This window comes from Callospermophilus lateralis, chromosome 15 (assembly GCF_048772815.1).
Source record: "Callospermophilus lateralis isolate mCalLat2 chromosome 15, mCalLat2.hap1, whole genome shotgun sequence".
Taxonomy (NCBI): domain Eukaryota; kingdom Metazoa; phylum Chordata; class Mammalia; order Rodentia; family Sciuridae; genus Callospermophilus; species Callospermophilus lateralis.
In genome coordinates, this window is record NC_135319.1 from 54,373,270 (window position 1) to 54,434,217 (window position 60,948).

The window sequence follows — 60,948 nt, forward strand, 5'->3', positions numbered from 1 at the left end:
AAATAAATACTTGAAAATATCTCTTTCTTGTTTTGACCCTCAGCCACCTAAGAGAAGCATCTTGAGGCAAAATCCCCAGCTCTGAGTCCGGTCCATTTAAGCAGGAATGTGTCTGATCTGCCAGGAGACTGGCAGAGAACTGGCTGAACCAATGAGCTATCATTATTTCCAGATCCATTTGCATACGACACACAGACACACATGTGAATGTTGGAGGGCTAGATGGTCACATGACTAGTGAGGGATTCCCATGCCAAGCCTCCCCTTCTGCCCACAACAACTGCTTGCTGTGCAGAAGGAAGGAGAAGACTGGGTTTTGCTGTGAGTCAAACTGACCCGGGTTCCAGTCCTGTCTCTATCATTTCTATGTAATCTTAGAGCAGATACACACATGTTCATATATAAAGTCAGAGTTTCTAGTCTAAAAAATAAAAACAATGATACCCTCCAGGTGCTGTACAATAGAGAGACCCCATCCTTTGTCATCATCTCCCTATCAGAGAAGGGCAGAAACACACACACCTGAGGAATAATGGTTTTGTAATGTTGATTGTTATTTTCTGCAAAATGAAGAGACATGTGACAGAACCAGTATTTGTTTCTCCTTCCTGGTATAAGAATACTCATTTTCTAGTGGAGCACAAGGCTACCGGAAATAAAAACTATATTTTTCAACACCACCGCAACCAGGTAACTTAAGTTCTAGGCAATAAAATGAAAGAGCAAACATCATGTGCAAACTGTGAGAAGACATCTTAAAAGGGAGGCTATCTGTCCTCTAATTTTTTTTCCTAATTTCTACTTGCTGGAATGTGGGCATGAAGGCTGGAGCCTAGACAACCATCTCAGACCATGGGGCAGCAACCCCTGGGTAGAAGAACAATGAGGTTAAAGAAGTCTGACATTCACAGTGGGGCCAAACTTGCCAGGTTCCTCTAGTAAGAGAGAAATAAACATTCAATCTATTTTAGCCAAAATTATTTTACATTTTGCTGCTGCTCATAGCTGAACGTAATCCTTATTGCTATTAGAAATTAATATGCTTTGTGGTAAATTCTCAAAATAAGTTTGAGAGCATATTTTCCAATTTTTTTTTTATTCTTGATTCCTTAAAAAAAAAAAAAAAAAAAAAAACTAAATCTGTTGGACATGTTGGATGAAGTTCTCTTCATCTTCTTCAAGCAAGGACACGGTTGGACCCTAATCCAGTGTGCTTGCTGGAGTCTGTGGTACTCACTGCTCTTTAAATTTCCTGAGAATCCTAGTGACTTTTAAACTGAGAAGTTAAATTTAAATGGAAAGATACAGCTTTGAGGAACTTGCCACATCAAACCACATTACATTGATACATCAATAATGAAGATAATAAGCTATGATATATTTTAACCTTTGCTGTGTTCTAAGTGCTCTAAACTTGGCATGGAGTATCTCATTTAATCTTTCTAACAAACTTGTGATGCACTACTTTTACGATTGAGTGAGAAAACCCAAGATTTGAGCCACCATACCAGCTGCCTTCCAAAAACAGGATGCTGCTGGGATTGGCCACCCAACCAGGCCCTGAGAGCACCATGTCCTTATTCCCCTATACTCTCTGGTGTCTCAACATGGAGCAAGGGAAGAGAAGCCCTGTCTCTCTGGTGCCATGTGGAGAGGGACATGCATGCTCTTTTGCAGACTTGATTTCTGGGTCCTGCCCTGAACCTGACCCACCCTGTAGGCTCTCCCTGAAAGAAAGGTCATCTTTGCTGGTGGCCCTATACAGGCATCTACCTCTACTCACACATAACCTCTCAAACCAGAGGCAGAATTGTCATTAACATCTGCTCACACTTTATTTATGATACCTCATTTCAAACCCCATTGATCCCTACATCATTGATAAAGCTTTTGAACTTTGTGTTGAATCCCGAGATTAGTTTGAATCATGTATTCAGACCCTCCAGCACGTTAAAAGACCCAGCTGCGGGCTCAGGGATTAATTCCATGCTATTCTGTAATTTTATCACCAACTTAATTCAGAATCTGTACTTGTCTCCACTTGAGTTACCTGGACCTTTGGTTAGATGTCAGAATCAAAATCCTGACTCAGGTTCTGTTCCCTGGATTTCATTTTTATAAATTCTGGATACATAAAAATATCAGATAAGTATTTGGCCTTTTATGTTATAGTCTAAGATGATGTGGTGGTAGATAAAATGGATAACTATTCAGACTTTCATCCCAAAGTAAAATAAATTACCCTGAAATACAGACATGCTCTCAAAACAGTATTAGCAAATGAAACACCTGGAGTGAGAATGTTCCTCTCACACTAAAACCAGAATACAGATTGAATATGTTGATGGTGCCTTGAGTAGCTAATGAGTGAAGACTCCTGAACATTGCCAGCCAAGGTGAGAGAAGATGAGCTGAATTTCCCCGGGGGAGCCTCTGTGTTGGATTTGCCCTCTCTTGTCAGCAGCAGTCACAGGCATCTTCCTTTGCAATAAAATATGCCCAGAAAACTTGAGCTGGCGCAGCTGCTATGCTTTGCAATTACCCTTGAAAAATGAACCATCTTGAGCCTTGTGTTGATTGTCCAGAAGTATTAAAAACTGTTCTGTCTTGCAGTTTCAAAGCTAGCATGCACACAGTCATTTTGCAAGGGAATGTGTGAGACCTCACAGCCCATGAACTAATAATACTCCAGGCTCACCAAAGTCATTAATGCTCATATCCTTTCCTTGAGATCCATGAAAAATTCATTTCGGAAAAAATAAATGAAACAAGCCAATAACATGTGTGAGGCACTGTTGTGGCTATACCTATAAACCAGGTAAAACCTCTGTCTTTGTATGCCAACACTCTAGTGTGGGGACACACATTCTAAGGACAATAGATGAGTAAGTATATATTGTGTGTGATGTGTACTTGCTGCAGATACTGTGGGTGCTGTACTCATATCCCTAGGGAACCCACTGTACAGTATAAACTGAAGGCTGTTAATCACAGACCAATGAATTTTAAGGGTTTCCCATGGCCACAAAAGCATGATTGGCCTTTGCAAAGCAAGGCTAAAAGTGGATCAAAAAGATTTAGGGAAATAAACCATGTTTGTACTAAACATGTAAAGACTTTTTTTGTCGTTATTCCCTAAACAATACAGTATAACAACTATTGCATCACAATTACATTATGTTAAGCATTATAAGTAATCTAGAGATTAATTAAAATCTAGAAGAGTGTATGCATAGGTTATATAAAAATACGACTCCACTTTATTTAAGGGACCTGAACAGCAGCAGATTGTGGTATCCATTTGGGTCCTGCAACCAAACCCCTGTGAATACCCAGAAATGACTGCATTTTTCTCTTGGCTCCAAACATGTCCTTCATTGGCTTCCTGGGATAAACAGATACTTCCCCCCATCAACTGACACAATGTTAGACTTTGTCATTAAAGAGCACTGTGTATCAGGGGAGGCCGGAGGAGGAAGCAGATTCTCCTCCTAGTTTCAGTGCAAATTTCTTTGCTCTTTGGCAGTAGTTGGCAGTGCAAGGACCCCAGGGACACCCACATTTATCACATCCACCCCATGAATTCCAGTAGTACCAATCTCACAAGGAGTCCACCAGCAAGTTCTGCTATAAGACACATCCCTGGGAACAACCTCCCCAAACTCCCTAATGGATAGAATCCCAGGGAGTCCCCCAGGCATGTCACCTTAGCAAACTTCTCTACCACCCAGTGAGCCCATGCCCTCTCTAATGAGATCTGGGTTTCTGCCCTAATGGAGGATTGCTTCAAGATATATTCCTTCCTTGAGGTCTCATCAACATCCCTAGGGTTAACTAACCCCTTTTATCTGTTGTTTTTTATGTTCTTTAAGTTATCTGTTCTTTCTTAGGTAAGGCCCTGATGTGTTCACATGCACCCAAGTATGATAAGACAGGCAGACATAGAAATAATTGTCATGACGGGAAACGTTTCTACTCAACGTATCCATAGAGACAAGAGTCAGGGCACATTAGCTACAGGGAAGCATTAAGATTAACCAGGAGGCAGAAGGAAGAGAAAAGAACATTTATTGGAGATTTCATGATAAAGAATGGGGTAATACAGGGTAGGTATGTTAAATAATTTCACTGTGCTCTGGACAATAAGGATGGTTCCTCATTGTCCAATACCTGGCACTGGTATTTACAGAATGGATATGTGAAAGTTAGATAAAGAAGATGATGGTTAAAGGTTTGGACTCTGAATTCATTGGTTTGGATACCAAAGGCATGCTCACAGATAAATCATTTGCTCTCTCTAGGAATCAAGGGATATTCTTTATGCTTGGGAGGGATCAAGGCCCAAGTCAGAATCAAGGCCCAATCACCATAGGATCAGGACCAAGAAAATATGATTAATAAACCTTATATAGTCAATAATTATTCATATTAAATTAAATTTTCCCATTCATATTACTGTATAGTTTCTGACTCCTGATTGGACTCTGGTATAAAGTGTTATCTTTTAAAAAATATAACTATTTCCTTCTTTGATTCCCAGCTCAAAATATTAGGGACATACTCCCTCACACCTCAAATTTCTCTGGATTATATCTCCACTTTAAAAACCTGGAAATAGATATCTAGAAGCTGCCAAATGATCACAGCTTTTTCCTAACATTTCCACTTTCACAAATCTATAATAATCTGAAGAGTAAGCAGTAACTGGGGCAAGAGATGTTTATCACAGAAGGATTTATAACATCTCAGTCTCTTTACCTTCTTTCATAAAAACCTGCTATAATTAGTCTTATTTTTTATTACTTGTCTTTACTGCCCTATGTACTTTTAGCCCCAAGTGGAATATAAGCTCAACGCAGGCAAAGACCATTTCTGTTCTGTTCATCATTGATGCGATAGACTGGATGAGGTCACTCAGGGAGACAGAATAGAAGAGAAAAGAGCTGTTAGGCAGAGAGGAAAGAGGGTGAGGAGCATGAAAGTGAGCTTTGCCGCTTCTACCCCCCACCATTAGTGGGGACTGACATTGTGTGGCTGCAGGGAATGTTGCTGAGCATCAGACTCCAGAGGTGCATTGGAAACCCACAAGAATAAGGAAAGTAGAAAAGTATTTCAGGGCATAAGGGGCAAAGACAACTTCAGCCCCACCCAGGGCCCAGCAGATTTGAAGTAGCTTAGAAAATGTCCATATAGGTCCAAGCATCCTTTCAGAAAAGCAGAGAACCTAGATCAGAGATATAAAGGAAGTGTGCATATGTATGTGCATATATTTGTGAACAATAACTTGAGGCAAAGAGGTGATCCCAGCTACACCCCATGGAACCATACCCACTAGGAGGTGCAGCTGGGCATCTCAGACCACCTGCATCACAGGGCAGGCCAGAGTGATGCCTTCTTCAGCAGTCAGGCTGAATAAAGCAGAGTAGATCCCATCCACTCAGAGAAAATAGGAGGCAAGATGCACAGAAGGGGACTCCTCAGGGAGGTGTAGGCAGGATAAAGCCATGGATGGCACCACACAGAGACAGAAGAGTCTTGACTCCATCTACAGAAACTACCAGATCATGCTTACTATTTGTAAAGAGTCAAGATTGAATTCCCACCCCCATTCACAGGAATGAGAGTTGGGCATGAAAAAACTCACTTACAGTTGTAAACCAACTATGGGTTCCACAGTTGTGCTCGCAAGTTTTGTCAACTGTCAGCTTTGTGTTTCCCAGACTGCAGTTATGTGTGTAGTGTTACAGATTTTGACAAATATGGGTACCAGTTACACTATTATTTAATATTTTTTTATTTACATCAAATTGCATTTTTACTTAGCTCCATTTTAAGCCATAAAATGCCATGGGTTTGTTGTGCTAATTAGGTTTTTATCATATCATTTATTATATACATTAAAAAAATAACTGTTTATACCTAGTATTAAAACAAAAGATCTGACCTTTATGCCACTTAAAATCATCTCAGATACCACTGATGAGGGCAACCTACTTGGGGAAACATGGTTATTCAGAGTGTGTAAGGTCCTCCATTATATCTGAACCACTGTGAATGATTTGCAGATTCTCTAGAAAATGTCAGGAAGGCTAAGAAAGATCATGCGAGCTACTGGCATTTTCCTCATGGAAAGGAAGATCGTCTGCCCTAGTTTTATCCTGTCTCTTCAAACAAATGCTCATCATCACTGGAGACATTTGAAAATAACAATGCAAAAGGGAGCTTCTAGCTACTTCCATTTCTTTTCTGGTATAGTAACATCCCAAGTGATGTCAGCTGGTACAGAATGAAGCCCTTAAGTCTTGGTGCTATCCAAACAGATAAAGGGAAGCGATTCATTAAGGCAATTACAATATGTAAACAGCTAGAAAAATAGAAACACATGGCTGCATTAGCACAGTAGAAATGATAATAAAGTAGAAAACCCGGGGGACAGGATCCCTTTCTCACCTCTGCCCTTTACCATCTGCCTGGGGACCATCAGCTAAACTGTTTTCCTTCTCAAGAACTCAATATTTTCTTCCACGATGAAGGGGTTAGATGAGACCAACACTTCTTGAGCTGACATTATTGAATAGGTATCATTAGCTGCCCTAAGAAGAAATACAAAATATGCAATGGCACTCACCACTTTTTTCTAAATTCTGTTAATTTTCTGGGAAAAAAAAATAGCAGGTGCTGGATAAGGTGGTCTTTAAGGCATATTTAGAGAGCAACATTCCATTCACTGTTGGAAATGTTCCTTCAGTAAGAGCTTCCTGAGGGGAGATGGGGCAAGGAGCCACTGAAGTAAGCTCACCCAGAACAGAATTGATGGGGTTCTTGCTCCTGCCCCAGGGAGGGGAAATCCTCAAATGTATGAACACCAAAGACTTACCTCAAATGCATCCCCAGGTCTCCACTCTCTTCCTTATTCTCCAACCAAACCTCAATCAAGTTTCCTCAGGAGATACTCAGGACCAGCCCAGAGGCACTGCAGAGGTTAAACCAGCCTATTCCAGCCCTGTAAGAAATAGTACCATTGGAAGCCTGTCAGGTTCCAGGGCACTGGTTTTCTCAGAGGTAATCTTACTTTTACATTTTCTGCTCTGCAAAACTTGTTCAAAACCAACAACACAAGAGCTTGTATTGACAAAGGCAATGCCTTCAAGATGCACAGGATGTCTTAGAGATTTACTGTGGCCAGAATTCTCACTTCTCACTCTCTTGATCATGGCCTTGGGCTTTTAAACTTGACAAGCATATCTCCCTCTACACATGTTTGTGTACCATAATCCCTCCTTGCTCTTGTGTGACCTGCCTCAGAATGGAAGCTTTATGGTACAGGGATGAAGTCATAGGAACCACCTTTATATAGCCCCATTTGCCCTCTGATAGGACTGAGCACACCACTGATTCTATTACATCTCATTTAGTGTAATGATGGGCTAAATTCAGGCATAAGCACATGGAGTCCTCTCCAGTGCCCTCTTCCAGGCTTGCCTTAATAACCAGAGAGAGGACCCCGTACCCCTGAAGCACCTAGAAAAAGCTAACCTTCTTCTTTATCCCCTTGAAGTGATTTTTGAGTTCAGAAATGAAGATCTACATCCATGCTGTACCCAGTGCTCCAGGGAGCAGGAAGTGTAGCCTCAGACAAGATAAGCACAGAAGCTTATCAGGCCCCATAAGCTCCTACACATACCCTGCTGAAACACCAAGAGCTAGGAAGATGCAAAATGCTTTAGTCAGATTTTTTGCCACTCTGACCAAAAGACTTGACAAGAACAATTAGAGGAAGAAAATTTATTTGGGGGCTCATGGTTTCAGAGGGCTTAGTCCATAGATGGCTGACTTCATTCCTGGGGGTTCGAGATGAGACAGAATGTCATGGCAGAAGTGTGTGGCAAAGGAAAGCAGTTCAGGACTTGATCCTATGAAGCAGAGAGAGAGAGCTCCCCTCAACAAGAAAAAAATATATACCACGAAGCTGCACTCCAAAGACCCAACTCCTCCAGCCAAACACTCCCTGCCTATAGTTACCAACTAGTTAATCCCTATCAGGGGATCAGTGCACTGCTTAGGTTAATGTTCTCATAACCCAACCATTTCACCTCTAAACTTTCATGCATTGTCTCAAACATGAGCTTTTGGGGGAACACCTATATATACAATGCAGTACTATTCAGCTTTTGGAAAGGGAGAGATTCTATCATTTGCAGTTGGAAGTCATTATGTCAAACAAAATAAGCCAAACACAGAAAGACACATAACATATTATCTCATTATCTTACTTATATGTGGAATGTAAAACAATTGAACTCATAGAAACAGATTAGAATAATGGTACCAGAGGCTGGGATGGTAATAAACAACAGTATAAATCTCAGGAGAATTAAGTTTGGTTTTTATTTTCTTTATTTATTTACTTTTTTGTGAGATCCATTGCAGAGTCTGATTAATATAACAAATAGTTGAAGATTGTACATTTCAATGTCACTGGGAGGGGGATATTGAATGCTCTTTCTATGGAAGATGTTCAATGTTTGTGATGATGGATGGGTCGGTTGACTTGATTTGGTCTTTCCACATGTTCAAAATTATAATACAACCCTGTATCCTATAAATATGTGCAGCTATGTTTTTTTCAATATAATAAAAAATAAGTAAAGATAATCTTTGGTATTAAAAAATTCAGTGAATACTGTTTTAGGCATTTCACAACTTTTGACCAACCTAACACTCCCAAAGACCATGAAAGAAAACATTACATTGACCACCGTTTTACAGATGAAGAAACAATAAGACAGAATGAGTAATTTGCCCCAAATCACACAGATCCTAAGTGGTGGAGGTGATAATTCAAACTGGGCAGATTGCCTCCCACACCAGCCCATTCCCTCACACATCATGGAAGTTATCCACCTGCTTAGCTCTTGACCCACTGCAACTGATTAAAACACAAAATCACAAGTAAGATCCAACTGCAAATTGGATTCTCCTACCAGTGGAAGGCAGGCCAGAGAGTGACAACCAGGAAAGGAATGTATGCAAGAACAAAAATACTGTGAGCGAGGTCCGCTGGCATAATCTGTCGGTGCTGGTTCCACAGGGACTTCTCAGGCAGGCGGAGCACCTCCCACTTGGTGCACTGAGGGTGTCTGTCCTCAGTGGACCCAGGCTCAGCATGAGCTGTGCACCTCCTCCAGGGTGCTGCCAACTGAAAAGATCTTGACCATTTCTCTGTGTAGTCTATATTAGTAACTCTAAATCACTTTACTCTTCTAGGCTTTGCTGGTAAATTAAAATGTCTTGTTTTCTGTTGGAATCTCACTAAAAGATACTGTTTTCTCTCCTACTCTTCCCCCTCACACACATATCCTGTTACACTGTGCAATTCCCAGTGCCTGCTTGTGCTTTCCCATTGTGTTTCCTCCACATAGAAGGCACTTAAACTGCTCTAGCTCCATGTCAGAATCCTCTCTGATATTAAAAGTTCAGCTCAAATGCCACCTACCCTAGCAAACCTTCCTTTATCTCTCCAGGAAAGGCAGTTATTATACCATCTTCCCTCCTTGCCAAGGCTAAGAGGTTCCTACATCAACACCTTTCTGATTTCTTTATCTTGTCTCTGTTCCCCTTGCTTTGTCTCCCATCCCCATATGGATATTCCAATACCAGTTAGTACCTATCAATAAATATTGGATGAATTAATTCCTGTTGATAATATTCATCCACAATTATGGTTAATATTGGAAACTAGATTAGGGTTATTGCTCATGATATCTGGTGATGAGGAGGAAGATTAAAAACAATGCAAGACATTAGGAAATACTAATGATGGCAAATATTTTATGCAAAACAAGAAGATAAAGAAAAATCATGTGTCCCACTTCTCACACAAGGAAATGTTGTAAATTTGCATCATGTAGAGATCCCAGCAGATAGAACCACAAGTTTTAACTCCATCTGACTGTGTGAATTTGATAGCCCACAACTTTAATTCTTCTTCTGGTATAATATAAAGACATTGATTGATCAAATTTTTAAAATATCACAACAGAGCAAATCATTATTTTAATATTCTTTCCCCAACCCTGCCACCCTCAAGTGATATTGGTGGATGTCTTAAAATATGTAAATATATTCAATGCCTCATTTATCCTCTGGGAATTTTAACTGTTGTTTTCATGTACATTAATAATTTCTTGGTGTAATTTTTCCCAAGAGAATGTATCAAAAGAAAGTATGCATAGATTTACATATGTAATTGCTAATAAGCCTCCCAAGGAGAAACTAGCCTTCCATCCAGGTGGAAATGATATCACTTTAAATCAAAGCCTAATGACTATCAAAGTATTTTTGCAAAGTTATAGAAGAATGTGAAGCTATAAATCAAAACCAATTAGGAGGCATAAATGGCAATTTTGACAAGTGGCTACTCATTTGATGGTTGTGTGAACACATTGCAATTTCTGTTATGCCTTATCTACGATTTGTCTGTCAGAATGTGGGCACCCTTATTATTTGGAAGTAATTCCAAGAGAGCTGGGAGGCATAGTCCCGTCTCCTGTCATATATGACAATGAGACATTCTTCCCAGCTCCCTGACAGCATGGGAATAGGTATGCCATAATGGACTATGAGGAATCAATAAAAAGACATGGAGAAAGACAGAGATTACTAAAATCGTCTAATGATTAAAGACCAATAAAAATTTAGTTTATAGGAAAGGCAGCATCTCAAACTGAGGCAATAGTGTTTGGGGACTTAGAGGTAATTTTAAGTCCTTACCTGATAGCAAAAATATAAAATATGTAAAAATGGAAAATTCAAATGACTTAAGGTGATTCTAGGACTACAAAAAAAATATTCCAGAAAAAAAAACAATTTCAAAATATGCTTAAATGGGGGATAGTTTAAGTGAGATTAGTGGCATTGCAATAAATCAGAGAATCTGGGAATGAATGCATGGAACTTCATCATACACTGCTACTGGGTCTGTTTTGAAATTTTTCATAAAATGCTATAGCTTGGATTTGGAATGCCCCTCAAAGGTTCATGTGTTAAAGGCTTGGTTGCCATCTGTGTTGGCTTTGGGAGATGTTTGAGCCTTTCGGAAGAAAGCTCTAGTGGAATGAAGTTAGTTTATTGGGGGTGGGCCCTCAGGGGATTTTAGGATACCAACACCTCCCCTTCCTCCCTTGTTGTCTCCTAGCTTCCATGAGGTGAGCAGCTTCTTCTGCCATATGTTCTTACCACAATGTATACATACCCCAGGTCCAAAAACAATAGGCCCACCAACTTGGACTGACAACTCCATAATAAACCATGTGAGCTAAAGTAACATTTTCCTGCTTATAAATTGATCATGTTGGGTGTTTCATTACAGTGATAGAAAATTAACACAATGTTAAAGTTTTTTAAACTTCAAGAGTGCAGCAGGGAATGTCCCACAGCAATCATGAATGTGTCAGAAGCACGGGTGACTACAGGAGCACTGGGTAAGAAGCCACTTCTTCCTGAGTCTACCCTTAGCAATGCCCAGCTTCCCTTGATGGCACCCCATTTCTGAGGTGGGTTCTCCAGTCTCCCTGTATATTCCATGAAGTATCCAATATCCTTATATCTTTATTTTCTATTTAAGTTCCTGAAACTTGTAACCAAGAACCTGAATGGTAAAACCTAGCAAATTAAAAACCTTGGAAGACTGTTATGTTGTCTCATCCAGTAAGTGCAACTAGTTAATATGAAACTGGGCCAAGGATGAAAACTGTTTTAAAAATACAGCTCTCTCCTTTCCTAAATTGCTGCCTGACTTTGGCAATTAATCTCATACTAATTACCTTCTTGTTTTTCCTGCTTATGGCCTCAGAATCCTGCTCAACACAGCTTTCCAAGAAGCCACTGCCCAAAACTGGAGGGCAGGGAATTGAAAGTAATTTGCCATTCCTATCCTAGGCAAGGAAGAACAAATAGGAAAATCTACTATCACAAACTTCTTCAAAAGATACAGCACTTTTGGGGGCTGGGGTTGTGGCTCAGAAGCAGAGCACTCGCCTAGCATGCATGAGGCACTGAGATCAATCCTTAGAACACATAAAAATAAAATAAAGGTATTGTGTCCACCTATAACTAAAAACTGAATTTTTTTAAGATATGGTACTTTAAAGCTGATTATAAATTAATTTAACTATGGTTGACAACAATTAATTGAATATTTCAAGACACTAGTAGAGAGGATTTTGAATGTTCCCAACACAAAGAAGTGATAACGTTTTGTCAATTACCCATATTTGATCACTATATATTGTACATATGTACTGAAATGTTACTCTTTTCCCATAAAGATTACAATTACATGTCCATTAAAATAAGAAGCATATTTGAAAATAAATAAAAACTAAATGAGTTCAAGTTTATTGTGCCTGCCCTCGCCCTCACTCATCTTTCCTTTCCAAGTCAAGAGGTATAAATGACCTATACAAATATTTTATGATAAATCAATGATATCAGGAACCCCTTAAATGAAAACTTCACTGGACCTGAAGGTCTAAGAATCCTTTTTGTTCCATCTTATCTCTTCAACTAAGTTTCTTTGCCACAATCACAAACCACATGCACACACACACACACACACACACACACACACACAGAGAGAGAGGCTCACATGCCTCACACGCCTTACTGAAGAGGGTAAATAAGATCCAGGCTCACTTCCCCCAGATCACCCACACAGATGGTGAAAGTCACAGAAACTGCCACAAGCAGAAAATTCCTCATGATTTCTTTTACCAGTTGATCTAAACCTTACATCCTATTTCATAAAAAATTACATTTTAGACATAAAAACAATCATTTTTCTTCAAAATGTGATATTTCAAGAAGGAACACCAGCTTGTCCCCTAGACCCACTTAGCCCTGGGATCTGCACATCTATAGTGAGGATCAAAGGGAACAGAGAAGCTGGGCTCAGGTTTCAGGCCGACTCCTGGAGCTGTTGACTTTGATGGTAACCTCAGACCTATCCTTTCTCTCTGTCCCTGTCTTAGTCCATTTTCTATTGCTATCACAGAAAACCATAGCCTGGACTATTTATAAAGAATAGAAGTTCCCTTTGTTCATAGTTCTGGAGGCTGGGAAGCCCAAGAGCATGACACCAGCATCTGGTGAGCATCTTCTTGCTACATGATAACATGGCAGAGGGCATCAGATGGTGGGAGAGCGCAAATGCGACAGGGTCTGATTTTATAACAAAACTACTCTTTTAATGACCCATTAATCCACTGATCTATTAATCCATGAATAAATTAATCCAATCATGAGTGCAAAGTCCTCGTGACCCCATCACCTCTCAGAGATTACAACTCTCAACACTTCTGCACGGGAGACCAAGTTTCCAACACATAAGCTTTTAGGAAACACATGCACACCATAGCAGTGCCTTGCTACAGGATGCAATGAGGGAATTCGTGGGAGGTTCTTATTTTCCTGAAACTTGGTTTTAAGCTCAAGGCTGAGTTCAAAAGGGACCAAGTGCCCCGTGTAGTAAAGGTCAAAACTTACGAATTGAAACCAACTCAGGGTTTGCTGAGAGGGATCACTTTAGCTATAAATGCCCTTCCACAGTCACCAACACCGCCTGTCACACCCCAGGAGGGGAAAGGGGCAAAAGGATACTTGTGGAGAGAAACATCTCTTCCCTTAACCCATCGCTCCATTCCCTGGAGCCAAGGGAGGGTGGCCCCCATAAAGCATGCAGGGTGAAGGGGGACTCAAGGAGGAGAGATTTACATCATGCACCTTGGTGTCTGCCTGAGCACTGGGGCTGCTGGTAGGATAATCAAGCCGAGAAGGAGGCGGCTTGTGATGACCCTACAGTTTCTGAGAGTAGACTCACAAACACAAACCGCGTTCAAATCATAACAGAGTGCGAAGCAGCAGTGAAGCTTAGAATTCTCAGTCCAGGGCCAGAGGTTGGGGCATTTATCCACCAACTCCTGCCCTACCTGCCCTGGAGAAGTAGGAGCATCAGGACCCTCACACTTCCAAGCCTAAGCCCATGGATTGAGTAAGTTCCTTGCACTTGAAAGAAATAACTGAGGCAGAAGGAGACAAGACATGACTGCTTGAGGTGAGAGGTGGTCTGCAGGAGAACACTTTCCAGGCTGTGGCTGGAAGCAGAGGTGGGCTGAGGGCATGCAGAAAGGGACACCAACAGCGTCTGCTTCATACCTCTAAAATAATCAAGCAATAGCAGGTGTTAACTATTTATGAAGTTCTGTGCGTGCCTCAGGAGACAAGCATGATATCTAATCACAGAACAATTTTATAATTTAAAAGGGATTTGATTCTCTTCTCTGTCTAGACAGAAAATAAGCTGGGAGAATGACTCAGACCCTGTATATTTAAATAGAACATTTTGTGTGCACCTTAAGTGAAGATACGTTAGTCTCTAGCGTGGAAAGTTAGATTAATACACATTACTTTGCAGGGAAACTAATTAAATTTTTCTATCTTCCTTCTTGGCCTCTATCAATTAACTGTAATTTAAACTTTACCTGGGTCTTTCCATAGAGGAAATAAAGCACACAACCTAAGCCCTGAAAAGCAAATATGGTGTTCTTAGGGGGAAACTTGTAAAGAATGAGATAAAAAGCTGAGAAACTGGGTAGTTTGGAGTTCAACTGATTACAAACTCTACTATTCAAGGAGGAGAAAATTGGAAGGTACGAAGCCTTAACAAATATGTTGAACCCAATTATCCATTTCAAGGAGACACTAACAAAATTCATATTTCCCAAAATAAAGAAAATCAAGGAGAGAAACAGGGCCCCCAAAAACCCCTATACCATATGACATTGGTCCCTGGACCTTTTTTTTACATTTTATATGAGTTCTAGATGCTTGTGCACAGTAACCAAAGGACTAACTGAAGGAATAATCAGAATTGGAACAGAAAACTATTTTTTTTTATTTCAATTTTTTTTGTTTTAATTAGTTGTACATGACAGTAGAATGTATTCATACACTTTGATATATCGTACAATGATGGCATATAATATCTCATTTTTCTGAGTATACCTGTTGCAGAATCATATTGGGCATGTAATTACATATATAAAGTAATAATGGCTGTTTCATTCTACTGTCTTTCCTATCCCCACATCAGAAAACTATTCTTAAAAGGGAATAGGACTTTGTCCAGCCTTCCACAACCTGTTGGGACAAATGGGTGACATTAATGAAAATAACTCATTTCTCATTGAGTCATCCCACTCGAGGGCATTTAAGGAGTTTCCTGGAGTCAAGTTTCCCATGTCAAGAGTATGTATGAACACTTTGGTTCCATTCAAGTGTGACTATTATCCCTCTGATCAGGGATGTGGCCCTCTCCATTGCAGATGAAATCCTGGAATCCTCAAGGGACTGACATCCTATAGCAGTCGCTCTCCCTTTGTCCGATGGTCTGTTTCAATAATGCCAATGCTATATGACTCATACCCTAGGGCGCTAGAGAAACATCACTGTCAGATTTTATTTATGGACACCTGTTCTCCACGGGATGCTCACTTCTTCTATGAAATCCAAGGAGAAAAGACTTGGATACAAACTAGAGAAACAAACACATCTGAATCCTCCAAACCACATCTCCTCAGTTCTGGTTGTTTTATTTTTCCTTTAGAAGGAAACTTCCTCTGACTCTTTTCCAGGTATCCCCACGTGGTTCTGAATCCGAGTCTAAGACACTCTTGATAAAATTGAAAGTAATTTTTTTTAAACTCAGTTCTCAGGGATTGTTCTTTTTAATGAGCAATTTCATTACAACGTTGCTCAATTAGTTGACATAGTCAGGGGTTCATGTTAAAATGCAGAGTATCTGGGTTAGTGCCAAGTGACAACTGATGACATGTTCCAGGCAATAGTGATATTTTTGCCTTGGACCAACCCTTCAGAAGGTTTAAGAGATTTCCAGAAAATGAGACATGGACCTAGAACTCTAGGAGCTTATAGTTTGACTAGGAAAATAAATGCACATCTAGGGCTGGGTTTGTGGCTCAGTGGTAGAGTGCTTACCTAGCACATGTGAGACACTGAGTTCAATCCTCGCACCACATAAAATAAATAAATAAAATAAAAGTATTGTGTCCATCTACAACTAAAATACTTTAAAAATAAATAAATAAATAAATAAATAAATGCCTTTAAATAAATAAATGCATACCTATATAGTCAACAGTCTCAGGATGAATATGTCTAAAAATGAATACTTGTTCTTGGAAAAGGCCCAGAATGTGATCTATGGCCAAACTCACATTAGCATCCTCACAGCGGAGGTTCTTGAACCTGAATGTGCATCAGAATCACCTGGAAAGTAATAAACACAAAAGCATAGGATACCTCAAGATAAAGGGAAGGTCGGTAATATAGAAGGAGATCAAGAGGCAGAGTGAAGGGATAGGTAAGGGGAGGCAATGCAGAATGAAGTCTTTAAAAATCATGTTATTTGCATGTATAAATATGCCACAGGGAATCTCACCTTTATGTATAAGTAAAAAGAACCAATAAAATATAAATAAATAGACAAACAAAAGGAAATTTAGTAAAGGAAGGAGAACAGGGGAGGGAAAGAAGAAGAGCAGGGGAAAAAGGAGAGAGAAAAGGGAAGGAGCTTAACTGAAATCAAATTCCATGCATATATGAGTTTGTTGGGATGAACCCAACTACCATACATAACTATAAAGTTCTAATTTAAAAATAATTAAAAATAAAACAGGATAGGATGTAGCTCAGTGGCTAAGCACCCTGTGTTCAATCCCTGATACAAATTAATTACTTAAAGTGATACACACAGATTGCTGGACCACACCCCCAGAGCTTCTGCTTCAATAGGGCTGGAGCCCAGGAATTTACTTCTCTAACAAGTCTTCAGGTGCTGTTGATGTTGCTGGACCAGGGAGCACATCTTGAGAGCCATTGGGATAGTTAATCTGCAGGGTCCAGTTGTCACTGAGAAAATTAATTGTCCTCTGGATTCCTGACCACCCCCACCACTCACACACAAACACACACAAAATTTTTAAAAAGTCCAGACTATTCTTCTACCCAGCCCCTTATGACATAGCTATAACTCATTTCAATTATCCATTTGTTGTTAATTACCTAATAAGTGTCACTATTATTACTTCAAGTAGTTCTCTTTCAGTTTCATTAAGAATAAGAGGGATAAGAATGTAGCTCATTTGTAGAACTCCTACTTAGCATGCACAAGGCCTTAGGTTTAATCTCCAGCAACCCTTCCAAAAAGAAAAAATAAGAAAACATTATTTTATGTTACTTTCATTTATTCCTTCACAAACACTCTTCTTGTCTTTATGTAGATCCAGATTCTGACATATATCATGGTCCTTCTTCCTGAAAACTTTTGTTAACATTTCTTGCAAAGGAGATCTGGTAGTAATGAATCTCCTCAGCTTCTTTGGTCTAAAGAAATATTTTTCTTTTGCTTTAGAAGGAGAATTTTGCTGACTATAGAATTCTAGGTGGGGGAGAGAAGGTTCTTAGTACTTTAAATATTTTGTTCCACTCTTCTTGCTTGCCTGCCATCAGATTAGAAATCTATTCGTGTTATTCTTATCCTTGTTTTGCCATAGGTAAGTGGTCCCCTACCCTACCCATCACCTTCTTTCAAGGTTCTCTCTTCATCTTTAGCTATATGCAATTTGAGTATGATACACTTAAGTGAGGTTTCTTCAGTCATTTAACCTGTTTGGTGTTCTCTGAGTTTCCTGGATCTGTAGTTTGTAGTCTCTTGTTTATTTTTGAAAGTTTCCAGTAATTTTGGTTTCAAATATTTTTTCTATTCTCTTTTATCTGATATCCTAATTACACAAATATTACATTTTAGGAAATTATCCCTTAGTTCTTGAATATTCTGTTCTCCGTTTTGGTTTGGGTTTTTATTTTCTTGGTGTTTTATGGGCGGAGGGGTTGCACTTCATTTTGGCAAGTTTTTACTGACAAACTTTGACTGATTCTTTCCTCAGCTATGTCTAGCTTGCCAATGAGCTCATCAAATATATTATTCATTTTTGTTACAATATTTTTAGTTTATAGCATTTCCTTTTGATTATTTCTTAAAGTCTGAGCTTTTAAATATTAATTATTATATTAGATTTATATTATATATTAATAATTATATTAGCCATTGTATTAATCAAAGTTGTATGTTGTCAAAAAGTTGCATGTTTTTCTTATTAAAGCTCATAGCATATAAATCATAGTTATTTGAAATTTCTTATCTGATAATTGGGTGTCTTATTTGAGTTGGGTTCTGAGTATAAGTGTGGTGTAGTGTGTGTGTGTGTGTGTGTGTGTGTGCGCGCGCGCGCGCGTGTGTTTCTTGTCTTTAGTATGGATGCCTTGTAATTTTGTGTTGAAATCTAGATGCCTTGGATCAGGTAATAAGAACTAAATTATGTAGAGTTTAAGTGTGGAGATTTATGGTAATCTAGATAAGAACTGGGCTATGTGTACTGTTTGCTGTAGTCCTAGGTGCTAGAGGCTGAAATTCCCCCTATTGTCCTTGTTTTTGTTCCTTCTTGACTCTGAGCTTCCCTAAATCCTCCTTCTCAGAGAAAGCCTATGTCTTATAATGCTTTTGGCTATAATCTGCTGTTAGTAGACTGGATACCTGGTGTGCTAGTAAGGTGAGTGGAAAGGGATTGCTCTATAATCTGATTAAATCTTAATATTTTAGTGGCATGTGACAATTCTGTGACCTTCACAAGTGTTTCTCCAGCAGTTTAGCTTTATTCCTCTGCCTTCCCTAGCTGTGAAAATTCTAGTCTATTTCCTTAAAGCCCTGAGCTCTGCAGACTGTTTCCTCCACTTAGATGAGACAGGAAGGCTAGACAGAGCTAGAATGTGCTTTCTCCAGGTACAATAAGGCCAGGGCAAAATCTTGACCTCTGAAGAGTATTTGTTATGAAGACTATGGGCATATTTCATAGTTATTACTCTCCCTCTGGCAGAGCCATAGGAGATAGTCCTCAGATATTCACCAGTGAGAACCTTGGAGTTAAAACCCACGAAATTGTGGAGTCCTTCTGAGACTGCAGCCCCCAGTATTTTCTCCCTCTTATGCTGGTCCATGTTTCATCTCCAACAATTTGGCAAAATTACCACCAAAGTTCTCACTAGTAGCTTATATATTACTTTATAGTTCCAGTATCTCCCAATCCTGGTAAGAAGCTCTCGTTTGTGTCTCTCATTTGTGTTATCTCCAGAGGTGCCTCTCTCTACAAATTCCAGGGTGGTGGTTTGCCCTGCAATCTCATTCCATAAGTCCAAGAAGATTCATTAGTTTTCAGCTTGTTCAGCTTTTCCTCATTGTAAGAATAAGAGAAATATCTTCTAAGTTCTGCCTGTGTAGAAGATGAAATTGGAAGTCCTTTCAGTATTAACCTAAGCAAAAAAAAAAAAAAAAAGTTTCATTTAAAAAGTCCTCAATAAAAAGAAAAATAAATTCAAAACCAAAGACTCTCCAAGCCACCAAAGCATCTTCCTCCCGTCTCTGTTGGACTAGGCACATGAACAGCTAGGGATTTGGATATGGTGTTTCAGGGCAAAACATCCACAGCTTTCCTGAAGAGAGACCTGATTTCAACCCCCAAAGACGATCTTTTCTCTAGTGATTATATTTGAAGAGATCTGTCCCCATGCACAATGTGTTGATGCAGTGGAATAATAAGCCATGACTGTGTTTCTTTCCATTTCTAAAGATGGAATATTTACAACAAATACCCATAATCTAGAAAGTGTCGGTGTTAGGCAAACATTTTTTTAATTTAAATATTGAATGTCTTCTCTCAGTTTTACTCTGTCTCCATCCTAATTTAGAACATGTTCACCTCCTGGTCTGTGAGTATATTTTTCAAATGTGCAAATGATCCTATCATCCACATTCCAGTACTTATGTTAAAATGTGTTGTATTCAAATATTAAACAAGACCAGAAACCAGAGAAATATAAATTAAAAGAAGAATGTGGTATATGTTTACCCACACTTCATTTACAAAATGAGAAACTCCTGCAGGAGCAGGGAGCCCACTCGGAAAGAACTCAGGCATGAGATCACCAGGATTTTAATCTCAGCTCCATGACCGACCCCTATGTGAGTTTGGGAAAGTCACTTGACCACTCACCTCCAAGTGTCGGTGTTCTCACCTGAAAAGGGGAGCAATAATGGCACATGTTAATATTGAAAGGAAGATGAGATGAGAAAATCTATGAAAAGCTTAAGACAGTATCCTACAGGCAGTGAAAAATAAATTAAGTTTTAATTATCACAAGAGTCCAGCGTCATCGCGCATGTCTGCAACATTCCCAGTGCATCAGTCCCACGCAGGCTTCCCCCACCCCACAACCCACACACACTGCAAAGCATTGGCTGAAATTGCCTTGTACTTCATACCCTTTTGGCTCCTCTGCCCTCAAAGTTTCTTTAATCTTTAAGTGTCTACCGGACTTTTGACCCTTTGTTTTTCTTGCTTCCAGATTCCATTTGTGCCTCTGCTTGAACTTCACAGCAGAATTTCAGCTTCACTAAGTTTCGTTGTCAGCAAATCCCTGGACAGAACTTGCACTTCCCCTCCTACCTCTTCTCACACAAAAAGACCCAAACCACCTGCCCTAATGTCCTGCTTCCCCTACCCAGTTGGCAAACCTTAGTTGGTGACAATATAATCAATAAACTCTTTCAAAAGGCAACATAATATACAGATACATAGAAAGAGAAAGATGCAGAGACATAGATAAAAAACAGAGAGAGGATTTAAATTTTATCTCCTGTGGCTTAGAAATCTCACTTTTGAAAATATATTCTAAGAAAATGATACAAATTAAAGGGGGAAAGTATATCATACGGAATTTTTCAATACAGGCTTTTTTATGACAGTGACAAATGAGAAGCAAATTAAATGTCCTAAGGAAGAGGAATATTTAATTAACTTATGGCACATCCACTTCATGGAATATTATGCAGTTGTTAAAAAAAGAATGATTATAAAAACTAAATAGCAATTCAGAATAGTGCTCATGAGTCAAGCAAAAAAGCCAGGGATGAAACAATACATTCAATATGATGTAATTATGTAAAAATATTGATGTATATAGAAAGATATAAAGGAATATTCAAAAATGATCATAACTATGTTAATAGGATTAAAGGTGGCTTTTCTTTTCTGAGTTTTTACCTTTCTGAATTATTACTGACTTATTTTAGAATAAAAATAAGACCCTTATAAATGTAAATAAACAGTTACAAGCCCAATCTCAGCTTCCAGAATATTGTTTACTTTTAGTTCAAATGGTTTACATTACAAGTTTAATTCCTCATGCTCAAAGGATATTCTAGAGGAAAATATTTTTCTTACTAGATTTGTTTCCTAAGGAACATTTGACCTCCACATTGAGTTATGATTCTCTTGCTCCTCTGTGAGCAGGGCATGTGTTTTGAATTGCTTTTCTCCTCATGGGGAAAGATTTGAGCTATCCTCTTTTTCCTTTCACCTTGCTCTCTGTTCAGCTGATGATGAAGCATTTATGAGGCTAGGGACTGGGCATCCTGGTTTGCCTGGTCAGGCAAAGCAAATTGACCCATCCACTGAGCCTGTTGAGACATTGGTCAAAGGATCCATCCAAACAAGCCAACTCAAAATATAATGACATGGAGATGAATGATTGTAGGTGATTCTGTGCCAGCCAGGTGAACTTCTTCGTTGTCCATGAAATGATGAATTCTCTAGAATGCTGCCAGATAACATTGTGTATATGTGTATAAATATAGAGCAACTGGAGAAATAAGGGGAATGAACCCTGCTAATGTCTGAAGAATGAATACCATACTTAACACCATAGTCTATGGCAGGGAACTGCATGTAATAAGGATTTCCTAGGTGGGGTCCTCTGCCCTGCTATCCTCCAGTCTCTTTCTCTGTTTCTCCAAACCCACTGAAAGGACGTTCTACATGCAAGTGTCTCTTTCACTTCTCGTAAGAATCTATATGGGCCGCCTTCACCATTACACTGCAATGAGTTGCCAGACTGTGTCAGTCTTTTCTTACTTGACTTTCCTGTAACTCTGAATGCTGAGCATTGCCTCCTGTATGAGGCTATTCCTCCCTTGATTACAAAGCTAATTTTCCTTCTACTGTTCTAGAGGCATGTTTTTAGTCTTTGAGTTCCTTATTCTCTGTCTTTAAATGTTGGCATCTCTTAGCTTGCTATAACTTCTCTGCCTCTACAGATTTTCCTGGGCAACATCATGCATTCCCATGATTCTAATTCCCATTTACCCACTGATAATTTACAGAGCTATAATTCTATGTCAGATCTCTTTCCTCCAGCCTTTTGTATGTCCAACTTCTTAAACAATGTTCCCTGGATGTTCCAAGAAGGTACCTCAAATATTCCATTGCTGAATTCATCTTCTTCCAAAACCATTTATCTCTCCAATATACCTTATCCTCAAAAAGAAACCGGGGTATCATATTTGATGCCTTCTTTCCTTACATGTAATTAATCACCATGCTCTCTTGACTCTTCCTCTTAAACATTTCTCATATGAATTGCCTATATTTCCATTGCTCCGCCTAAGTTCATGCCTTTGAATCTCTCTTAATTATTTCAACTGTCTCCTAATTTGTAGTCTCTGTCCCCAGCCTTGCTTCCTTTCAATCTATAATCCATATCTTATCATTCCTAAAAATAATTTAGTGACTCTTCCTTACCTAAGAACGCCAATTAACAAACCCAGAAGGAATGATGGGAATAGAAAATCACCATTGGAACAACACAGAAATAATGACTACAGACAAGATCCATGGCTGACTACTAAAATCAGTGAGCAAAAATTTAGTAGAAACAAGAAATTTATATAGTGTCAAAGAAATATTACCTGAAATATTACCTGAAATATTTAGTAATTACAAAGGAAAAAAGGGCCTCAGAGTAGATAAATCTGGCATGTATCATCTTAGCAAGTGACTGAGGTTAATATTTCCAGTAATAAGCATATCAACATCAAGTACTGAGAAAACTAGTAAGACCAAATAAAGTTGAGTTATTTGTAGTATACCAATGCTAATTTCTTAGTTTTAATAATTATTATATGGCTATGCATGTTGTTGACATTAAAGAAAGCTGGGTAAACAGTATATGGGATTATGTACTATTTTTACATCTCTTATGTAAGTCTAAAACTACTTCAACCTAAATTTTATAAAAATCACTGTGTCCCTAGAACCTACAGAATAAAATCCTATTTCTTTAACATGATGTATAACATCCTTCATGGTCTGACCTACTTCTCCACGGTCCTGTCTTCCACTTCTGCTCAAGACACACCCAATGTTGTAGTTATGCTAACTCATCTTGTTTCTTCATCCATTCCTGATGCTATAGCAAAATACATTAAACTGTGTAATTTATAAACAACAGAAATGTATTACCCACAATCCTAGAGGCTGGAAAGTCCAATACCAAGGTGTTAATAGATTCAGTGTCTGGAGAAGCTTATTCTCTGCCTCAAAGTTAGTGTCTTGTTGCTGTATTCTCACATGGTAGAAGGGATCTAATCCACTTCTTTTAAAGGGCACACTAATCCCCCTTCCATAAGGGCTAAACCCTTTTGGGAAGTGACTCAATCACTTCCCAAAAGGACCCACTTCTTCATAATATTGCCTTGGGTATAAAGTTCCAACACAGCCAGGCACAGTGGCTCAGGAGGCTGAGGCAAGAGGATCGCAAGTTCAAAGCCAGCCTCAGCAACTTAGTGAGGCCCTAAGCAATTTAATGAGACCTTGTCCCAAAATTAAAAACAAAAATTTAGAAAACGGGCTTGGGATGTGGCTCAGTGCTTAAATACTTCCAGGTTCAATACTTGGTACCAAAATAAATAGATAATGAAGTTCTGACATAGAAACTTTGAGGGGACACTAATATTCAGACCATAGTGCATTGTGCCATTTTTTTATAAACACACACACACACACACACACACACACACACAAGACCCACACACCATTTCCTGATTTTGTTATTAATGTATATTGTACTAAACCTTTAAATTTCTTGATTCCCAAACCACAGGTATTTACTGAACTGATATAATTCCCATCCAATCATTGAACTCCCAAGTTATGACATATGCCATAGCTAAGTCAAGGTCATCAACTCAATTTTAACATCAGCTCAATCGAACCTTTTGGCAGAAAGTAACACTATATATGAGTCACAAAATAGAATGAGGACTCTGAACTCATTCATCTCAAATGCAAACACTAAGATCACTTTTTACAAAGCCAAAGATGGACCCATTTATGCACATTTACAAAGTGCATAGTTCTGCTCTTATCAGGCCTAGTACAATCCTGTCTAAATCCTAAAGTTAAAATGAATATCACAGTGAAGTAATTACTAGTGCATATATGAAACAACCTGGCCCAATTTCTTAATATATTCACAAACAGGGATTTGAGTCTTTTATTAGTAGTTAGGAAAGGTTGCATTAATATTCAAGAGTTAAAATGTGCCATTCTAAATTTTTCATAATTTCCCATGGGGGAATAAATTTCCTTGAAAATATTCCCAGTAGGTGAATGACTTTAATAACATGGTGTCTGTGAAGATGGCAAATAAAATGGCTCATAGACTTATGCTTTAGCAAACAGTTAAAATAGCTTTTCTTTACAGACAAGTGTTAGTCCTACTCATTTGAGTTGATTGAGATTGGTTCACTTCTGTATATAAGTATGTTGACAATTGTTTGAGTCCTGTTGACTTTCAGGTTCACAAGTTCTTTTCTGAAACCTTTATAAGCTAATACTTTAGTGGAGAGAGCAAAAAAGAAAAAGAGGACCAACAGATGAAACTGAGATAACTGAAGGTTTTGAAATAAAAGAAGTGAAGAGTAAGTGAAATTCTCCATTTCTCCATCTTTGGCTCTCTCCTCTCATTCTTGTTTGTAGTGGCCGAGACACAGGGTGACCACTGTTTATTTTTTTTTTTTAATAGCAATTTGAAGTAGCAGAAGGGGAAACGTCTAACTCGAGTGTGGAAAAGAGCTACTAGAAGCCACAGGAGCAGACAAGAATTGAAGCATAGCGGGACAGAAAGGCCTGCAATCCCATCGAAAGCTTTTCTTCACAGGGTGCTAAAGAGCACAGTGGAGCACTCTTAGTCCACAGGCGGGACCAACTGCCAAATTGCCAGAACAGAGTCACAGCAACTACACACAAGGCTAGTGATTGACTCTCCTCTAGAAATTGTTCACAATCAGGTAAATAACACTTTCCTTGAAAATGCCAGGTCTGAGAATCCCAACATCTTGAGGTAGGAGCGGCTTTTCTGTCTCCCAAAGTCCGGGAGATAGATTTGTAGATAAAGCCTCTCTCTGAGACTTAAAAAAAAAAAAAAGGAACAACTATCTTAAAGGAGAAATGACTTTCTGGAAACATGTGTTGGGCAAATATAAAGATATATACATAACAACCAGTTAGGTGCAGAGAGAGCCTAGAGAATGGAAGCAAATTTTTACCACATGCACATCAGAGCACTAATATCCAGATATATAATGTACTCGAAAAACTTAACACTAAAAATACAAATAACCCAAACAATAAATGGGCTAAGGAACTAAACTGACACTTCTCAGAAGAAGATGCACAATTGATCAACAAATATATGAAAAAAATGTTCAATATTTCTAGCAGTTAGAGAAATGCAAATCAAAACCACTCTAAGATTTCATCTCACACCAGTCAGAATGGCAGTTTTTAAGAATACAGACAATAATAAATGTTGGCGAGGATGTGGGGGAAAAGACACATTCATTCATTGCTGGTGGGACTGCAAATTGATGCAACCACTCTTGAGAGCAATATGGAGAATCTTTAGAAAACTTGGAATGGAATCACCATTTGACCCAGCTATCCCACTCTTCAGTTTATACCCAAAGGACATAAAAACAACACACTACAGTGATGCAACCAAATCAATGTTTAGAGCAGCACAATTAACAATAGCTAAATTGTGGAACCAATCTAGATGCCCTTCAGTAGATGAATGGATAAAAATACCATGATATATATACACAATCGAATATTACTCAGCATTAAGAGAGAATAAAATCATGGCATTTTCAGGTAAATGGATGGAGTTGGAGAATATCATGCTAAGTGAAGTAAGCCAATCCCCAAAAACAAGGGCCAAATGTTTTCTCTAAATGGATGCTGATTCACAAGGGGAGTGTGTGTCAGTGGGAGTGGGGGTGTGGGGTGGAGCATGGGTGGAAAGTAGGAACTTTGGATAGGGAAAATGGGAAAGAAGTGGGCAGGGAGTGGGAAAGATGGTGGAATGAGAAGGATATTATTACCCTAGGTACATGTATGAAGACATAAATGTTGTGACTCTACTTTGTGTACAACCAGAGAAAATAAATGCTCCATTTCTGTACTATCAATCTAAATGCATTCTGCTGCCATGCATAACAAGTTAGAACAAATAAATTAACTTATTAATTTAAAAAAAATGTATGTGAGAAAGTGAAAGATCAATAATGACTAACCTGCATTCTTAGGAATACATAACCATTATATTAACAGTGCTTATCTCTGATCACTATAATTATGGATTGGTGTGTTTTCACTTAAGTTTTGCTTCACAGAGCATAAAAATTTAATTTTTATGAGTCTCTGGGGTAAACTTGGTCACTCACTGGAAGCCCTGGTTCTAGGCAGCATCGTTCCTAGGAACCAGATTACACCACATGATATGTTCCTCCTGGCCTACAGAGAACCAAAGCAGGACAAAAACACAAATCAAACAGGATCTGGGCACTTTCTTAATTGCTTCCATTGAAAAGAAGAAATTCTTAGTGTACATTTCTATAAAGATACATATTTCACAGTTATCCCCCAAATATATCCATATTACCTTCCTTTTCTTATTTTAACCATTTTTACATGATAAAAAAGAAAATTATATGTATATGAAATCATGTATATGAAATACATGATGACTGACTATAAAAATTATAAATGGGTTGCTTTATAATAAAGGGCATCATACCATTCGTAAATAGAACCCTAAATAAGGAAGAAAATACTAACCTGTAAATTCTACCCACCACTATCCTCACACACCTACAAAGAAATGATTTTTCTCTCTCAGCATTTATTTTACAGATGTTTACTAACTTGTATCTAAAACTGTTTACTAACTTGTATCTAAAACTAACTGAAAATGCTTTATTGAGCTCAAATTCTGTAAGTGTCCATAACTTCTTTCAGAAATGGCAAGATAAAGAATTGTTTTGTGATTAAACTACTCATAGGCCTGATTCCTCACACAGCACTTGTCTTAGGACTTTTAAACAAAAGTCTAGCTTATGGCTACCCACAACCTGGCAACAAAGAGCAAATGCTGAATCCCCAACATCTTAATCTTTCAAATTTTGTGACAAATATGCAAACTGTATAGTCCCTGACTGCTTACAAGCTTGAAAATTGCAACATACATGACGACTGACCTTTTTCTTGAAAATAGCTTCAAAACATAGACTATTTCAAGTGGATACTACCCAACCTATCAACTTCCAACGAATTCCTTCTTTTTTCTGAGTCACATGAGGGAATGTTAGAATGTTTTTGGGCTCCAACCATCAGTGTCTTCAACATTAAAGAATGCCCACGGTAAACTTTAGAGCTTCAAATTTACATTCATTTCTAAAGCAAAAACAAGAAAAATAAGTGAACAGATAATAAATGAATGAACATAAGTAATTCTACACGAAAAAATGGATCTAAATATTACTCTGGCTTATCTGAAGGACAAGGTTCAAAAATGTTATCATGTATTCAGGCATATTCCCCAATCTCTGCTGAGCAAGGTCCTTGATCTTATGGGTGCTGTCTCCATATGTCCCTGTTAAATTTTTATTATAAAAACTAGAAGGAAAAGAAAGCTCTCTTATTAAATGATATGATAATATAAAGAACTGCAATAGATAAGCTCCTGGAACCTGTGCAATATACCAGGAGAGGCATCCAGAATGCAAAGCAGGAAGCAAAGCCATGGCAGGCTCAGATTTTTTGCCCAGATCTAATTTAAAAACTTCAGGGCAAGCTCACTCCAAGGAGAACTCATATTAGGCACAGACTCATTTATTTTCTGCTGATGAACACAGACATGTGAACAGCTGATAAACTCATCTTTCTGTGTAAAGGGTGCCAAGAATGCAGTTATGATTTTCAGCTCCAAATTTCAAAACCACCCTATATACTAATGCAACTTAGGTTTGCACTATGCTAAATATATAGGTGACTTGATTTTACCTTTATGTTTATCTTACTTAGAATTGGAAGAAAATGCACTCCACCTACTAGAAAATATGTTCCATATGACATCCGTTTGGGAGATAAATGCAATAGGAGGTGATACAAGTATTTCTGGAAAGGTGTCAAAAATCTTTAATACAAACTCCTCAGCACGAATATGCAGAGTGTACATTTTGAAATCTGGGTGAACAAAGGCTGGAAGCAGAGTTTTGGGCTGCCTTCTACTGAGGGTCTACGGAGAAGGCTGTTCCACAGTCCATGGACAATGACTCTATGCTGGGGCCAATTTCAGGAATTTTTTATTGACTCTCCATTTCAGATAATCTCAAAACCTTAAAGACAGTCATATAGGATACAGTACCCATGACAATTCTCCTCCCTAGCACTGCATCTTGTTTGTAAAGCCAATAAGCCCTAGACAGGACTAGATATGTGATTTGCAAAATTAGAAGGGACCAGGGCAAAATAAAAATGTTAAATAACTTATTAAGAAATTTAAGACAGAAATTCAAGTAGAGTGCTAAACCGAGCACAGTTCTGTTCTAAGCAGAGGGCCATGTGTTACTGCATGGGTCACATATCCATGAATATAGCCTTGCCCATAGGAATGTATTCACCTTTTCCCACAATCAAAGCACAGAACATTCACTGGCTACATTGCCTCCATGAATTCAGTACAATTTCTCTGATCATTTCTTATATATATAGACAATGCAAGCACTGTGTGTGTGTGTGTGTGTGTGTGTGTGTAAAACTCTATGGAATTAATGGATTTTGAAAGAGAAGCCGAAGACACTGGCTTATTGACTCTATTTCATTGAATTCATTACCAGCTTTGTTATTAGTCTTGGATTCATGGGCCAAAGCACAAGATGCTCACCTTTAATCTTTGCTATAATTTTTTTACACATAAAATATTGCCATAAGTATAATAATACCAAATGCTCACACTCACAATGCAAAAATAATTTTGAAAATAAAATAGAGAAATGCCATGGTTTGTTTTTTGTTGTTGTTGTTGTTTTGTTTTGTTTTTTTTACTTAAAGGTATAATAAAAAATCTACAGGGAGCCGGGTGTGGTGGCGCATGCCTGTAATCCCAGCGATTTGGGAGGTTGAGGAAGGAGGATCATGAGTTCAAAGTCAGCCTCAGCAAAAGCAAGGCACCAAGCAACTCAGTGAGACCTTGTCTCTAAATAAAATGCAAAATAGGGCTGGGGATGTGGCTCAGTGGTCAAGTTCTTCTGAGTTCAATCCCTGGTACCAAAAAAAAAAAAAAAAAAAAAAAAGGTCTCTAAGGAGGGTAAGCACAAAATATAAAATAGGAAAATTAGAATAGGCATACTTACATGGATATTAATAATTAGCATTCTGCATTTATCAGATATGATTAAGACATGATATCTTTAAAGCAATTCTACAGCACAATATGCTCAGAGTCACTATAAATGATGTAAGTTTTTTATTATTAATATTTTCTTTAAAGCCTGAAATACCCAAAGATGCTGAAGATGGACCTGGTTTTAATGAACTACCTTAGGGCAGCATCTCCAGAACACTGCTTAGGAATATTCTCTAAGGGTAAATAAGTATAAAGAAGCAAAAAGTTTGAGAGAAAGAAGGAATGAAAAACAAATAGGCGTTGGATTATTTCTAGGCAAGGTTAATTTTTAGCCCAATTTATGACTTTAACATGCACAGCTAGCGCCACCTATGGAAACAAGAATTTTTAAAAATTCTGCTGATAGCAAGTGGGTTCCTTCCAGAACAATTGAACTGGATCAAAGCCACAAAGGAATGAATCAGCATTTTAGTGTGTGTGTGTGGGGGGGGGGGGGTCGGACAGAAACTTGTCTTTGTTCAGTAAACAAAAGGAAGGGACTCTAATGAATCTTGGCACCAAGCCACAAAAGATTTACTGGAAATGGCAAACATGGTTTATTATCAAAGTCACTTCTAAGTTTTTTCCAGCCTATTATGCAAGGAAAACAAAAGAGAAACAGGCATAACAATTTTACCAGAAAGGGGATGATTTTATTTTAACTGAGATACCATATTGTTTGCACATTTCTTTTTTGACTGTTGATTAATGTTTACCAATATTTTGGGAACACCTATTTTCTGCTAGGAACTTGAAAGTTAAATACTCAGTCCTCCAGAAGCATACCATCCTGAGCTGCTTTCACCCACCACACTCTTCCACCATGATGTTCTGCCTCACTTGGGGCCCATATATACATGTTTTGGTGGGGGACACCTCTAAGCTAAACCATTTAGACATTTACTATGTCTAAAGTCCTATTTTTTTAACAACAATATGGCCCCTAAGATCATCCTGGAATTGATAAAAGGTGGGTGTGGAGAGGAGGAAGGAGATAATACATCTATCTGGGGAGGTCCAAAAAAGCTACCTGGAGAAGCAGTACTGAACTGGGATATAAAGAAAGAGTTTGGTTTGAAAATTAAGTGATTGAGACACAAAATAAGAGTGGGGAAATAGAATTTATGTGTAAAGAGCAGCAAGGAATTCGAAGAGCAAGTACGGAAAGATACCTTTGGAGGGTTGCCCTGGAGCCAGATCATAAAGAATCTTAGACACCAAAGTAATCAAAAAGGACTTGCATCGTGTTTGCAATGTGCTGGGCACCATTCTACATGCTTCCTACAGACTAACTTGTCATCCTCCAAACAGCCATTAGTAGGTCGGCATATTTAAGGTCTCAGTTTTACAGATAAGAAACAAGCACCACAAAGCTTCATAACTTGCCTAAAATCACATAACTACTAAGGTTTGAACCATGTTCATAACTACTACTTCATATCATCTCTTGATGATATGAGGAGTTTGGACTTATTTCTCTCCAAGATGAAGAAAAATTAGACAATCAGTTGCTCGTTTTTTTAAAGTTAAGCAAAAGTTTCTCTGAAAAAGTAAACAAGTGCTCATTACAGATAACACAAAAAATAAAGAAAATGGCATAAACACAATTTCCCTTCCCAGAGACAAACACTGTTAAGATTCTATTCTGCTTTATTCCTATGTGTCTTGAAAACTCTCAGGGCTGGGAGTAATAGATACCCACAGTAACAACTTAAGGAATAAAAGAGAGTTTAGGCTGGAAAGAAACAGATAATACCCCCAATCTCTTTGCTCTCCTTCCTGCCCTGCCCCAGTGCAAACCTCTTCCTGATTTAACCATTGGAGGCAGAACCTTCTGAATTCACCTGTGCTACAATTCCATTCTCCTAAATGTTTAACAACTACAATACTGTTTTTTATTCTACTACTGACTACCTTAATAGTTTTAAATACTATAGTAGTCCTCTACTTATTCCATCAGTTTTTGTGGATTCATTCTTCCCTTAGCACTCAGGGAACAGTGATGCCCTATCTTTCCCTTCAACCTCTTCCCTTGACCTTCTGCAACTTCACTTTTATTTTTACTCTAGGAAACTTGTTGACTTGTACATAGTCTCTTCAGCAACCAAAACCAAGTCTTCCATTCTTCATACTTAAGATTGACTTTTACAAGCTAAAAGCCAATGAATAACATTTACATTAACTTGACTGGAAATACTTGTTGCTGCAAGGTCAAGTATAATGCTAGGATCAAATGTCCCTATTTACAAGTCCTCTGTCAACTACTGGGCTGTGAAAAAGAGAAAGCTTCTTGCCTCAAAGTGAAATAGGTTCTCTTACACTTTATCAGTTATGTTGAAGATTATGGAATATTTTGCTTCAAATCTGGAAACCAATGGCTTGTGCTCTTACCTGACTTTCATTTTAGGGGCAGGATTTTAATTGCTCTTTTGGAGTTGCCTGAACTGCTGTTTGAAAGTGGAGTGTTTGTGCTCCCAGTTTGTGGAATGGATTTTATCCTGGATTTTCCTTCATGGCCCTCTTGGGTTAGATCCACTGCGCTCCCCTTGTCCCCTTGGACTAGATGCCTTCTTTTTCTCAAATTCTATCTTTGTTAGAATATATTATCATAGAACTTTCTAAGAAGGATTATTTCAGAGACAGACTTTCTGATGCCACGAATGTCTGAAAATGTCTGTATCATCGTTCAGATTCCCAAAAACAAACAAAAAAAAAAACCTGAAATTACTGTATGCACTTACACAGAAGGAATTTAAAGGAGAAAATTGATTGTATAAATAATGAAGGACCAAGAAACCACACAGGGTGAAAGGCAACACAGACATTCCAGACAGTGAACACTGACAGCCATCCTTAGGTTGGAGAGACAAAACAGGAGTGTTCACAGATCCACACCTGGGCCAGGTCACCCAGAGGAAATGATCAAGAATGATATAGCAACTGTCAGGTCCCACACTAAGGGATTGGGAGAAGAGGAACCCTACCCGACTTGTTCATTCCTCCTGCATTCTCACTGCTTAAAATCAATCTGAAGGAAGGGCAAGAAATCCATCCCAGAGGACCCATCTATGAAAGGAAAAAAACACACAAACACACACACACACACACACACACACACACACACACACAATTTTCTCCTTCTCAGATACTCAACACAGAACATTTCTATGATCAGGTACGTGAAAATTTCTTCCCTAAACCAAGCAATTCTCAAGAGGACATCAACTGAGTGTCCTGTGATTCAATTGAATTCTGACACTATCTGAATGTCAGGTCCCACAGTTTAAGGGCTTCAGACCCACAAAAACAACCCACTTCAGGATACTAATTGCAACAAGTGCCATGTTGTGACCTATACTCCTGATCCACTAGATATAAATCTAGGTTGCCACAACTTCTCTCATGGGTTCAATAGTTTTCTAGGACAACTCACATAACAAAGGGAACCACTTGTGTTTACTGTTTTACTATGAGGGACACAGGGGAAGGGGGACACAGGGGAAGGTTCCAGGGGGTGAATTTCCATGCCCTCTCTGGTGTACCACCCTCCCAGCACCTTTTCACGTTCAACAACCTGGAAGCTCATCAAGTCTTGCTGTTCAAGGGTTTTCATAGAACCTGATCTCCAGCCACCCCTCCCCACTACAAGAGGTCAGGGAGTAGGACTGAAAGACTTCCAACCTTCTAACCCAAATTTCACTTGATCTTCTGGTGACTGGCTCCAGCTTGAGCCTATCTAGGGGCCCCATTCCAAGAAAGCTCATTATTATAACTTAGGAGTAATTAAACGAGCTCATCATAAAAAACAAAAGATACTCCTATCACTTGGAAAATTTTAGGGGCTTTAGATGATCTATGATAGGAACCAGGGACAAAAATCAAATAGATCTCATATTACATTATACAGGTCAAGGACTGGCATAGCCACCCTCATTCACACTTGATATATTTTTCTGCCTATCATGTAGGTCCAGGTCCTCAATTCTATTCCTTCGGAGATTTGAAGGCATTGCTCCACTGACATCCAACATCCAATGTTGTAGATAAGAAAAATGAGACCAGTTTGATTCTTCTTCCATATCAGGTTGCTTGTCTTTTCTCCTGTCCATCCAGCCACCACAGAAAATTGGAAATTGCAAGCTTCCTATTCCAAATAAGAGTGTGTCCTACCACACACTCCTATCAAAATTCTTTTTTTTTTTCTCTTGCTCCCTCAACCCACCCAAACTGTCAAACCATTGTGCCTCTGAAACAGAAAAAAAAAAAGAAAAAAGAAAAAGCAGAAGCAGATTTGGAACAACTCAAATTCCTAGCATTCAAGACAATAGCCCCAGGAGGACACTGGTTTATGTTTGGTCACTAAATCACCCAGCTTTCTCAGCAAAGGTGTGTTTGATAAATACAAATGCTCCTTTACTAACTATGGGGTATCAGGACTTGTCAAAACTGAAGATATTGTTAAGTCAGAAATGTATTTAGGCTGGAGATATAGCTCTGCAGTAGAACTCTTTCCTGGCCTGCACAAAGCCCTGCATTCAATCCTAGGAATTGCAAAGAAAAATGCAATTTAATATACCTAACTTACTGAATATCATATCTTAGCAGAATAGCATCCCTATAGTTCGCCCTTCTAGTCACATAGTCGACTGGAAACTGCCACTACTGTCACTGCCCAGCATCTCAAGAGTGTGTCCTACCACACATTGCTAGACTGGGAAAAGATCCAAATTTAAAATTTGAAGTATGGTTTCTCCTGAATATGTTTTGCTTTCACACCATCATAAAAATCAAAAAATCTTAAGTTGAACCATGATGAATCAGAAACAGTGTGGATGTGTTGGATAAATAAATCAAACTACCTGGAGCCTAGGACTCTCACTTCTCTTTCTTATTTATCCAGACACCACTAGAAACCTAAACTCTCCTGGGTTCTTCATGGGCATATCCTACTGTCATCTGGACCAGCCGAATATATCTAATTTCCCGCCCCCTTCCCAAGTGTTCCATCCTCATGCTACATCACCTGTAAAACTAATAAAAATCCCTGTGAGCTTAAGTGCATACACTAGTGTTGCCTCTTTAGTTCTACCATCTACAACCCCACCCCATCCCTGCTACCATCACTCTCCTTAATTGATGACCCTAATGTCTACTCTATTATTGCTGCAATAAAATACTACAAACTTGTGAGCTTAAAATGATATAAATTTGTGGCCCAGGAGGCTGAAACAGAAGGATCCTGATTTCAAAGCCAGCCTCAGCCGCGGCAAGGTGCTAAGCAACTCAGTGAGACCCTGTCTCTAAATAAGATACAAAATAGGGCTGGGGATGTGGCTCAGTGGTTGAGTGCCCCTGAGTTCAATCCCCAGTACAAAACAAATTATATTTATATAATTATATATAATTATATAAATATAATTATATATATATATATATATATATATATATATATATATATATATATATAGTGTCTAAAATCATTTAGCCAGGCAACAATCCTTCTGGATACACGATCTTCTGGAGAAGAGAATTGTTTCCAGAACTTTTCTAGCCTTCAGAGGCTGCTCACTTTCCTCAGCCCAAAAACCCACATCACTTAAACCTCTGCCCCCATCAGCAGATATCCATTTCTGACTCCAATCCTATTGCCTCATTTTATAAAGCTCTGTAATTAAGTTGCCCCTCCCTCTTTTCCAGATAATCCAAGATGAAGCAACTGAAGGACTTGAACAAAATCATATGCGCAGAGGTCCCCTTGCCATTAATAAGCTAACATATCCATGGGTTCTGAGGATTTCAACATGGACATCTTTAAGAGGTCTTTATTGCACCCACCATACCTACCTTTCCTTCACTCTTGGTCCTCTCACCATTTTCTGCTTCATCATCCATTGGAAGATCCACCCAACACCCCAGGGCCATACCCACAGGCTTGCTATTACCAATAACCACACTTTCTCCAAAATCTGAATTTCAAATGTCTGCTTTTTTTAAAACACAACATAATTTCATTGAGATCACCAGTCCTAGCAACTATGCAAATTCAAAAACCTCCAGTACATTCATACCCCATTTTTTTAAATATTTTGTGAGTTTTCAGTGGACCTTTATTTTATTTATTTATCTATGTGCAGTGCTGAGAATTGAACCCAGAGTCTCACACATGCCAGGCAAGTGCTCTACCACTGAATATAACTCCAGCCCACCCCAGATTTTTATTCTCTCATCCTTTTCACCTCTATCTAGACCCTGTAGTCCACCACTGGAATCCCTCCCATGAAAACCTTTAATAGGTTTGTCATTTTTCTTCCTCACCTACACATTTACCTGGAAAACATGTACTCAGTTAAATCCAATAAACTGCTTAAGTTTTTCAGAAGTGGGCTCTACATGGGAAGGACAAGCCTCTAGGGCTACCTCAGAAGAGTACATAATATGATAAATATAAACTGACCTACACACTAGCAATGTCCATCCATAGCAGAAGTCAATAAGATGTGGTGATTATTAAACTATTCCCTTGATTCACTCTGTATTACTGCTAAAAGAGTAGCAGTATTTCCTTTTTGAGATAGGGTCTCACTATGTTGCCCAGGCTAGCCTCAAACTTATGGGGTCAAGTGATCTTCCTGCCTCAGCTTCTCAGGTAGCTGAGGTTATAGACACATGGTACCATACCTGGCTTAAAAGAATATATTATTAATAGCTAATAAACTGTATCACCAGTATTATCCACCTTTAAAATATCCATGCAGTCCCCACACTTCTGCCTTCTGATCTTATGGCCCAGACAAAAATAATCTAGATAACAGAGTTTTATTATCGTCACAGCCACCATTCCAGTAAATCTAAGTAAATCAAGTGCTAAAATATAAATTATTTTACCTGAAAGAATTTTCATTTTTTTCAAAACTATCAGTGTGTTTGATGCTTGAAAATGACATATAAAATGATATGAAGTGAGTGCTTTCTGTCCATAAAGCATTTATGTACTAAAAAGAAAAGAAAAGCCAGATGTAAAACACAGAAGATAAAAATGAAAATAGTGTTGGGTCTGCTGTTTGACAAGAACATTTTGAAATGTGACAGGTGAACTTCATCAGGGACTGATACAAAGTAATTCACTCAGAAAAAAATATATAATCTATATTTATGGAGTAATGAACTCAGAACCATCTGCTATAAACCAGTAAAGAAGACATTATAAACTGCTAAAAAGAGACACTAATCCAATATGATGGTGGGGGGAGTAAGACATTAACAAGAGCAGATTTCAAATAGAATGTAAAAGATATCCTAAATCCCATAGCATATATAATGTATGAAGGCCTATTTGGTTCACCTCAAGAAAGATAAATGAAGCTGAGAAAAGAAAAACCAGAGAATGATAACAAAAAATGCATAAAAAGAGACTCAGTTTAATTGTTAAGGCCAAGAATAAAAATAATAGAAGAGTTATTAATAAGAGTATCATATATCACCTCAAACTAGAAACATATTACTTTAATATTCACAGGAACCCTATTAGATACCTATTATAATCTTCATCTTATAGACAACACCTCATTCTACTTGAACTATCAAAACAAAATTCCACAGACTGGATGCCTAAACAACAGAAATTTGTTCTCACAGTTCTGGAGGCTGGAAGTCCAAGATCAAGATGCAATCAGGGTTGGTATCCAGGGAGGGTTCTCTTCCTGGTATCTTCTCATTGTGTCCTCACTGGCTAAGGGAGGTCTCTGGTGTTTCCTGCTCTTCTTATAAAGATACCATGTTCCCACCCCTCTGACTTTGTTAAACTTTAGTTGTGTCTATAAAGACCTCATCTCCCAGGGCTGGGGATATAGCTCAGTTGGTAGAGTGCTTGCCTCACATGCACAAGTCCCTGGGTTCAATCCCCAGCACCAAAAAAAAAAAGACCTCATCTCCCAATACAGTGACACTGGGGGGTTAAAGCTTCAATATACAAATTTGGTGGGAGGTAGGAAGACACAATTTAATCCATAAACTGAAGAATGACTCTTCATGCTTATCTACTCTGTCCTGGGCCCTGGTAGTCTGGCCTCTGGGGACTGTATAGTGCTTAGAGTAAGGTTCAGCCTCTGGGAGGGGACAAGCAAGTGATGAGAAGGTCAGTGGCCTTGTGTGTGTTCAGAGATTGAACCCAGGGCCTTGCACATACTAAGCACATGCTTTACCACAGAGCTAAATTCTCAGCCCCTCAACAGTCTCTTTTTGATGTTCCGTGTGTTTCCTACTGGATGCTAATACAATAAGAGGTACCCAGAAGACAGACCCTCAAAACAGGATTCTGCAATAGCTCACATATTTTATAAAAGCACAGATGGTCTCTTTTCTAGACATGTGGTGCTCTCACAATTACTCAAATTATTACTGGTAGTGGTGAGGGATGGAATGTGGGCCCTGAGAAAGGAATTAGCAGATAATCACAGCATATAAGGAAAAATGTGGCACCTGTTTGTTAAGGCCATAGAGGTCATGAGTGCATGACTAATGAAAACCAAATGACTTTACAACCCAGGATCATATCCTGGATGTTATCTGATCCTTTAAATCATAATTTTGACATTCTCTGCATTATTCTTTTGTTAATGGAAATAGTGTTTATAGTGACAGACTCAAGTAGATGTTGAAGTAGCTACATGAACAAATGCCTCACTCTTATGGTTCCTGTTGTTATTGCTTTACCACTTTTCGTCAACCTAAACCTTTGACTTCCTAGAGTATTCCATATGACTAGTTAAACTAGGAAAGTAAGCATGAGCCTAACTTATAGATGGTTCTCGGTTCTGTCACTTTGGGGCCTGTGGCAAGGCTGTACATCATGGTAGAGAGCATACAGCATAGGAAACTGCTTACCTGATGGTGATCAGCAAGCAAGGGAGAGGGGACCTAGTGTCCCAATATCTCCTTTAATTTCATTGGCATATTTAACTTCCTCTAACTAGGTTCCCTCTCTTAAAAGTTTCACCATCTTCCCAATAGTGCCATAGGATGGTGATCAAGCCTTCACCAGATGGATCTTTGGAGGATGTTCCAGATTCAAATAATATCAGAGAGCATTTCAACTCTCATAAAAAGAAATGTGGACTGAAATACAGACCTATGTAGATTGGCTAACGGATTGGCCAAGATTTTTAGAATATGAAAAAGTAAGATTGGTGTCAAGGTGATCTATGAGAGAAATATTAGATCAACTGGCCCAGAATGTGAAGATGTTTGTGTGCCATATAAATGCCCACCAGTGCACATCCACAGCAGACGGCCCCCCTCAATAAGTGGCTCAATGTAATGTCCCATTTTGTCAGGGGTCCTCAAGACAAACCTCAGATTTGATAATTTACTAAAAGGACTCACAGAACTTAAAATTAACTTTATATTTTATATATAATATAATGTAATATATATAAAACTTCATATATATGTAAATATATGCATATATATGCAAAAATATATGAATCCAGGTCAATCAAGAGAAAAGGTATATCTGGGAGAGTCTGGAGGTCACCAAGCATGGGCTTCCAGGAATCCTCTCTCCTGTGTCCCACAAGGTGCACTTGATTCCCCAGCAACAAACTGCAGCAATATGTAAGATAATTTTTGTACCACAGAATCTCACTCAAGCTTATGACCAGAGTTTTTATTGGGGTTTTTAAGGTACTGTGTGTCTATGACATTATAATTTATGAAATTTTAAACCCACCAGAGAAAGGAAGGTGTTCACCATCAATTACACTGCTTGCAGAATCTAGATGAGCAGGAACAGAATGATTCAGGCTCTGTGCATACACAAGAGTCCTATCTAAGAACTCAGTTACCAAGAACCAGGAAAGGGCCAATTATACAAGCCAGCTTTTTTGAGAATATGCAACATTTGAGCAACCAGGCATTTGAGTTAACTTTTCCACACATATTTAACCTGTTGATGTAATTTAGCCTCTGTCAAAGAGGCTTGCCTAAAGGGCCCAGGATAAGTGGCCATAGAATCAAGAAGAGAAGCTCTGTATGGACTCAGCTATATGGACTCAGCTATATGGACTTCGTCTTATCAAAACTGATTTGACTACTGTCAACTGTTCAGTTTTCCAAAGGCAGAAAAAAAAATTCAAAAATTTTCAAAAGCCAGCATTTATTGTCAGGGTTATTTAGTGGACAACCTTCTATCACCAACAGGGCAGCTATTTGGCCTTCAGAGACAGATACTCATTTGTGTTTTGGATTAGCTTTCCCTAACTTCTAAGTTTCTTCCAGCAACAACAATCAATTGTTCATATTAGAATGGGTCTAAATTTGGACTATGTTTCATGGTATGTATTGAATTCAGATAGTATAAGTTCTCAAAGTTTTTTTTAAAAAAAAATGTTTTACAAAAGTTGCAGCTCTTTTAGAAATTGTCTAGCAGGCTCTCTGGCTATTATCAGAACTCCTCCACACCCTCAAAGAAAAAAGAAATTTACATTGTGCCTGGTGCAGTAGTGCACATCTGTAATCTTAGCTACTCAGGAGGCCGAGGCAGAATAATACAAAATTGGCAAGTGTGAGTCCAGCATGGGCAACATAGAGAGACCTGTCTCAAAATAAAATAAAAAGGGATGGGAATGTAGTTTAGTGACCCCTGGGTTTAAACCCTAGTACTGAAAATAAGTTTTTACAATGTATTATAATTCATTTTCGTTTCCATGTATGTATAAATATTAGACTTATATTGTCAATAACTAAAAATTTATTGCTGATATTTTTGTGTGCAAAAGTGTTATATTTAAAAATCATTATGGGGAAAATAAATATATTTACTATGTTGGATCTTTCATTCCACGAACATGATACATCAAGTTTATTTGGGCCTTCATTGATTTATTTCATCAGTATTTTGCAGTTTTCAGCACATGTAACCTACATTTGTTTTGTTAAAATCATATATAAGTATTTTTGTGCTAATATAAATAATACTGTTTTATAATTTTGACTTTTATTTGTTCACTGCAAGAATACAGAAGCATGATTGATATAAACATGTATTGATGAGTTATCCTGTGATCTCAAATTCATTTAATACTCCTAGAGTGTTTTTTAATAGATTCTTGGGATTTTTTCCATTAATAATAATGGTGTTTTTGGTTAAAATACTTTTGCTTTTTCCTTTCTAATCAATCTGTCACCACTAAATGCAGTAATGGCTTTAAGGATTTTTTTTTTTTTTTGTAGATGCCCTTCTATTCCTATTTTGCTAAAATTGTTTTGAAGAATGAATATTGAATTTTATAAAATATTTTTGGTAAATCTATTGTTCAGGTTGTTTTTCTTCTTTAGCATTAATATCATAAGTTATATAGACTAGTCTTAAATTTTGAGTCAGCTTTCCATTCTCGGGATAAATTATGTACTTTAGCCCTTTTATATGTTGTTGAATTTGACTTCCTAATATTTTGTGGAGAATTTTTGTGTCTGTGCTCATGAGTATTAGTCTACTTTTCTTTCTCATTAAGACTTTGTCTGATTTTGCTTTGCAGGAGAGATATTGATCTGATTTTCTTTTCTTACAAGGCTTTTGACTTGTTTTGTGTGAGTAATCAATCTCATAAAATAAATTGTGAAGTATTCCCTCATCTTTTTTTTTTCCTTAAACAATTGGTAGAATTTATCAAACTAACTGGGTTTGGAGACTGGTTTGCTGAAAGTTTTTGACTAAAATTCAATTTCTCTTTTAGGTATAGGACAAACAACATACCAAATTTTTCTTATTTGCCTTATTTAATCTCTAAGATTCAAATTTGAAGATATGGTGTATTTGTAATATTCCCTATTGTTCTAACACTTTTAACGTCCTCTTTTCTATTTCTGATATTGATCATTTTGTTTCTAATGTGTTTTTTTTTTTCTGGGACAGTATGGATAGTGGTTTAGCCCTTTTATTTTTAAAGAATCAGTGTCTTATTTCATTGTGCTTTCTCTCTTTTTTTTTACTATTTTCAATTTCATTGATTTCTTCTCTTGATAGTTTTCTTTCTGGTTTCTTTGGGCTTAATAAGTCTTCTTTTTTTGGTTTCTTATATTAGAAGTTTAGATTATAGATTCAAGGCCTTTATTCTTTTCTATTGCACATACTCAGTATTATAAATCTTTCTGTAAGCATTGCTATACCTTCAAAACACAAATTTTATGTTAGGTATTTATTTTTATTCAGTTAAAAATATATATTCTATATGCTCTTGAGACTTTTTCTTTCATCAATAGGTTCTAGAGAACTGTGTGGATCAATTTTCAAATATTTGGGTATGCTCCAAAACACCTTTCTTTTATTGTTTAATTCCATTATGTGTGGGAGATCTACCTTGCACGTGACTGGGTCACACTCCCCGTGGGTGCTGAGGCGCTCAATCACAGAAATGTTGCAGAGCTTTCCCCACCCTTCTTGGGTTCCCGAGGGTTGTTGTCTCATGCATGGGTGTGTCTTGCTACAGCCCCATGGGTGGAGCTATGCTCACCTGTTCCCTTGTAATATAACCCCTTGCCCTGTTTAGGATAGAATCTTCCATGGAAGTGTCTTGTGTGTGTCCCCTTCTCTTACTGTGCCCTTTGGGTGTGGCCTACCCAGGTGTCAGTCAACCTGCTGACAGTGGACATCATGAAGATAGACTCAGCCCCCTAAAACCTGATCCCTTGCCTCATTTGAATAGCTTCTCCTCAATAAAAGGGGTCAGCACGGGCTCTCACTCTCTTCTTGCAGACCCTTAAGGTCAAAGGAGCCGTCACAGCGACCCCAAAGAAAAAGACATTTGTGTCTCTTGTGTGGTTATTTTGTGCAGCCCAATTAGCCCAAATTAACTGGAGTGACCCCTGAACCTTTTAGTCACACAAAAACCCAGCAATTATGGTCACAAAATGCCTTTTGTATGATTTTAACTCATTAAAATCTGTTAAGGTTTGTTTTATGGCCCAGCATATGGCCTATTGCTATGAATATTCCATTTACACTTGAGAATAATATGTATGCTTCTATTCTCAGGTGGACGTTCTATAAATACCAGTTAAACCAAATTGGTTTTAGTGGTTGCAGGTCTCTGATGTCTTCTCAGATTTTCCATTTGTTCTATTGTTTACTGAGAGGAAAGAGTTGATGTTTCCATGTGTATTGTGGATTTGCCTATTTCACCTTTCTCTTCTATGTTTCTGCTTCATTATTTGATCCTCAGTTTTTTAATAAGGTCCAATACATCTAGAGTCATTTTGTCTTTTTGATCAATTTCACCTTTTGTCCTCATGTAATATCCCTTTAATCCCTAGTAATCTTTCTTGTTCTAAAGTCTACTTTGTCTAAAGTTAATATAATTACCTTATCTTTCTTTGATTAGTGTTTCTTGATCTTTTCTTTCATATAATGTTTATATACACTATAATACATTGAGTGGATTTCACATAATGGCACCGTTGTGTCTTCTATTTCAATTCAATCTGAAAACCTCTATCCTTAATTATTATATCTAGACCACTTACATTTAGTATGATTATTGACCTACTGGATTTAGGTCTATCATTTTATTATTTGATTTCTCTGTTCATCCTTTCTGTGCCTTCCTTTAGAATGTCTGACAATATTATAGTATCATATTTTAATTTATTTTTTTACTTTTTAGCTCCTTGTATATTTTGGTGGTAGTGGTGTGGTTCCTTCAGGGATTATTATAATAACTTTTATAATCTATTTGGATTTAATATTTTATCACTTAAAAAAACCTGAAATGCCTGGCCACCAAATAGATTTCATGGTCTCCTTCATTTTCTTTATGTTCAGGCTATCATATTTATTATAACTACATACATTGAAAATCCCATATTATTGTGTTACAAGTTTTGCTTTTGACACTCATATATTTTAAAGACTTTAAGAAGAGAACGTAGTCTATTTTATTTACTCAGTTATTTTCCATGTCTGTTGTTCTTTATTTCTGAAGTTCCAAGTTTCTCTCTGATATCATTTCCCTTTACCCTGAAGATATTTCTTTAGCATGTCTCTTAGAACATACATGTGGCAACAGACTCTCTTACAATTCATTTACCTGAAAATGATTTTATTTATCCTGAATTCTTGAAGGATATTTTTACTGAAAAATCATACTATCTTCAAAGCAGCACTGAGCAGGGCAGGATATGAAGATTCATTTAGTCTAAGGGTAGCTAAAAATTTGAAAAACTGCCAATTAGATGAATATAAAAAGGAACTTCATTTTTCCTTATTTAGACTCAATGTTGCTTCTTAAGGGACTAGTCAACTTAAGGAGGACAGCACTATATTTTCCATTCTGATAAGCTTGGGCTAATCTGATAATTTGTCAGTCAGATTCAGAATTTATTACCATCAGTCATGTTTGAGATTTATGTTCAATGAGAGGGAGGGATTTTTATATTCAATGGAAAATATGTGACCTGTTCTCTGTGCCTCCACTCTACCCTCAGTCAGGGCACCCATATGCAAGGAGATGCTTTGGGCATGATCCAGAGAAAGCAATCCCCTTCTCAGCGGTGGCTTCATTTTCCTTCTGTGGCTGGAATGATTAAACTCTGAGTTTGGCAGTTTGGTTTCTCACCTAACCAGTCAGATGCTGGCTCTGTCCTGTAGCACACTACTGGTCTATTATGCTCATCTGGGCATTTCAACCATGCATAATTCTAGTGTCAGCATCCTAAAGGGTGAAAACAAGCAGATACAAGTTCACAGTTATAGTCTAGAGGCAAATCTCAAATCCAAGGGGAAACAGTAAGGGGAGATCTTGACCCACCTCTCACCTGTGTTAGTCAGTTTTCCACCACTATAACAAATATCTGAAATAATCAATTTACAAAGAGAAAAGGTTTATTTTACCTCAGGATTTAAGGGATATCAGTCCATGATTGGTTAGTCCTGTTGCTCTGGGCCTGAGAAAGCACATCATGGTGCCAGCATGGTACTGGCTCATCTCATGGCTAGCATTAAAATAAATAAATAAATAAGAAAGAGAAAGAGGACCAGCATATCACAATCCTCTTCAGGGCACACCCTTCATGACCTAAAGACTACCCACTTTTTAAAGGTTCTACCACCTCCCTTGTTCCAGGGCACAAGATTTCAATACATGGGCCTTTGGAAGACAATCAAGATACAAACCACAACACCACCTGCTATGTTTTTGACCACTCAGCAGATACATGAAAAGTGGGTGTTTGTTGGTCTCCACATTCAGAAACAGATGTTCCCAACCTTTCCAGAAGTAACACCTTCCCTTTGTTGGGAGACCTTCTGGGGAGGATAAAGTTTAAATCCCTTAAGAACTCTCTTTTCACCTCTCTCATACTCACAGCACAGCTCCGGATGGAAAAGTCTAGTGGGGCAGAGGGGAAGTATTTATTTTAACTAAAAATAAACATATTCCCTTTTGTCCTTGTTTCTGAATTTTCTCCACTATAAGTCATCACTTCCCATGTAATCAGCAGGTAAAGAATAAGGAAACAACAGTGTATTTTTAAAAAAAGTTATGATGTGATATTCAACACTAGAATTCAGGATTTGAGCCTTTTTATCTCTCCTATATTCTAGACCTTAGAGGCTGTGGATTTACAATTTAAAACTACCTACAGGTTTTACTTATCTACATCTCCCACATCTCTTTCTCCTCTATCCTTTCTCCAAATTAATGGTGTAATTATCTGCCCAATTTCACTCAGTTCAGAAAAGAGAAATTACCAAGGGTACCTCCCTCACTCTTATCAACTATATTCTATCAGTCATTAAAATCCTGTAAATTTCACCTCAGCAACATTATCTCTGTCATAAGCCTTTCCTCTGTCCCTCTATTGTCTCATTTCCAAGTTTCACCACCTTTTGCTGGAATGATTATAATACCCAGTGGGTGAGTCAAAGGAACCTCTCCCCACACACAGTGCCACTGAGCTATCTTCCCAATAATGGGACCAGCTTCTTTCCCTACTTCAAAATATTTCATGCCAGTGGTAACAGCCTCATACTTTAAAAAGGAAAATGGGAAATCAGAAATTTTTCTTCCCTTTCAAAGAGAATAGCAATTTTGAAGGAATCCTGAGTCATAGACTTCAAGATTCTGTTTATTCAAACATTGTGTTGTAAATTCCTCCTCTTTGCTGATAACAGAAGCTCTAGGAAACAGAATATCACTAAAGGAGCTAAACCAGAGATCCTAGTTGCTAACTAATCAAATCCGGTTAAGATCTAAAGTAAGATTAAATTGCTCATGCTGGATCTGTTCAGTACCTTCAGTGACAGATTTCTTTAGTGTTTGCCTGCCATTTTCCAGTAACAGATAAGAACTCTGTTATTGTCTAATTGTTTTATTAGCCATATTCAAAAAAAAAAGCAAAACTTTATGTTTGTCAGTAATACAGGGTTAGGAGATGATCATAAATCACAATTAGCAATTGCTAAGTAGGTAATAAAATTTCTTGTTGTTAATGACCTTATCAATAGTATCATCCCTCTAGTCCTTTACCCTGTCTTTTCTTCACAGTACTTATCACCAGCTTAAGTGTTGTATTTGTCTATTTTGTCTTCACCAGAAACTGAATGCCTTAAAGGCAAAGGCTTTGTTTCACCAAACAGGGGTACCCAATGCATTTTAATCTGTTGTACACATCTATAGCCCAGAGCCTGGTTCAAAGCAAGCTTCCAGTAAATATTTATTTAAGGTTAAGAGAGAGAAAGTAAATAATAAAAAAGTAAGGAGGACTTCCCCCTAGAAACCAGAAATGGCTTTTACATAATGAATTACTCTCAATGAAAGCATCTTAATAGTCATCGGAAAAAACCTGGAAGGAGGAAAAGTCACTTGTATATGTCCTATTACACAGGTACAGACTGAAACTTTAAGTGCTGTCTCAAGGCAATTTAAAACAAGACAAAAAACTTCGAGACTCAACAATCTTAACTCTTTACGTCAGACCCAAGAAATGGTTTGGCTCCTGTCAGAAATTACCACATTTGGCATGATTATTTCTCTCACAATAAAAACACAAGAGGCGGCATTAGGATAGAACAGAGTAAATGAATCATTTTCGACTGTAACATTACACTCGTTTTTTTTAAATATTTGGATCAGCTACGAGGATAAAGGTTGGAACAAAATAGAGAGCACCACTACCCAGAGCAAATATGGCCGAGAGGGCTTCCCAGCCCGCACCCAAAATGGACGCTGACTGTGACGTTTCCAACCACAATCCTCCACTGGTCCCGCCCCACCAACCGGAACCCCGGCTCCCCACTATGCCCACCCTTCCTTCGTAGGCTTTCTCATGATTGGTTGTTTGTACTATTTACATCTTCTCCGGATGTGGCGTCGGAGACTGCGCGCGCACAGGCAGTAGGGAGCGGGTGGAAGGCGAGGAGGTGGGGTGTGCACGTTTCGCAGGCCCGGAAGGGGAACTGCGTGGAGGAGGTGACCGGGAACTGAGGTACTTCTCCTTCGAACCGACTTGAGACCCTCTCAGCACTCTTTAAAGCCCGCCTTATGGGGCGTCTGGGCGGTACTGGCGGGGTGGGGGCTGGAGGCGGCGGCTCCATTGGCTGTCACAGCTAGGCTGCGGGTCAGAGTCGCCGTCCTGTGGGTGACCCCCATGAATGAGCGGCATCCTTGGGGTCCCCGACCAGCGGACAAAAGCCTCCCTTGCTGGTTGCTGCCGCTTGGCAACAAGGTGCTGAGTCATCCAGCCTCCGAGCCTCACTGCCGCGGCCTTGGCAGATAACGGAGCGACCAACACGGGGGTGGGGTGTCGTAGAGTGTGCGCTCACTTTGGAAGGTCGGAGGCTTTCCGTCGGTTTAGACTGGGCGCCGGAGCTCGTGCCTTATGTAAGGGGCGGTGGTGTTTTATACAAAATTAGCTATTTGTTTAAGAGGTCTAATACCTGTTCAAGGTCACCTTTAACTTGTGGTAGAAGCGGAATTCCCACTCTGGGTTGTTACAGGACACCGAAGCCCATTCTGCCCCAGTCAGTGGACTGAGGAAGGTAAGGGTTGAGATGATGTAATGGCATGCAAGTACCAGAAGGTCTTGGTATTTTCCCAAAGGACAGATGTCCAGTGTTGTACACCATTCATAGGTCCAGTGGCAGTGATGGAGACATTCATCTGTTCTAAAGCAAGAGTTTTTAGCTTCGGGGGGCGGGGGCTAGTTAAAACATATTACTAGTTCATTTCTGGAAGTAAACCCTTTAGAAACAATGTAGGACCAGGAGTCTACGTTTTAAGATGCATCTTGACAGTTTTAAAGCGTGTAGTCCCAGGATCATCTATGTGGTCTGAACACTGTTTTGGTCACGTTTTCTGAACGTTAAAGATGAAGAAAATGAGACACAGAAGGATGGTCACTTGCCTCAGATTCACTACAGATCATTGGCAAAAATGGGCTAGTAGCCCAAGTTGGCTTACACTTCTCGTTGCATTCTTACCTGTCATAATCATCTTAGCATTGCAGAAAGACATTTACCTGACTTCTTATTGAACACTTCTCTGGTGTAATCTCCCTCAGAGCTAAGAGAATCAAAATTTTAGCAAGCTTTTCTTTGAAATCACCATTGTAACATGAGGAAAACCTGAGTAACTGAGTTTGCTTTTAAAGATTAATTGCCCTTATTGTAGTTGTAGAAAGGCATAAGTAATAAAGGCAAAATTACATATTTTAAAAGTTATCACAGACTTTAATCATGTTAAAAATAGTAACATCCATTTTGACTTACACATAACTTCTCAGAGTCATACATCCTATTATTGGTCAAATTGGAATTAAAATCTAATTTAGTGGTCCGTCCCAAACTGGGTTCTATGGGATAGATTTCTTAAATTAGAAGAGACTGGCAGAGGCCTCCTCATTGAAAATTAGAGAAGTTGCTTTATTCCAAATTTTTGGCCCTACTAAAAGATAAGTTATTCCTTCTATCCTCTTTCTCTTCCATGTCCTTCCTTATAATTAATGGATTTTGTTTGGGGTTTTCTGTTTTTTGTTTGTTTGTCTTTATAACTAGCGGTTAGATCTGCTTAGTAAACCTGGTGTGTCACCATGCTGGCTGCAAGGTTTGTGTGTCTCCGGACACTACCTTCCAGGGTTTTCCATCCAGCTTTCACCAAGGCCTCCCCTGTTGTGAAGAATTCCATCACTAAGAATCAATGGCTCTTAACACCCAGCAGGGTAAGGATAATTTGAATGTTTTCCTATTGTCTTTTTCAGTCTTTTTAGTGTTTGGCTTCTCTTGATGTCCTGAGATTGGTTTGGGTTGGCTTGTTTGGGGAGATTTTTTGCTGCTTTTAATGATTTACAAGTAACAATTTACTAAAAATAATTAATAGTAATAGCCAGCAGGTGGTGCACTCCTGTAATTCCAGCAACTGGAGAGGCTGTGGTAGGAGGATCATAAATTTGAGGCCGGCCTAGCAACTTGGCAAGGCCCTGTTTCAAAGTGAAAAAGGATGGGGAATGGGGCAGGGGCTTGTAGCTCAGTGGTAGCATGCTTGCCTAATATACACAAGGCCCTGGTTTTAATCTCCACGTGGCAAAAAAAGAAAAAGGACAGAGTGCCCTTGGGTTCATTCCCTATTACCAAACAAAAGCAAATAAAAAAACAGTAATGTCTCTAATTAGATGGTTTTCCCCATCAATTTTCTTTCATCCTGGTTCTTTTTTATTATGTATGAAAAAGGGCTCCTATAGCTTTTCTTTGATTTACGTCTCTTGGGGTTTCTCACTCAGAAAATTGAGAGTAAATAGTAAGGGATCAGTAGTTACATGGTGGGTGCAACAAGGAAATTTTGAGTGGTGCCTATAACCAAATGCTTAAGAACCGGAGGTATTTTCATATTTTCAGTGAGCCAATGTTATCTTCTTTTTTTTTTTTTTTTTTTTTTAATTGTAGATGGACAGAATGCTTTTGTTTATTTTTATGTGGTGCTAAGGATCCAACAGAGGGCCTCACACATGCTAGGCAAGCTCTCTGCCACTGAGCTACAGCCTCTGCCCTCCAGTGAGCCAATGTCTTATTAATAAGTTAGTAAAGATATTATTTTAGCTCTTATTCAGAGACTGATGAAATCTCTCAGGTTAGAGAGAAGCCCATTTTCTTTTACAACAGAGTTCTCCCCTAGTAATCAAGTGAGTAGGAGTGTAAGTTTTGAACTGTGAGATAATTAAGGAGAATCAACAGTAGCTAGAAAGTCAGTTTTTCCATCTTGGAGTAACTGTTCCAGCATTGCAAAAGAGCCAAAACAAAAGCAGTAGTCATGGCTTCCCTTGACTTCATATTTAGGAGAAAGACTTTTTTTTTTCCTTGAACCAATTTTACAGATAACAGAATATGGCTAATGAATTATTTGTATTTTTAAAAATACTACTAGATTCTCATCTTGAAATTTATAATAATTCTGGGTATATAAATAAAATATGTAATTTATGAAAGGAAATAATTCTGAAACTCAAACCTAGAAGTGTATAATAAATTAGTGAATCACCATGAAGAAGAAGCACAGTTTGCTCCATATTTAATTTGGTTGAATATTATTGACATTACATTATAGAGAGTATCAAATTTCTTTTAACTATAGAGTTTTCTAGTGTAAAGAGAGCCTCTGTTTTATTATTAAACATATTGTTTGGGTATGGATAATATATCTTTGTACATATATATCAGGAGTATGCCACCAGGACAAGAACTGGGATCCGCCGTGGGAAAACTGGCCAAGAACTCAAAGACGCTGCAATGGAACCATCAGCGGAAAAAATATTTAAAAGTAGGTGGTAGTTTTTAGTTTTTAACCTGAAGTATATGATGTTTTAAGAAGTCCACGAATAGCTTCCTAAAAATATCTACAAACCTGTATATATGTGCATTTTCTGAAAGAAAGGTCATATTTCTGTCAAGGATCTGATGATCCAAAACACATTAGTACTTTGCATTGGATTCAGTGGTTCCAGGTTACATGTATTTCTTCCAGTAAAAGTTTTACTTCTACTTTTTTTTTTTAAGGAAGAAATATAAAAGATTATTAATATGCCATAATTTTAAAGGTATAGTCTGTTAAGGAAGTTCATTTAACATTATATAGAATCTTCATTTGAGCATATAATGTTAAGAATATGGCACCAAAACATACGTATTCGGAAAAGCCTAGCTATCTAAGAAGGGACCTTTCAGAAATGCATTACCTTAAATAAAGTCACTTCAGTTCACAGTTTGGATTTCAGCTTTGCTAATTCCATAACTAGATTGTTAATCTTCCCAGTGCTAAATAGTCTTATAAAACAGCAGTGTATTACAATGGGAAAAAGCCCTAGTCAATTACTAGGTTGATCCTAGAGAACAAATCACAATTCTATAGCAACAGCATAGTAACGTTCTTAGTAAACAAATTTAAATTGAAGGGAAAGATGCTCTTTATGACATCTTTGTCCATTGAGATAGAGTTGACAAGTTAATTGTTGGTACTCTAAACAAGAGCATCCTCTCCCTTGACTGTACTGCATAAACACTGATTACATTTTTTTTTTCTTCTTCTTTGGTTCTCTTTCTAGATGCCATGTAAGCTTTATCTTTGCTAATACTACTTTAGGATACAGTATAGATGATTATTTATAAATATTTTCTTTTTATCTTTTACTGTCTAAAAATTCCATGAGAACATTACCCCCCCCCCCAACTTCTTTTAATAAAGTGTTTCACAGAGTCATCTCCACAGCTGTAAACATACTGGCAGACCCCACCAAAATACTGTTGGAATGAGGTTGAAGGCTAATAAAATCTGCCCCCTCCCATTTCTAAATAGGAAAAAGCTTTATCCCATTTCTAAATATGTTGGCCTCAATTTCAAGTTCTCCTGCCTCAACCTCCCAAGTAGCTAGGATTGCAGATGTGAGCTATAGCACCTAGCTCATCCTCCCCCACCTCCACCCCTTTTTTTTTTTTTAGTGATTATTACACCTTTGTTTCACGGTGTTCTTCAGTATGGTCTCCTGACCTTGAGAACATTTCTATATGTCCACACAAGATAATTCTAGCTATTATGAAGAAATGCAGTATATCATTGATGCTCCCCTAATAAATGTCAAGAAGGCTTTACCTCCAGCACTTTAGTGTAGTTGAGACATGACAGTATTAACTTATATTTTCTCTGTGTTCTGCAGTTGATCAGATGGGAAGGTGGTTTGTTGCTGGAGGAGCTGCTGTTGGTCTTGGAGCATTGTGCTACTATGGCTTGGGAATGTCTAATGAGATTGGAGCTATTGAAAAGGCTGTGTGAGTAAATTTGTTCCCAGATGATCCCAGAAACCTTCCATAAAGATTCCAATTCTCATTCTTTAATCTTTAACCTTTAGTCACTAGTGGAATGTTTTATATCCAGTCTTCATCTATGTATATACATGAATAAAAATAGAATCACTTTTTGCTTTTTTGGCCTATATGTATTCAAATCCAAGTAAACATCTTTTACCAAGGCTATACATGTTTAAGCAAAGAGAAAATATGTTGCTTTTTAGTTGTGCCAAAAGTTTATGTTTTATATTATTTAATCTTTATAGTAACTTCAAGTTATACTTAATTACTTTCCATGATAAATGAAGTGAATACAATTGAGAATATTAAAGTGATTTATCCTAATGTCACTGAGCCAGTGAATGATTCAACCAGAATTCATATCCCTAACTAACCATGTCATGTTTCTTACAGAATTTGGCCTCAGTATGTGAAGGATAGAATTCATTCTACCTATATGTACTTAGCAGGAAGTATTGGTTTAACTGCTTTGTCTGCCTTGGCAGTGTCTAGAACGCCTGCTCTTATGAACTTCATGATGAGAGGCTCTTGGGTGGTAAGTCAGCTTTTATTTTTCTTGTAAGTGTAAAGATCAAAAGATTAGATGAATTATACTGGGGTAGTAAATGGAAGTATACAGTTTTAGGAAAGTTGTAGTTCAAATGATTATATGACTTTTTAGTATAGCTGAGATTAATAAGGAAGTACATTCTTAGCTGCTATTCTTTGTTGAGTATAAAGCATTCTGTGCTATTAAGAGTAGGATAGTGCTGCCACTGTTATTCCTAAGCTTCTTGGCCTTATGTAAGATTTTATGTTCATTGAATATTTCTTGAACGCTTGGATTTTTTTACACACCAAAATAAGATTTTAGATGGGGGCCTCTTCACACTATTTAGTATAAGCTGAACTGGACTTCATGGTATGGGGTATGTAATAAAAAGTAGAAAGCACAAAAGTTAATAGAAAGACTGTTTCTATCTTGGACTCTTAGAGCATTTCTGTGAAAGAGACATTTCATCGGGGCTATTGAAGGTTAACATATTTATTTGATTTTTAGAAAAAGGTTAAGTGTAATCCAGCTTTGCCAAACAACTTGAATAAAGAAGAGATAGGAAAATCTAATTTGAAAAGGGGCTTACAATCCCAGTAAGAGTAAAGTTTCATGTGTTTAAGGTGTGGAGTGTAAAGAAGACATGGTTAGAAAGATTTCTAAGCTAAGGTGATTACCTAAGTCATTGAAGGCCATTAAAGAGACTAAAAAAGCAAAAATATGGTTTGTATTTGAATGTTCAGAATTGATGTGGAAGAGACATGAAACAGGTATACCAACTGTGCCTTTATAACCTCTGAAATGTAGGATAACAACCTTAACTACAATAGCAAATGAAACTAAGGGAAGAGATGAGAGAGGTTATGTAGTACTTAACCAGTTCCCTCCGTCAGGAACCCAAATCCATCTAACTTTCAGATTTGTGGTAGTTCCATTATATTCTACTTTCTAAGAAGAGAACTATTTATGGTATCATTACCATTTGGACACTTAACATAGTCTAGGATCATGCATATCATGAATCTCTCAGCCTAGAGGTTCATGAATGCACATGAACATGGTTAGTCTCACCAGCAATGTCAGTTTGAATCAAAGGTGAATAATTTAAAACAATACTTTTGTAATAAAACACAAAATATTTAAATGTATATAAAATTTTAAGGCCTTAAAATAAGACTTAAAGAAGTTTTGAGCTGCAGCTGTACCCTCAACCCTCTTTGGTCAAAAGATTATTCTACTCTGCTTTCAAGGATAATTAAGTAAAATCGTTGGGCAAATCAAACACAGGTGCTTCAGTAATGAAGATGTAGCCTTTTGGAGATGAGATAAAGTGAGTTTGCCCCAAGTGCTTTGGAATAGAGAGGCATCTGGCACTGCTTTCGGGCAGTCAAAGTGCCTAACAAGTTCAGAAACTCAGCCTTATAGCAAGGAGGTGTGCATAGGCCCAGTAGACACCAGTCAGTGTACCTGGAATGTAGAATGTAGAAAGGTAAAAGGCAAAAAATGAGACTGAATCATGAAGGACCTCTGAAGAAAATAAATGTAATTTTAGTAAAAACCCTGAAAATGTTATGCATGGAGGCAGCATGAAGTTTTTGGTAATTATCTCTCCATCGGAAAATTTTCTTCATTAATTGGGGTTTTTTGGTCCTCTGAAAAAACAGCTGTTCTGCTTACCTGTACTTTATATCGTAGGCTGAAAATTCTGATGCCCTTGGGTTAGACAGACAATACAGATGAATAAGGAGGCCTGGTATGGCCCATGGGATTATAGGCATCTAAAAACATTTAGATTTTAGGAATAGTTGATCAAACAAAGCATATCTGCTGTCTGATTTTATCCAAAGACTGCATGTTTGCAATCTCTGCCTTAAGTTTCTTGAAAATGGACTCACTCTTATTCCTATCACACATGTTTCTTCTTGTCATAACACAACATTTAAATGTTACAACCTTGGAAATCACCTAAGATAGGCAAAGAAAAGGAATGATGACAAATTCAGCCACAAACCTGCAGGTACAGAAATGTGGGGTCTTATATCTCATTGTTTTCCACATGTTATGACATTCACCTTCAATTTTTCAGATTCTTTTAAAAATTATTTCAAGGAAATGTGATATATATATGTGTGTGTGTGTATATATATATATGTGTGTGTGTGTATATATATATGTGTGTGTGTGTATATAAACAGACATGTATGTTGTATAGTAAATATATGCATTTATAAAGATAGAGACATGTATATTTCACATGCTATTTGTGTTATATTAGAATGTATATTTTAATCAAAAATAATTATTCTGTGGTTTTTGAGAGAATTTTGTTAATTGTTAAAAGATGTTGGTGCCAGTCCATTCTCCACTTGTATACTTGAAGCTGCAGAACCTCATATATAGCAGGAGGAGGCACTTCTCCTAACTTAACCAAAACTGAAATAAACCATTGCCTTAATGTGCTGGGAAAATATAGAATTCCATTTATCCTTTATAAAAACTGGTTTATTAGAAATGCCTAATTGTATTTGAAACTTATGGTGTCAGATATTTATAAACATCTTTATTTTTATTTAAAGATCTGGTGTTTCTTTGTGTGTTTTTTCTTCAATGTATTTTAGACAATTGGTGCAACCTTTGCAGCCATGATTGGAGCTGGAATGCTGGTACACTCCATATCATATGAGCAAAGCCCAGGCCCAAAACATCTTGCTTGGTTGCTACATTCTGGTATGTTCTGTTTTTAAATTGTTACTGAACAACCTTGAAAACTGTGCCCTTTTTAAGTGGCTCTTCACAGTTGTAAATGATTGTTGTAAATGTCAACACAACTAACATAAGTTAGTGAAATGGTATATGTAGAAAACAAAATTTTCTGTAGTCATTACTGGTTACATTATTGCTTAACTTTGCTTTGAAAGGTTGTTTCTGATACTAAGACTTTAAGCCACCCCAATATTAAATACGTTCCCTGTAGCAGTCTAGTATGTGCATAGATTTACCTTTGTGTATCTTATCCAGTGTCAGGAGTATTTCAAATCTGATACATATCTTCTGAGATCCCCTTTTGTCTGGTATTTTTAGAAAAAGGGAAAAACTGAAGGTATAGAAAGTTGCTAAAATGTTTGTTGCCAATTACAAAACTGATGGGAATCCTAAGAGAAATGTCACAGGTCAAAATTTTTATCCAGTTATCTTTCCTAGAACAAAAGGTGTTTTTAAATTAACCATCATCATGAAATACAGTATGCCTTTTTACTTATTCATACCATATTACTTGATCTAAAAGTGGTGCTCTTGCCCAAGAGACACGCTAGTTTTGAAAATTCAGCATGAAGATAGGTAGCACTTGTCTGTTCTATGTAAGATAAACTACATTTAACAAAAGGGTAACTTCTACTCAGCACTTGACTAATGCCTTATCCAGGACTTTTTTTGTCAATTAAGGAATTACATTTGCATCACCTTTGTTCTTTAAATTAATAATGCTTTCCACTATCATTTTTATGAAGATGTTTATAAATATCTGACACCTAAAATAATTTTTATAAGCTATGATAGCATTCTCTAGTACACAAATAACAACACTGTCCTGTAAGTTCCTGTATTTTCCACTTTCCATCATAACACTCTTGCTCTTATTTTACTGTATTCCCTTTTCGCAGCACTAGTTTTCATTTTTGTTTTTTAAGCCTTTTTACTTTAATTCTTGAATCTATAATTTTGTAAAAAACTGATAGTGGGTTTAGATCCAAATAGTGAGCTACTTGGAATTTTTATAAAGTTACCCAAAATTTAGGTTAATGTTTGTTATAGGTTGTCACTGACTAGGAAATAATGTTAATGTAATAATAGAATTTGGGTAGCCACAGGTGTGGGTTGTGGAATTTGGAGGGAAAGCTTTTTATAATATTGCTTAAAACAAAGCACAATATTTTAAGATAGTACATTCAATATGGCATTTGTTCTTTGGTGGTTATTTAGTAAATACTTCACAAAAACTTGCTCTTCCTCCAGGTGTGATGGGTGCGGTAGTAGCTCCTCTGACGATATTAGGGGGACCTCTCCTTATTAGAGCTGCATGGTACACAGCTGGCATTGTGGGAGGCCTCTCCACTGTGGCCATGTGTGCCCCCAGTGAGAAGTTTCTGAACATGGGAGCACCCCTGGGAGTAGGCCTGGGTCTCGTCTTTGTTTCCTCACTGGGTAAGCTGCTATGCTCTAACATTTTTAGTACTTGGTTCTTATGTCCTGAAATATGAAACACTCAAATATTATAATTAAGAGTCATTCTTTAAAAGTTGTTTTAAAAGTGTATGCTAATTTGGTTGGGTTTCATTGATGTAAAAAAAAAATCTTATTGGTTTTATAAGATAAAATCTAAAATGGTTTAGAGAACATGAAAATTGCTCTGATACAGGAATCTTCCTATGATATGGGCAGGAGACCCATTGGAGGAATGAATGCCATGGATTTTTGAACAATATAAGTAACATTAGAACATCTACTCACTTGTCTTATTAGTTGTTCAGTATACCAAAGATATTTGAGTAATTAAATTATTAGTCCAGTTATAAGAAATTCCTTTTTTAACAAATCTTAATTTATTTTATTATTTTAGTAATTAATTAATTAATTAATTAATCAATCTTTAAATTTTGGTTTCAGGATCTATGTTTCTTCCACCTACCACTGTGGCTGGTGCCACTCTGTACTCAGTGGCCATGTATGGTGGATTAGTTCTTTTCAGCATGTTCCTTCTGTATGATACTCAAAAAGTAATCAAGCGTGCAGAACTAGTACCAGCATATGGGTTTCAAAAATACGATCCCATCAATTCGTAAGTAGTCTTTACCATTGTTACTGTTATGGTTTTTTTTTTTTTTTTTTTTTTTTTTTTGTCTGTTTTGTTTATGGCTTTGTTAGTTTCTTAGAGTAGTACCATAACGAAATATCACAAGCTGATGGCTTAAACAACAGAAATTTATTCTCTTACAGTTCCAGAGGCCAGCAGTATGAAATTAAGGTTGGTACCTTTTGAGGCCTCTGAGGGAGAATCTGTTCCATGCCTCTCTTAGCTTTTTGTTAACACTGGCAACCGTTGGCATTTCTTGACTTTTGTAGATACATCACTCCAATCACTGAACTTGACTGGCATTCTCCCTAAATGTCTCTCATTGTCTCTTCTTAAAAGACAACCAATCATATTTAGAGTAAAGGCCCATCCTAGTCCAGTATGGTCTCATCATAACTTATATCTTGGTTACATCTTCAAAGACCATATTTCCAAAAAAGGTCATGTTCGCAGGTACCAGGATTGGGCTTCAACATATCTTTTGACGAAACACAGTTCAGCCAACATCAATGACTTTATCAAATTTTACCATTTTATTTCTGTTGCAGTTTTATCTCCTGTCTCTTAATAAACTGTGTGTGTATCCAAAAAACTAATCATTTTGCAACTGAGTGTAATATCTATATACTCGTCCAATTCAAAGTATTTTACCTATTTTTGTTAATTAGGCTTAGGGTGCAACAATGAGCTCTTCATCAGTTTTTTGGATAGTATATATTTGACAGACTTGTGTATCCAAAAAACTAATCATTTTGCAACTAAGTGTAATATTTATATACTCGTCCAATTCAAAGTATTTTACCTATTTTTGTTAATTAGGCTTAGGGTGCAACAATGAGCTCTTCATCAGTTTTTTGGATAGTATATATTTGACAGACTTTAGAACTAAAGAAAAGGTAAGTATTAATCACATATTTTTGGAAAATACATAATCGACTTGGAATTTTTAAAGGATGAGTCTCACTCTAAAAAATAGATATTCTTCATCATACAGGTTGTATTTTGAAGATATTGAACTTTTGTTGACATTTAGTATTATATATTCTCTTTTTCCCCCTTTGGATTCTACCAAACTAGTTTATTTTATTTTTAAAAATTTTCTAGAATTTCATGAAGTCTGTCACATTCTTAAAGTAATTTGTTTCTCTTTATCTAAAAATAAAACTTAATGTAATGGTTTAAAAATTGTTGCTGTAAAGCTTACAGATTGGAGCAATTTTCCTTAGGGGATTAGGGTAGGTATGTTATATTTTAAAATGCTAGACTTGTGTCTAGCAAGTTTTTAAAATAAAGGTGTTTTTTTTGGTTTTGTCATCTTGATTATTTCATTGTCTGTCACCCAGCCTATTTTGCGGTAAGCTGTACTCCTAGCAGATGGTCAGAGAATAGACTAACGGTTTTAAAAACTGCCTATAATATTTTATAAGATTGGTATATTACAAGGAAACCTTGTATTTCATAATTTAGGGCTTCTGTTGGCAATTAAACATCATATTTTTAACAAATTTCTATTTCATGTATTTAGAACAGATAATGAATATTGCTTTTTCTTTTACATATTAAAAAAGCTTTAGAATTGCATCATTTATAATGGGCATAATTTTCTTTCCTAGGATGTTGGGAATCTACATGGATACACTAAATATATTTATGCGAGTTACAAGTATGCTAGCATCTGGAGGCAACAGAAAGAAGTGAAGTAACAGCTTCTGGCTTCGCTACTGAATCAGATGTCTTGCTTGTTTAATAGCACATATTTGTCACATAGTTTGTACAAGCAGCTTTCCCTGATGTTTAGAAGTTAGGAACATATGTTGTCAACATGTTTAAAATGTTCCAGTAATGTGATCCTTCAGGTTTGCTTTTTCTTCTGGAGAATAAATTCAATAGTTCTCTTTCAAATAAGCACATACATTTCCAATTTTCATTTTTAAAATACTATAACAAAATATGAAATCTAAGGTTTGTGTTATAAGAATTTAAGCTTTTAAGTTTATTGGGTTAAGTTAGCAAACTCATGTTTGCCTGTATATTTGGGGGGGATGCAGAATGTTGAAAATATGGGTTTTGGTATAGAGACCAGAGAGAAGCAAAAGGTCATCTGCAGTCTTTTGTTGAATACTCATATGTCTTAGCTATGTGATCATGGGAAGCCAATAAGAGTCATCTAGGTATTTGGAACAGTTGCTATTTTCCCATGTGTCTATGAAACAGAGGTGATTAAATCTGCTCTGCTTCTCGTTGATGTCTTTACATTGTGGATATAAAGATTGGCTTCTCATTGTTAGGGCAATCCAGAGTGTTAATCATAAGGAGAATTCCTGATAGAATTATGTGAGTTTTAATTTTGAATCTTTTGTTTCAAGATAAAATATTTATTCATAACATGAAACTTGATGCTTTTTTTTTAATACACAAAAGATGTGTTTATAATTGCTTATCTCTTCAAACTCAGGAGCCTTTTTCAGAAAAGTCTGTTGCTTACACGAGAGATTATGAAAGCAGTTTTCTCATAAAACTGTTGGTTTCTTGCATTCCCTCTGAGACTAATAAGCACTTAACAAGCAAAGCAAAAGTAGTGTTTGTGAAACACATGAATCAGACGTATAGTAGGGAAAGTGCTTCGTTAGTGTCCACTAGCAGTTTTCTTTCTGTCCTGCATAAACCACTACTTAGCTTTTTTGTGATTATAAGTTTTTTGATACAAGAGTTATTTTTGGAAGTCTTTAATGAATGGAAAGAAATATGTATGATTATTGAGATGATTGCTGGTTTTGAGAAATATTTATTACAGTAATCCAGAAATAACTATTTTAACCATCTCAAAGTATATAGGATGCTTATTTCTGAAATAATAAAGGTTTCAGCCAGATGGTAATTGGTCTGCTTTTTCCAACTAAACCACCTGAACACCATTTTAATAGAGATTTATTTGTTCAAAACAGCAACTTAGGCATTTGCTAATAGTACTTGTACCTCTTCTGTCTCTATTTTGCTATTGCAGCTTCTTAACCCTTATTTCTTATGTGACTTGACAAGTTTCTTAACCTTTCTTTGTTTAGTTTTTCTCTGTTAAATGAAGGTAAAGCCTGCCTCACAGAGTTAAGGTTAAATGTGCACACACTTGGTAAGCATTGTATAATTATTAATTGCTGATGCTGGTTTGTTAGTTTGTTTCCCTAAATAAAAATTATAGATGCCAAATTTCCCTTTCCCCATCGAATATCAATGTAATTTTAAAGTGAAATATCAAAGGGCCTATTGTCTTTAGTCACATTTTAGAACGGAAGTTTACATCCTTATTTTAAAATCCAGATGGTTTAATTTCAACAATGATAGCAGGCAAAAATTGATGTAGAATGTAATGTTGTTGTTTTTTTAATTTAGCGGCTTAGTATTTTATTACAGTACTTTTTGTAACTTTATCAAGACAGTGAAGACTATATAAAATAGAAAAGTGAG

General features: G+C 37.4%; 1 protein-coding gene and 1 non-coding gene across 3 annotated transcripts; both read left to right on the forward strand.

Annotated features, from left to right (window-relative positions):
• The first annotated feature begins 40,152 nt into the window (after positions 1-40,152).
• Positions 40,153-40,214, forward strand: LOC143381722 (U7 small nuclear RNA). The gene has a single exon (XR_013088886.1). It is a non-coding gene; the product is annotated as a U7 small nuclear RNA (small nuclear RNA).
• A 6,929-nt stretch (positions 40,215-47,143) lies between these two features.
• On the forward strand, positions 47,144-60,358 carry Ghitm (growth hormone inducible transmembrane protein). 2 transcript variants are annotated; one of them, XM_076834301.1, is made up of 10 exons: positions 47,144-47,238; positions 47,699-47,791; positions 48,806-48,969; positions 50,462-50,561; positions 51,952-52,063; positions 52,496-52,637; positions 55,253-55,361; positions 56,649-56,837; positions 57,300-57,471; positions 59,100-60,358. In XM_076834301.1, exons 3-10 carry the CDS (start codon positions 48,841-48,843, stop codon positions 59,182-59,184), a joined length of 1,038 nt encoding a protein of 345 aa, XP_076690416.1. In that variant the 5' UTR covers positions 47,144-47,238; positions 47,699-47,791; positions 48,806-48,840; the 3' UTR covers positions 59,185-60,358. The 2 variants fall into 2 exon arrangements, with proteins under 2 accessions (XP_076690416.1, XP_076690415.1); XM_076834300.1 differs by lacking the exon at positions 47,699-47,791.
• Positions 60,359-60,948: the final 590 nt, after the last annotated feature.

Coding starts and splice junctions, on each gene's coding strand:
- Ghitm (XM_076834301.1), top strand. CDS start 48,841: ATGCTGGCTGCAAGGTTTGTGTGTCTCCGGACACTACCTTCCAGGGTT. Junction 50,562..51,951: donor AGCGGAAAAAATATTTAAAA/GTAGGTGGTAGT, acceptor TGTGTTCTGCAG/TTGATCAGATGGGAAGGTGG. Junction 52,638..55,252: donor TGATGAGAGGCTCTTGGGTG/GTAAGTCAGCTT, acceptor AATGTATTTTAG/ACAATTGGTGCAACCTTTGC.